At 46.0% G+C, this 60,948-nt stretch overlaps 1 protein-coding gene and 1 non-coding gene across 3 annotated transcripts; one reads left to right on the top strand and one right to left on the bottom strand.

Moving 5' to 3' along the window:
- Nucleotides 1–3,373: 3,373 nt before the first annotated feature.
- Nucleotides 3,374–38,111, bottom strand: Lta4h (leukotriene A4 hydrolase). 2 transcript variants are annotated; one of them, XM_051172805.1, is made up of 19 exons: nt 37,855–38,111; nt 32,275–32,405; nt 31,117–31,237; nt 27,195–27,263; nt 24,875–24,979; nt 23,439–23,491; nt 20,063–20,135; nt 19,699–19,839; nt 18,974–18,997; nt 18,243–18,313; nt 17,675–17,786; nt 16,667–16,811; nt 14,807–14,910; nt 14,323–14,393; nt 10,486–10,540; nt 8,060–8,155; nt 6,007–6,089; nt 5,291–5,395; nt 3,374–3,547 (listed from the first exon to the last, which is right to left on the bottom strand). In XM_051172805.1, exons 1-19 carry the CDS (start codon nt 38,011–38,013, stop codon nt 3,430–3,432), a joined length of 1,836 nt encoding a protein of 611 aa, XP_051028762.1. In that variant the 5' UTR covers nt 38,014–38,111; the 3' UTR covers nt 3,374–3,429. The 2 variants fall into 2 exon arrangements, with proteins under 2 accessions (XP_051028762.1, XP_051028763.1); XM_051172806.1 differs by lacking the exon at nt 6,007–6,089.
- Nucleotides 38,112–38,466: 355 nt separating this feature from the next.
- Nucleotides 38,467–38,538, top strand: Trnad-guc (transfer RNA aspartic acid (anticodon GUC)). Its single transcript has one exon. It is a non-coding gene; the product is annotated as a tRNA-Asp (tRNA).
- Nucleotides 38,539–60,948: the final 22,410 nt, after the last annotated feature.

Raw genomic sequence — 60,948 nt, 5'->3', positions numbered from 1 at the left:
TCACCATCAGAGTCTAATTGAAATGTGTGCCTCAAGATGCCCACACCCCGGTTGTGCCCTGCAACTTGGCAACGTCACAATTTGATAGCGACGTTATCTTCAGTTGTAGGTCTCCCACCTCCAGGACACGGCCTCTCACCTTATTTAACACATCTCTGCCCGTGACCCTAGCTTCTGGTTAATCCCGAACTCCGCTGCATAGGGAGCTATCCCAGCTGCTCATGTGGTTATTTATGCTTAAACAACTTCTAGGTCCTTGGTAAGCCAGAATCTATGTCTGTATTTGGGATGAAGCCGGTGTCCCCAAGTCCTTACGCTGGACTGTCACCTGCTTACCCCAACAGACTGATGCTACGAGTCCTGTGAGCATGTGGACGATGGTTCCACCCTTTGACTCATGCCTCCCCCAATGGAACGCCTACATCTCCCCCACCCCCTCATCTCGCATCTAATTGCCAGACACAGCCCTCATCTTTCACATCTCTGGGAAAACTGGGGCCCTCAGATGTGAACCACATTCATTCATTCAGCACTCACTCACTCAATCCTTTCTGAATACCTGTTAGGTGTCCAGCTCTGTGCCAGGAGCTGCAGACATTCACACACAGGCACATTCCCATGGGCTTGGCATCTGGAGATGAACTGAGAGGCTGAGATGTCCAACTACCCACCCGGTTGAAAGGTCACCCAAACTAGTGGGTGCTCTTGCTGACATCCCAGGTAGGCTCAGCTTTTGAGTTATTCCAAGATGATACCAGTTCCTAGCGATCTGTCCCTCCCAGCCATGTGAAAATTCTACACACAGACCCCAATTGTCATGTAGCAGACTTGTCCTTTTCTCTCCGCGTACTCTCCAGTCTCCTTTGCTTGTCTAACAGCTGCTATGCTGCTGTCCCTTTGGGTACTTTTTGTAAATCAGCATTATGCTGGGCTGGAAGAAATTCTTTTCCAGGATGTGTTAGCAGAGTCATTTTTTTCCCATCATTTAGAAACTTCGATTCTTTTAGTTCTGGTGATCACGTGTATTTGACCTGCCACAGCGACAACCCAGTACACACTTATTAGCTGAACCCGAGCTAGTAGTGCTAACACTTCCTTGGTCCTAGATAAACCAGTAACGATGTGTGTCTTTGGCGCCCTCTGCTGTTTCCAGGGAAGATATACAAGTGAGAGCTGGGTAACAGAATTAGGCTGTAACCTAGCTAAACCCACGGAAGAACACAAGTGTAAGGCAGAATGGGAGCAAAGAAACCTCAGGACTCCAGGATCGGACAAGAACTTCTTCTGATGCCTGGCCCATCTTTGGGGGTGTTCTTAATCTTTACATTATTTTAGAGGGTATACCCGGTGATGACTCCAAGACAATACTCCCCTTGGTTTGAGTTTATTTGACTCAGAGTGGGCTCAAGTGGAGCATTTGGAACTATGGTGGTCCGTCCACGTGTAACCAGGGGTGAGAGGGATCCAGAGCACGCAGTGTGGGTAAGAGGAGCACACACCAGAGACAGGAATGCTGATGGCTCTGCTGCTGTCTGTCTGTGACCCTTAAATGACATTCCTCTGCTCGGGCTCACTGGGGTTTCGCATTTGGCAACCGAAGAATCATAGCTAATGCCCCCAAGGTTCCCAAACTGCATGTGGAAATGCCTCTGGGCACCACCAGGCATCGCAGGGTGCTCTGTTAGGTCTGTCTTCTATTTGGTTCAAATCTAGTCATTTTTTTTTCTTTTCTTTTTAAAGATTTATTTACATAATATTATGTATACAGTGTTCTGCCTACACATACTCCTGCAAGCCAGGAGAGGGCATCAAATCAGATTACACTATAGACGGTTGTGAGCCACATGTGCTTGCTGGGAACTGAACTCAGGACCTCTGGAGGGGCAGCCAGTGCTCTTAACCTCTGAGCCATCTCTCCAGCCCTAGTCATTTTCAATATGTGTCTCCACATGTTGATGCTCTGAGAAGAATCTTCCTGGCTACTGAGGAGAGGTTGAGGCAGGCTAAATGGAGTGAGGGTGACAGGGGGAGGAGGAGAGGGGGGACACAGATCTTCAGGCCATCTGACTGAAGAACAGAGACTGGGGCAAGTCCAGAGGACCAGGAGGGACCCAGGGCTGGGGAGCACAAGCTCTTACTAGGGCTCACACACTTTGGAAGGAGACTCCATCCTACCACAACCAGGCTGGCGATAAGCAAATCCAAGTGTTTGTGTTTAACTTAAGCTATTTAAGAAGCAAAACTCTGGGCTGGAGAAGTAACACAGTAAATAAAATGTTTGCCTGGTAAGGACTTAAGTGTGATCCCAGAACCCACATTTAAAAAGCAGAGGGTAGCTGGGCACAGTGGTGCATGCCTGTAATCCCAGCACTCAGGGAGGCAGAGGCAGGTGGATCTCTGTGAGTTCAAGGACAGCCTGTTCTACACAGAGAAACCCTATCTTGAAAAACCAAAAACCAAACAAACAAAAAAAGAGTAAAGTTTACAAAGAATATACCACATTATATTTTTCCTGTGAAACTTAGCAATTATAATTTCTTTTTATTTATTTTTTAGTTTGGTGGTTGTTGTTTGTTTTGTGTTTGTTTTGTTTTGTTTTTGAGCCTGCCAGCTTTCTCTTATCTGCACTACAAGGGCAAGCTCCCCAGCACTGCTGTGGCTAGGCCACCCAATGCTGCCATGGCAGGAGGCAGGGCAAGCTCTTCTCCTCTCATAACCCTTGGGGCTGGCTCCCAAGCACCCACACCTCCCAAGCCAGCTCCACTGTGCTGCCCAGTCAAGGTTCAAGGCACACTCTCCACTGTATCCTCAGGGCCTACTCTCCTGCCCCCAGGGTTCAGCTCTCTCTGCTACTAAGAATGGCGTGGGGGGGGCGGGGAGGGGAACCACAACCATCACCCCAGCACCCACACCACTGTACATCAGATGAGCTCTCCTGTGCACTCTCAGCTTCCAAAAGTTCCAGCTGTGCTCCCTCCACCAGGGACTTCTCTCCCAGGTGCTACATACAGCCTGTGAGGAGCTACACCTGCTCTCACAGCCCTCAGTACTGGCTCACCCATGCCTTCACAATCAGGGCCAGCTCCACTGTAGTGCCCAGGCGAGGTACAGGGCCTGCTCTCCTGAGTACTGCAGCCAGTGAGGGGCAGGGCTAGCTCACTCGCTCTCATGGCCCCAGGACTAGTTCTGCGGCAGGTGGTGAGGGTCATGGTCAGGAAGGGGGAGGCATCATCCCTGCATCCTCACCACCTCACAGTAGATGAGTATACCACATTATTTTTAGGTGAAGAATTTTAGTGAAATCATCAGAAAATAATTTTTTAAAAATGACACTTTAAAATACGAGAGCTAAAATTTTTATATGTCGTCATAGGTTCAATTAAAAAAAAAAAAAAAGGAATTTTCTGAAATCAGTAACAAATCAGGTCCTTAATCCACTTTCAGATCTTTCCCCACCAGCATTGCAGTCACGGGATGCATACTGGCTTTATGCTCTTGGTAGATGCGGACGGCTTGATCGTGGGATTTGTCAAAGGCAGCAAGATCCCTGCAGAGAAGAGAGATGGAGAGACAGGAAAGTCATGTCATCGGTGAGGCTACACTAAAGGCTGCCCAAGTAAAGCCAGATGGTCCTGTGCAATCTCTGCATCAAATACTGGCCTGTGAGAGAGCAGCTCACAGGTACTTGGAGGGGGGTAGACTGAAGGGACGGTAGCTATTACCAAACATGGAGGTACAACTGGCTAAACCAGTCTTGTATGAGAAAGTGTACCCCAATTTGTGTCTAAAAAGATGCTTTTCAGGCTTATTTTAGTCAATCATTTAAGAGTATAAACATTCTAGCTGGGTGAGGTGGCTCACACCTTTGATCCCAGCACTCAGGCAGGCAGAGGCAGGCGGACCTCTGCGAGTTCAAGACCAGCCTGGTCCAAGATAGCCAAGACATTTTATATGCTCACCCCAATTTATTTGCCATTAGAGTGAAAATACTAACCATAGTTAAGCAACAATGGCAAATAAACTGGGGTGAGCATATAAAATGTAGGATTAGTCATTTTAAGTATGGCTACTAGTTTTATGATATAAAAACAGAACATTTGCCAGACGGTGGTGGCACACACCTTTAATCCCAGCACTCAGGAGGCAGAGGCAGAGGCAGGCAGATTGCTGTGAGTTCGAGTCCAGCCTGGTCTACAAAGTTAGTCCAGGACAGCCAAGGCTACACAGAGAGACCCTGTCTCGAAAAACCAAAAAAAAAAAAAAAAAAAAAAAAAAAAAGAACATTTTTTTTCCCCCATAAAAGGTATGTTTTTACATTTTGGCATTCATTTATTTCTTTAGGTGTGTCTGTGTGGACATGTGTGTGTACACACCTGCCTGCCTGTGGAAGTTGTTTCTCTCCTCACTGTGTGAGTCCCAGGGGTTGAACTCAGGTTATCAGGGTTGGCAGTAGGCACCTTGTCTGGTGAACCATCTTGCCAGCCCCAAAGGGAATATTCTTATTTGAGGTACACATCACTCAATTTGAAGTTGGATGGGCTTTAATTATGGAAAGCTTGTGCCGTCGGCTTTAAAATATGCGGCCATATTTTAAAAACTTGATAGTGGCTTACACTGGCAAAATTCTACTGTACTTATGAAGTCACTGCCAAGGCCACCAGATAACGCATGAAATTTGATGTCACAATTATAATTTTTTAAGAACATGGAGCAAATACCTAATCAGAGGACTTAATGGCGATGTTCTTAAATTACAACTTGTTGCTAAAATACATTCTCCGCTGACTTCCTGAGCATTTCTCTACTATACCTCAAACAACACTTGGCTCAGAGAGCTTGCATAGTGTGCAAATTTCTCTTTGAATTTACTTTTAGACTCTTCTTCACCCCTATACCCACCCACTTGCCAAGTTTTCTACTTTCAAATATCTTTCTGTATACCCAAGACTGTCTTAAGTCTGTTTCCTTTTTGTCTTGCCTTGCCCCATAGTAGCTAATCACACATTGTACTCGTGAAACAGGTAATGATGCTATTTTAAATTTAAAATGTCTCAAGTATTAATTCCTTACTTATGATAATCATCTTGAATACACTTAAAATTGCACTATAGATGGCATTTTACAAAAACTAAGGCCTCAGGCATGCTAAAGTGCTCTGTCATAAAGCTATAGACCCAGCCCTTTTCAAACCATTTAACAAAAAATGTCTTCTGAACACACACACACACACACACACACACACACACACACACACACACAAGCCTGAGGCACACGTCTGATTTGGCCTTACTTGAAGAGAGGTCGAGTAAATTTCATCCTTCCTTGTTCAGTTGCCATTTTTAGAGCCAAAGGAATTGCTTCCTCCCATTTCGATTGAATGCAGAGCCGTAACCATCTGGAAGGATTTACAGAGGTGTGGGAGAGAAGGTGAGCGGGGAATGGAGAGCCTGGCACTCCTAAACACTCCTAAACGCTATGAAGGCGAACAATCCCAACTGTAACCACACTGAGCACCTTTACGTCATCAACTCACACCCGCGCACGCACACACACAGCTAACAACTGGAGAAGAGAGGAAGAGGAGCTGGTTCTCGAGAAAGACCCTAAGTGTTGGGTTTGGACTATGGGAGTGCTCGTGTGCACTATAAAGTTGGTTTCTCAAAGGGATGACTTAAACCTAGCACTACAGATTTGAATTAAGGACCGTGAAGGTGTCACAGAATCAAAGGTTGCTAGCTGTGCCCGTCCAGGGTTGCTTTGGCTACTTGGGAAAGGGAGCCTATTTACCAGTGAACTCTCCGTTCTATTTTTTTTTTTTTTTTTTTTTAAGTTGAGGGACGCTGAGAACCAAGTCTAGCAGAACAGATTAAGGTTGTCATGTGACAGACGTCGTCCGACTGTGACTGTCTATGGGACGCACGGGCTCTCAGCTCTGCTTTCCCTTTCTCCACTGTGTTAGGCTATCATCCTGCTTTCTTCCACAGAGACAAGTTAAAATGATGGTACCTGAATCGTATCTCAGAATTGTTAATGGCATTGAAGTTGTACACCTCTTGCATTCGCTTTATGTGCCCCAATGGAAGAGGTGCCTAAGAGCAAAATGAAGAAGTATGACGGATCATTTCAACAGGATTCCCTGGAAGAAAGGAGCTGCAGAGAAAGTCTTAGCCAGATTAAAGTCCTAAATACCTTAGGAAATAGAAATATGCTGGACAAGGGTAAAAGACGCAGATGCACGCTAAAGCAAATCCCTAAAGACTAGTTCATGGGAGGGACGCTCTGGGGGAACAGGGGCAAGCTCTTTTGTGGAGGAACTTGGAGAAATAAAGGAGGACTATGCTCTCCTCAGGCTTTCTAGACTGTTCCAGAATCCTTTAGGTTCCTCCCCACATCCTACATAACTTAAATTTATCCCATTTTTTAGAGAAATCACACTTCCTTACATTTTCATCATTGGTTGCCTTTGATGATTGGCTTTATCGGTGTCTATTTCTTCTGATGTCATTTTTAGATGATTTTTTTTTTTTTTTTTTTTTTTTTTTTTTTTTTGAGATAGGGTTTCTCTGTGTAGTCTTGGCTGTCCTGGACTCACTTTTTAGACCAGGCTGGCCTCGAATTCACAGTGATCTGCCTGCCTCTGCCTCCCAGGTGCTGGGATTAAAGGGGTGTACTATGCATCATTTTTAGATGATCTATATCCCTTTAAAATGGCAGCCCTTAACCTTTCATGTCACAGACCTCTTTGAGGTGAGTGACACGGCCTCTGTCCTGGGTGGGGTTGGAGAGCATTTATTGTATAAATACAAACGCCTAGATATAATTTCAGAGGATGCCTAAGCCTCCTGCACTCATGTTAGCCCACACTGAAAGGGGAGACAAGTTTGGAAGAAGGAAAAGAGACGAGATTAGACAGAATTTAAGATGCCTACAGAGGACGGGCTGAGGTCCCTAGGGAGATGCTCCCCACTATCCCACTGTGGCCTCTCCTTACCTGACAGGACTGCCTACGAGCCAGCCACCTCCATTCTCACTAACTGCTAGGCCTGTTCCAAGTTAGTACATTAGCTCCCACATGGACATATTTCGGTTCCACGTGCACCCCGCTAGGCCAGCCAACAAGAGCCACCTCTCCGATATCCTGACTCTCCCTGTTTGCCATACCCCCTCACATCACCCCATCAGGCTTTCCTCTCCATCCTAGTCATGCCAGTAGTGCTACAGAAAGCTATTGAGCTCATGAGTGGTGCGCTAAAATCAAACTCTCACTATGACAGGCCCTCTGATGCCTCAGTATCTCCGGCTAGGCTCTGCATCAGTCAGTACACGCTCTCTCTAGGTCCTTCGATGCAAGGTTGCCCTATACTCTCCCTTTGCTTTCATGTACTCTCCCAGTTATCTGGGTTTGAAATTAAAATCTGCTTGAGTTCTTTTCTGTCACCCTCCAAGAGTCACAAGACACTGTGTTTTCATCCTGCAGTCTCTCTGGTCTGATCTCTCCTCCCTCCCAAATAACTTTACCCCCCATACCCACCCCCCCTTCCCGTGGCCTTCACATCTCCCGCAGGCTAGGCTTCATAATTCATTATGTAATCAAAGTGGCTCTTGACTGACAAGAACAAAATCTACATTTCTTGGCTCAGGATTTGAGATTTATCATATGAGATGCCTCAGGGCTCTGTGAACTTCCTCACCCAGCCCTACCGCCAACACCAAACCAAGCCTCACTTCATCAGAGATCCTTCCTCCTGTGAGGACCAAGCCTTTCTTCACTAATCCATTCCAAGTGGGGGCTAAAACACACCTCCCACCACTGCCGGCTTCACATGTGGATCCTAATCTTTCTAGAACGAGGATTATCTTTTCTTACACATGTTTTGATTTGGCACACAGTACTAATCATACCACAATTCAATAAATGCTCTTTTTAAAGTAAAAATTAAAAAGTGGACTATGTAATTTATCTTCCCACAAGTTTTTTCATTGATTTTCCCCCCTGCACTGAGGGACACCACACGCTATGCATCTACCCTGATCTCCAGCGCTGGGAGCTGGTCCTTACCTTCTGCAGCACCTGTGCTAGGAACTCATTGAGCTGATGGGACGAGAGGTCCTTCAGGTCTGCGGCACTAAAGGAATTTAAATCCTCCTCTTTGGCCTGGAATAAGCATTACAGGGTTATTTTCTGTCCAGGTGTAAAATTTCATAATGTTGGTAAGTCTGACATAAAAGGAAAAATGAAGAAAAACAAATAAATTTACAGCTGAGCTTGCGTAAGCCGATGACTTTGGAGGCGGATGATTCCTAAAACCTATGTTATTTAGGAAAAGGCAGGCCACTCACACCATAAGAACGCAGGGACACGCGCCCTCCTTTGCTTTTCGGATGTTGTTTGAAGCATTAGAGATACAGTGATTTCCAAAGCAAAGAAACAGTACATAAAGACCCATAAGTTAATTCAGTATGGAGGAGGCACCTTATATAAGCCAAATAAGAATGGGGCAGGTACTCTATGGACTCTGGGATGGCTCCGCCTCTCATACACGGGGCACACAACCACAGCTTTACAGATGGTTCTTATGACATCACTGTCTTTTATGTGTGTGCGCGTGCATGCGTGGAACCTGTGTGCACATGCACGTGGAGGCCAGAGGTTGGCCCTGGGCATCTAACTTGCTGACTCTCCGCTTTTCTGAGACGTGTTCTCTCTTCGAACTTGGAGTCCCAACTCGGTAGCCTAGGTAACCAGCTTGTCCTGGGGAGCCCCCTGCGTCTGCCTGCTGAGCTCTCAGATTACAGGAGCAGGCCACCATGCCTGCCTGCCTCTTTAGGTGGATGCTGGGCATCCATATTGCAGGCCTCAAAGTTGATCAGGAAGTGCTTTAGCCATTGGGCCACCTCCCCAGACCTTCTATATGAGTATTTACATACATACACATATTAGACACATACATACACACACACACACACACACACACACACACACACACACACACACACACACACACACACACTCCTTTACTATTTGGGAAAAACAACCAAGAAAAGCACATTCACAGTTAACATCCTCAGTGTTAGCAACTCCGCCTGCTCCCTCTGCTAACTGAGCTGTTTATAAGCATCTGCCTTTCCCTGATCCGCGGCAGGAACTCTTCACACTTACTAAGAGGGTTCCAGGATACTCGGGCTACAGAAATCTATGAGCTACGAAAGACGAGCGAAAAACTCGAGGCTCGTGTGCCGAAGGGTGCAACCAGGTTTCTCTCCTTGAATATAGGTAATTAAGTCTCTGGCGGCACTAAAGAAAGCCTACTATTAAACGATCCTTCCAGGCCGACTCCAACGCCACTCCACATAAAATATCCACAGCCAAGGTGCAGGTGTACACAACAAACAGCTCTCTGAAAGGCAGCTATGGGGAAGGCTTCATTCCCACAGCTTTCCTTAGATGGGCAGCAGGCAGAGCCACAAACAAGCCAAAGCCAAGACACAAGGTGGTGGACCTAAACTCAAATGTATGACTCCAAACAACTTACAGCTTACAGTGTTTTAAATGCCACCTCCTCCCTTCCTTCTTTCTGTCCTCTCTTTTTTGACAAGGTTTCAGGATGTGGTTGGCTCTGCATTCACAACCCTCCTGCCTCTGTGCCTGCGTGCTGGGGTCACAGATGTGTCAGGAAGTGGGCTAAGTTAAAGGATTTTTCACTGGATGCTGGCTTCTAGTTCCTGCCTTATAGCTCTTGCTTTGCTCTTTTTCTTGTGTCTGTTTTCTCCCAGTACCTGAAATGCTTACCTACCCTGGGTTCAGTCACCAGTACCCCCAACTCCAGTAAACGACTTGAAACAGGTTCCAAGTTGGATTTTAGGAAAGCTCACTGCTCAACATAAAAGTAAATTATGCATAAATCTAATTTCTTTCATTAAACTACCATTTCTTTCATTTCTCCAAAGGCAAGTCCATCTCTGTTTCTTTTATACCGTGAAGCTCAGCAGTCTGCATATGAAAGATTGACAAGAGACTGGCCAAGCACACCTGAGAGACAGATTTCAGAGAGCAACACTAACATTTGCTGCAACTGTCAAGATAAAGCAACTAAGTTGTCTCTTATTGTCTATCCAGACTCATCCAGGGGAACATGCCCAGTCTGGCTTCCCTGGTTTTAGTCCGTATGCAAGGAAACTCCTCCTTAGGAAGTTCTGTAGCAGTGAACAGAGGCAGCAGCCAGCAAGCCCTCAGTTCCTCCCGTTCCATAGTTGGCCTTACACACTGACTCATGACCATTTAGGTTTACCTATAGGCATACAGGTACATGTGTGTGAAGCACATCTTATGAGTGATGGGGGGGGGGGGGGGGGGTGAAGACAGTATCATCCCAAGGAAACAACTTACAAACACAACTAGTCACCGTTTAAACTACCCGCCCCCCACAAACAGAGGCATCTTTGTACAAATCAGAAAAGAGAGGAAAATCATCCATCACTACTTACAGTGACCCATCTTTGGCTTAAGGCGATGCAAGCATTTGTCAGAGTCATGTCATAACTGCGAAAACGAAAAGATATTCAAGGTTATACTTTATATAAACATATCCTTTCCCGTAAGCACACTTTTATGCTATATAATATGTACTTTAAAATTTCAATTTCTTTAAAGATAAAAAGCTCCTAAGTGGGCCCGGAGAGATGGCTCAGAGGTTAGGAGCACTGTCTATTCTTCCAAAGGTCCTGAGTTCAATACCAGCAACCACATGGTGGCTCACGACCATCTATAATGAGATCTGGTGTCCTCTTCTGGTGTGCAGGTGTACATGCAGGCAGAATGCTGCATACATAAATAAATAAATCTTTTTTAAAAAGAGCTCCTAAGTGTCAGAATTAAGAAGACTGCTTGACTCATTTAAGAACCAAATCCAAATGGGTACCACACCCTGGATGTGACATTAAATAAAGCTTCTGGCTGCCCTTCATAGAGAACACAAGCATCCCAGCACAACTGTCAGGCACCCAAGGAGGACTCCAGCCACTCACGGCAGCATGGAGAACATCAACCCTCACTCTCAAGGATTTTACTTTGGGTTGTTCCAAACGTTTCATCACCCAGACAATCTACAAGCAGGCTAGGTGACAGGCACTGTTCCATATGCCAGGCTTGAGAGTCCAAAGTCACCGTGTGATAACCCCATTCCTTTCTTTATAGAGGTGGGATTAATCGTTAAGCAAAACAAGCTATGCTGGGATGTGTGTGCTCCCAACTTGCTGTGAAATGCGCATCAGTGACGAGATATAATACATATCAATTTTATGTTAACCCTTATGCTATTAGAAGTCATGATCCCTGTTTCCGGAAGTGGGAACTTGGGGTCAGTGACGAGGGATGCTAGCAGGTAGGGTCTGCCTCTTTTTACTGTTATTGTTTTATTCTTTTCCTAGGGAGCAAACAGGGATGCCATTCACAATTCTCTTCAAGGCAGGTTCAGCAGTAAGTGTAACTTGCTGCACTTGGACCCTGGCAGTAAGTACATCCCAAATGCTCTTCAGTTTGAATCTGAGGAGAACTCCAGAGCCCCATGTGTCGAAGGCTCGGTCTTCAGCTGGGGTGCTACTCAGAGGTGAATGGACAATAACTTCATCCATAAATGAATGGGCTGCCAGGAGGGGAGGCCTACTCGGAAGTGGGTCTCTGTCTCGCTCTCTGCCTATCCCCTCCCCGCCACCTTCCCTGGGTTCTGCTTCATCACAGGCTAATGTGACCACAGACAGAAACAGGAGCCGAACCGAGTCTTCTCAAGTCATGCTGGGAATTTTGTCCAGCTGAGGCAGCTGAGTAACACTGGGGCCAAGCAGCCGCTTGATCTCCATGCAGATGTCAGACTGCTCTTTTTTTTTTTTTTGGTTTTTTGAGACAGGGTCTTTCTGTGTAGCTTTGGCTGTCCTGGACTCCCTTTGTAGACCAGGCTGGCCTTGAACTCACAGTAATCTGCCTGCCTCTGCCTCCTGAGTGCTGGGATTAAAGGTGTGCACCACCACGCCCAGCCAAGCTCTGATTTCTTTTTCTTTTTTGTTTAATTTTATTTTATTCAAGCTCTGATTTCTTAAACACCAGGACAGTGGGAAGGATTTGGTTGGTGTCTTTTAGTGTTCTGAAATTTCTTTCTAAGTGAGGTTGAATGGACTAAATATCTCTCTCTCTCTCTCTCTCTCTCTCTCTCTCTCTCTCTCTCTCTCTCTCACGCACACACACACACACACACAAACACACACACACACACACACACACACACACACAGACATACGCACGCGCGCCCTGGGAAAAGCAATGTGCAAACCAGATCCTAGCCGTGCTCTCATGGTGTGTACAGTGATGCAAAAGGACAAATGTCCAGTTGCACAAGTAAACGTGAAACTGCAGACCAGAGTACCAGGAAACTCACATGCAAGGTCTGACCGGCACAGAGAGGTTAGGAGACGCCTCCAAGAGGAAGTGGTTCCTAAGCTGAGGTTGGAATTACCTATGTAGGAGGGGCGTGTGCTTGGGTGCTAAACTTGGATGAGGGTGGAGAGTCTGACCAGAGCAGAGCAGACCAGAGGGAGTGGAAGGGAAAGGAAGGATTTGGCTTCAGTCCAAGAGTAGAGGAGCATCAGGGAAGATGGCTAACGGGATGACAGATTGGCACAGCTGCAGAATTTTGTTTCTGCTTGTCTGTCTGTATCTACCTCTATCTATCTATCTATCTATCTATCTATCTATCTATCTATCTTTCTATCTACCCATCTACCTATCTACCATCCATTTTTGTGACAGGGTCTCTCTATTATGTAGCCTTGGCTGTCCTGGAACCCATCAGACTAAGCTGGCTTCCAACTCAGAGATCCGCCTGCCTCTGCCTCCTGTGTTGTCAAATGCTGACTCCAGCTCTCTATAGGGACTGGTGCAGCATGAGGCCAGAGAACATGGAGGTGCAAAGCTCGGAGGCCAGGGCAGTCTTCCCGGAGGAAGAGCCAATGTGGCAGTGAATGCTAGTGGAAGTGCAGGAAATGGAGAGGAACAGATGAGCCCCAGGGAGTAGGGGGACGGGGGACAGAGGGGGGGGCATTTAAATGCACGAGAACGTGGAGAACAGTGTAGGAATCAGGATTAGGAGTCAGCACATCTCTCCTGACCACACGCCCAGTGGCCTAACCACTCCTCCTCAGCCCGGACCCTCAGGAGGCTGCTCCAACACCTATGGCCACAGTGTCCTTTTCTACATCACCTTCTGATGCCCACCCTGTGCCTCAGTGCCGTTTAGTGGGAGAGCAGCTGGTAAGGACTCTGCGTGATCCGAAGGGAGGACAACCAAGAGTGGCAGCGTGGCGGAGCAGCATCCCTGCACGAAGCCGGAAATCTAGAGTGCAGCGCCCTGACTCCAGGAAGGGGTTCAGTTGAAAAGACAGGCTAGGTAAGGCTCCAGGGCTTCAAGGCTTACTGTTTATGAGTCATGCAGTTTAGGGCACTTTGGTCAGGTGACCCTAAATTGCCACTTCTGGAACTAGCATAAGGCTTAATATAATATTGATACATATTATACAATAGTTAAATGCCATTTTTCTTACTGAAAAAGTGTGTGTGTGTATGTGAGAGAAACTGTGTGTGTATGTCTGTGTGTGTGTGTGTGTGTGCGTGTGCGTGTGTCTGTGTCTGTGTATTTTAGGACAGGCTTGCTATGCCACCCTAATTCACCCTGGGCTCATAACCCTCCTGCCTCCTCCTTCCGAGGGCTGGGGTCAGAGGTCGCTATCATGCCTAGCCTTCATATAAGCTTTAAAAAGAGAAAACAGCTTACTTTTCCCTGAGTCCCTTGTCACCCTCGTGTGGAAACAAGGCTCTCAGTAAGACTTGCGATCAGCTCAACAGATGTGTCTGTAAACCATGGAAATGGAATTTGGCTTCAGGGGAAAAGTCTAGAAACCTAAACCCTTTGCTCTCTTCACTGACTGGCAACAGTTTAAGAAAAGCACACAGTTCTTCTGGGTACTCTGAGAGGGCTAAGGCTAGGTGTGTCCAGCCTGCAGCCCTTGGGCCTCATGTCCTGAGATGCCTATATACACATCCCAACACGTCTGTAGATGGGTACGCTGTGTAGCAATAATAAAAGGTCGAATGCTCGCTGTTTGGTGGTGCACACCTTTGATCCCAGCACAGGCAGGAGGATCTTCGTGAGTTCGAAGCCAGTCTACAGAGGAACTCAGGACAGCCAGGACTATACAGAGAAACCCTGTCTCAAAAAAACAAAAACAAACAAAAAGGCTGACTACCCTTGACTGGGAGGAAAGGTGATTACGCACTTGGGTTTGACAGGAGGCAGCCCAGGGGAATGGAGCCAGGCGTTCCAATCGACTTGATTAAGAAGATCCACCTGCGAAAAGGAAACACACCAAGCTTGTGACAGGATGACTTTCCCTGAGGTCCTAAGGAAGATGCGAGCAACTGAAAGCAAACTTGTGAGTGGTCAAACACACAGTTTCCTCTACTCTGCCACATGAAGATAGTTCCTAAATCTCGCTGCTTTTTAAAATTTACATTCAGCAGCAGATCATTGTTGTGCCTATTTCTGGAGTAAAAACGTGACATCTTGACATGTATAAAATCCAGCTAATTAACATACAAACTCATAGTCATTACTAGTGCTCGGAAAGAGAATTAAAATAGGTAAACCGAGTCTTACAGCAAATTCTGAGCCAATACTTAAGATTAAGTAATTCAGGCAGCCTAACCGGTAGTTCATAGGGTTATACTGCACATGAAAAGATAAGAAGAATTAAAGCCGACCTTATCTTTAAAGTGGGAATATAGGAAGCTCTTCCAGTCGTCCGTGGTCACACTCTTGTAGGAAAAGTTCTCAACATAAGCCTTTAAGAATCCTAGGAACACCTCTAGGAATAAAAACATTTAAAAGAAAAGGAGTCAGTTTTCACAGAAAGGCAACTCTTTGACCTTTTTTTTTTTTTTTTTTTTTTTTGTGGTTTACATTGTTCTGCTAACCACAGACAACAGAGGACACTCAAAAGGGCCAAGGAGAGCGTTTGACGGGGAATGAATGTTCTGGAAAGGAGTTGGTCTCAAGCTGGGCCTTTCAAGTCCATGTGAGTTGATGCAGGACAGGTGTTGGAGCCCTCCTTCCAGCCAGGCTGACATAATGAAGACACAGAGCAATCACCCTCATGAGAACAGGCAGAGTGGAAGGGGAGGTGCCTTCCAAGTCAATCAACAAGGGGAACCTCCAAGCCACCAGGATGAGGTCACGTCAACTCAGCACATCTATGTAAGAAAATGCTGTCATAGCACTGAAAGAAATGAGACGGCATCACGTGTACTGACTACGAGCACGCAGAATATCGAGCTTACAAAAGTAGGACACAGACACAGCACAGACATGGAGGCCACTCAAGCTCTCTTGCCTGGGGGTTGGGGGGGGGTGGGGGCTCATATGTGCCAAGGCTCCAACAGATGCACAACACGGTGCATACTGCCAAACCCTGCCGTACTGCTCTTTTCCCTATGGACAGGCCTGTGTAAAATTTAACTCCTACATGGGGCATGAAGAGGTTAATAACAGCAACTAGTGAGGAAGCAGACTCATTACAATACACTGATAAAAGCCACATGGGTGGGATCTCTCTCCAAACACTGGAAGCCATTAAAGCCACTCCGGGTCTCAAGTGCCAGGCTGAGATATCGAGGAACATTTGTCGTACTTGCTGAAGGCCACAGGGTGCAAGACACGACACTGGCAACTTAGATATTCTGAAGTGGAGCCTTGAAGTTGAAGAGGTGAGAGTCCTGAATTACTACGGGAGGGGGGGAAATAGCGTGCCGAAGTTGTTAACGATCACGCTAAGGAGGCAGCTTACTACGGTGAGATCTTGAGACCTTGAGATCCATGGAGTCTTGAAGAAGGAAAAAGAGAATTGCAGTGGCCGTTGCAACTGCAGTGGTGGGACGTGAACCCACAGGTAAGAGCGAGCAGCTACAGGGTCCCTAATTTTGTTCTTGAAAATCAGTGTACGTGTGTGATTGACTGTTTACCTGCACCTGGAATAAGATCTGGAGGCACACACATCAAAGTGTTAACGGGGTGATCCTGGGGCTGGAAGGGGTGGGGGAGCTCTCACCTGTCAGTCACAAACTTCTGGGGTATAGCAAGTTTGTCTATGGATATATGCTATTACTCTTATTCTTTTCTTTTTTTTTGTCTTTTTTTTGGTGGTGGGGGGGTGCGGTTTCAAGACAGGGTTTCTCTATGTTATCTTGGCCATCCTGGACTCGCTCTGTAGACCAGGCTGGCCTCAAACTCACAGCAATCCACCTGCCCTAGTGCTGGGATTAAAAGGCGTGTGCCACCACACCCGGCCTATTACTCTAATTCTTAAAGTATAATGGGATTTAAAAAAAAAAAGAAGAAGAAAAGCCAAGCCACATTATGTAGGTTAAGGGGTGGGGTAGAGTTCGGTGGATATAAAGACAGCAATACGGATGTCTCCACCAGAATAAATAAAATGGATGTATAAAACACAAACAGTTTACAGTTCACCTCTGCTCTTCTTACCACCCTCCAACAGAAAAGCAAAACAAAAACAAACACCAAACAAACAAACGGAAACCAACAACCAGACAACGCCGGCCACTTACCTGGTCCGCCGAGGAGCTGTTCGAGGTAGAAGAGCAGCGCAAAGCCCTTCTCATAGGGAATGGAGGAATAGGCCACGTCGGGGTCCACATCCTTGAGGTCAACCACGAGCTTGGTGAAGGGGTGGGTCTCCCCAAAAGTTTTTATCTGCAACCCAATGAAAAAAGAAGAGCGTTCCCCCAGAAGGAACACTGTTACTGTGCCAGCAAGCTGGCAACGAGGTTCTACTTCACTCAGGGGTGTAACGGTTTCTAGAATTTTCCACTTACAGAAACAGTATGGCGCCATCACTCATGGCGTCTAACTATAAGAATGGGAAGTAGGTATCTGTCTGATATTTCTTGCTCATAACAGGCTTTACTTTGACAAACAAAACAAAACAAAACAAAACCTACAGAGATGATTTACTATCTGAGCTACAGGAGACAGCATTTAAAATTTTACAAGTATCAGCCGTGCAGGCACAATGGCATACGTCTGTAATCCCAGCACTCAGAAAGGCAGAGGCAGGCAGATCTCTGTGAGTTTGAGGCCAGCCTGGTCTACAAAGTAAGTCCAGGCCAGCCAAGGCTACACAGAGAAACCCTGTCTTGAATAAATAAAAAACAACAACAACAACAAAATCGTAAGTATCAGGGCCAGGTGGTTGGTGTCTTTTAATCCCAACACTCAAGAGGCAGAGGCAGAGATCTCTGTGAGTTCGAAGCCAGCCTGTTCTACAGAATGAGTTCCAGGAGAGCCAGGCCCACACAGAGAAACACAAATAATCTCAAAAACCAACCAAACAAAAAAAATCACAAGTATTTCACATAAAATCCAATGAAATAATCAGCTGTGTGAACAGCAAAGAACTTGAGTGTCCCTCAGCTCCCCGTTTAAAACACGGTCATGAGTGACATATGTCAACACACTATTACATGGCACCTGCTCCACACTTCATGCCTGTACTGTGGCTTTCGTATTGACTGTACATCGCTGGGCGAACGCTTCTAAGGGCCCACCCTACTTACCGTATTCTGCAGCTCTCCCCATCCTCCCAAAGCATGGAAGTGTCTGAACTTCTCCCCAAACAACCGTCCGCAGATGTGGCGCTCTAAATACACAGTATGACCTTCGTTTAACCTGAAAAGGAACAGAAAATGGGTACCGTCCCAGCAGAGAGGACATGGCAGTTTAGCCAAGCAGAGAGTTTCTTTTTGATCTTCCCGAGAGAGTTGAGCAGTTGGCTATGCAGCATGGCCTCTACATCCAGCCGCTGCGTCCTAGAGGAGCCTAGGCAGTCAGCTAAGACAACAGCAAGCCCAGCCCAGCAGGTGGCAGCAGAGAAAACTAAGTGGCAATTTCGCTTTAACTGAGTTCATGTGTTAAAATGAGGCAACGTCAGCATAAACTGCCTGCCTAGCCCGTACCACTGTGACAAGTGTGGCAGGATCTTTTAACACTCTGTGTATCACAGTGGCCATAAGGAAGAGAAAGATATGCATAGGAAACAGAGTGGTGGCTGGGGGGGGGGGGTGGGGGGGAGAAAAGTCAAGGGCAACCAATACAGAAAAGAAAGAAAAAAGAAAAAAAGCATACCAAAAGTGATCCCAAGTTTTGTTAGTCACTAGGTTTCCTGTCCAGCTATGAGATATTTCGTGAGCAATAACCTGAGGGGACAGTGTTAAATAATTAGTGATCAGATCTGTTATTACATCCTATAACACGACTTACTTAATACTTTCTCTTAACTTCACGACTTGACGTTTTTAAAAACATATTCAAAAGTCACTTATTTCAGGGGAAAGATAAAACTCAATCAAAGACCAAAAATACATAAAGTACTTTAAAGGGTTAGAAACAACTACCACTAAGAAAAACACATAGAAAACATTAAATTAAATGAACATGTAAGTCAATTAAAATATTTCATATACAGAAAATAACAATATTTGTTTTTATAATCACTTATCAATTATAGTTGGCCAAATTTTTCTTTTTTTTTTTTTTTTTTTTTTTTTTTTTTTTTTTTTTTTGGTTTTCGAGACAGGGTCTCTCTGTGCAGCCTTGGCTGTCCTGGACTCGCTTTGTAGACCAGGCTGGCCTCGAACTCACAGCGATCCGCCTGCCTCTGCCTCCCGAGTGCTGGGATTAAAGGCATGCGCCACCACGCCCGGCATCCAAATTTTTCTTTAATCTATTATATCTAATCACTAAAGTCGTAAGAGATAACCCCAGTTTTCTTTTACAAATAATATCTTCCTAGCAACACAGTGGGCATTTTAACAACTTCTTGAGGGTTAAGACTGTAACAAGAAATTTTCACTTACATTGGAGAGTGACTTGTCACCTGCCTACAAAAGAGAAAATATCTTAGTATTTCCATCATCAGAGGACAGGCTGGAGGACACCAACTTTCCATCTCAGGCCTGGCCTATGGGCCATCGTATGTCTACTGTGATGCTTCAAAAGCTTCAAGAGAGACCAAGGAGGCAAAAAGAGCACTCCTCTTTCCTTCCCTAATCAGAGAAGGACCAACAGGCTTCTCTGTAAATCCAGGGACCGCTTCCCTAGTTCCATCTTGCTTATCTATCATTTTCTTTCCCTTCTGTTTTTTTTTTTTCCATGTGTGTATGGTGTGTGTGCGTCTATAGCTATGTATTCATGTGGTGTGTGTGTCTGTCTGTCTGTGTGTGTGTCTGTGAGTGTGTGACTACATGGAACCCAGAGGGACAACCTTAGCTGCCATTCCTCATGTACTGCCCTCCTTGGATTTTGAGACAGCATCTCTCATTGGCCTGAAGCTCATCAAGAAGCCTAGGGCGACTGGCCAGTGAGTGACAAGGACCTACCTGTCTTCACCTCCCCAGGCCAGGATTACAAGTGTGTACAGCCACGCCCAGCCTTTTGACATTGGTCTGGGGTGGGGGGTGAGGAGTCAAACTCAAGTCCTCAGAACTGTGCAGTGTGCACTTTTACTCACTGAGCTATGCCCCAGCTCTTCCCCTAGGTTTGTTTTTGGGACCTCCACTGCAAATGAAGAACTATTTCTTACCAACAGAGTAGGAGTTACGAATGTGAGACAAGGGTTCTCCATGCCGCCGTAAGGGAAGGACGGGGGCAGGACCAATAGGTCGTACTGCCCCCACACATAGGGCCCTCCCAGATCTTCCGCAATCTTAAGCATAGATTCAGTCTGGAAAAAAGAATGAATGCATGCATATCTCCTCTTAGTGATTATACTAGTAATTTCTTAAGGGTGCAAATAGCTTTCTGTGAAGGTTGCAAGTTAAACATATTCTTTGAAATGATAAACTGCACAACGTGTGCTTGAACCATTGCTGAAAGCTACTGCTTCACTCTCAAACCTTAAATCCGACATTTGTCATAATTACTAGGAAGGGGGATGCATGACCAACCTCAGAAAATTCATAAGCAGATTTTTCCACCTGCTCTTTCTCAGACCACACCAGAGTTCTTGGGCCAATTTGCCTGCAAAATGGAAAAAGCTTCATAAAAAAGAAATTCAAGTCAAATGACTCACCTGGGTCTAACAAGGAACCTAGGTATGTTGTAATAACCAGCCCTTATAAAGTAAGACTGGGCCGGGCGGTGGTGGCGCATGTCTTTAATCCCAGCACTCGGGAGGCAGAGGCAGGTGGATCGCTGTGAGTTCGAGGCCAGCCTGGTCTACAAAGTGAGTCCAGGATAGCCAAGGCTACACAGAGAAACCCTGTCTTGAAAAACCAAACAAACAAACAAAAAATAAAAAATAAAAATAAAGCAAGACTAGACTGGCCATGTGCTGTCAGGGAGGGATAAGGCCAGATAGCTTGAAAGAGCAAATCTGCTGTTAAACACACAGCCATATATCTCTGTGGAATGCAGTTAAAGGAAACCAGAGGCATGAAGTCCCCCTGAAGGTTCGCTTCCTGGCTCTGTGCTAAGACCTCTGGGAATACAGGCTCCTCTCTCAATCTTACAATGCAGAAACCCAGTCAGAGACTGAACAAGAAAATCCCAGGATAGGGATGGATACACACTTGGTTATGCTGGACACACACGTAATAAATCAGTGGAAAAAACAAGAAGTCCTGTTACACCATGTAACACAGCTCAATGTCCTCATAAGCACTATGCTTAATGAAATAAACTGGTCAGCAAAAGGCACGTGCTGCATGATTCTATTTATGTGAAGTAACTAACAGGGTCAGATTGTAGGCACAGAAGCAGAACAGTGGTTACCAAGGACTGGGGTGGGGTAGAGATGCTTAAGGGGTACAGGGTTTTAAGGGGTATGGGGTTTCAGGTCTGGCAAGGTGAAGTTTGACAGATCTGTTTCACAACAAGGTAGCTATATTTTACACCACTGGGCGCTTCTTTAAAGTGGCCAACACTGTAAAATTCATGTGGTTTTCACAATAATTGTAAAAAAAAAAAAAAGAAGTCATAAATATAAAGATGTGTCATCCCTTTATTTTGCCGTGTTACTCTGCCCCAGAGACACAATCTCTAGGACATTCCTTCTAAACTTTAACTGTGTAGAGTGTGTATCAAGAAAATTCATTAAAATATAAATTTTGATTTAGAAGGCTTGAGAGAGGGCCCAATCATTTTATTTTCTTTCTTTTAACTTTTAAAATTATATATATAGGGTGTGTGTGTGTGTGTGTGTGTTCTGTAGAGGGGCACATGTCATAATGCACACATGGTGATCAGAGGGCAACTTTGAAGAGTAGGATTTCTCTGTCTACCCCTGTGTGGGCTTCGGGGAACCAAACTCAAGACTGCAAGGCTTGACTACAAGAGCCTTTACCCAGATCTGCATTTCTGTGAACTACCAGATTACAGTCCGCAGACTATAAGCTGTGAGGGCCACCCAACAGAAACTTAGGAAGGATCACAAAAGCACACACATTACGATGGAATTTGGAATTTTCTGATAGCCATATTTTTAAAAAGGGGGCGGGGGGCCTGGAGAGATGGCTCAGAGGTTAAGAGCACTTTCTGCTCTTCCAGAGGTCCTGAGTTTAATTCCCAGCAACCACATGGTGGCTCACAGCCATCTCTAATGAGATCTACTGCCCTCTTCTGGTGGGAAGGCACACATGCGTACATACAACACATGTTGTATGTACAAAAAATACAAATCTTTAAAAAAAAAAAGTAAAATAATCGAAACTAATTTCAATAATGTTTATTTGAACCACTAGGTCCAAAGTATTATTTAAACTCAGTCAGGATAAAATTTAAACTCAGCCGGGATAAAAATATTGAAACATCTCACATTTTCATACAATCGTCTGTATTTTTACTTATAGTGCATTGTGGTTTGGGTGAATTGTGTTTCAAATGCTCAACGGCTCCATGCAACCAGTGACGGACAACACAGGGTTATCATCCTACGCGGACTTAAAATTAACAAGACATGGGTCCTGGCCTGGCCAGGTCTAAGTGTATGACCAAGCAAGTTACTAAAAACTCAGAAGAGTCAGTTTCCTCTTGGAAGAACAAATAAAATAAGAAAAAAACAACATTCATAGGTACCCCAGAGCTGAGGACTCAAGGAGATTAGCATTAGCCTGGCACCCACTGACAGCTTCCATCACCTGCTGCTGCATTATCATTGATTGAGGTACATTTCTTCCCTTTTCCAGAGGAAGGAAATGAAATTCAGAGGTAGTGAGCTACCCAAAGATGGATTTAGTAACTACCGGAGCTAAGGCCTGGCTCTGGGCTGCCTGACTTCTCTACCATGTGCACATTTTTTGCAATGAAAAGACTGTGGTGATTGTAAATATCCTAACTTTCAGTTGTTTAGAAAGGAGAGCAGAGCCCAGGAGACAGGCTCAGTCAGAGAAGTGCTCGCCCGGTGGGCACACAGGTCCAAAGTCAAATCTCGGAACCCACGTAAAAATGCTGAGTGTGGTGCTGCGCGCTTGGGATCCTGCTACTGGGGAGGTGGAGACGCAGAAGTACATAAAGTTTGCCAGCCAGCCAGTTTATTCTAATTGCAGAGCTGCAGGCCAATAAGTAGACGCTGTCTCCAAGGAGGCAGGCAGCATCTGAGTGAAGCACTTGAATTTGTCCACGGATTTTAACACACATGCGTAAGTATGCACATGTACTACCCCCACACACATAAGTGTACCTGCCACATATACATACATACACGGCTAAAAATTTGAAACAAGAAACTGGGTGTGGTGTAGTGGCACGCACCTTTAATCACAGCACTTGGGAGGCAAAGGCAAGAGGATCTCTGTGAGTTCAAAGCCAGCCAGCAGGTTCCAGGCCAGCCAGAGCTATATAGTGAGACTCTATCTACAAAACAGAACCATCCAAGCAAAAGAGCAATTTCACTACTGGTAAAACTTGAGTCCAAATACCATGTTTCTGTGTTATTTCTAAAAGTCAAAGGGCCTTTATATATCTTGTTTCACAGAGCTGCCTATGAGGCTGGAGAGGCAGATTATAACTTCTAGAAAGAAATGGAAAATGGAGACATGCCTTGTTCAAGCCCACGTTAGCGCCCTGCTCTCAGCCTAAAGAGGGAGCACGCTCATGGTACATCGGAAAAACTAAGGTGCAGTGGTAAAGACTTTTTAATCAAAATTGATTTGTCATCTACAATTTTTAACTCTATCTGAATTTCTCTAGAGCTGTTGGCCTGACATCACGGGAGAATACACAATGTTCTACCCATCAACCCTGCCAGAAGTTCAACTTCTGGCCTTGGCTTCATGCCTATGGCTTCATCTTTTTATAAATCTCAAAATCTGTGCAAAAACTCACCTGCTTTCTAGAGCTCCAACGACTAAAGCGATCAGGTAGCACGGTATGGGAACCTGGAGGGGACAAACACACACACAGCACGTGCTTCGTCAGTGGGCAGAAGTGGTGCCGGCTAGGCAGCTCAGCTGTAAAGTTATAAAATTCTTTTTTAAATCTCCAAGCTTTACTATGAACCTACTTTCCTTTGGTCCTTCTCAAACAGTCCTACTTTTAAGGGGCAAATAGTTCAACGTTTATGATACAGAAACTACTTCAAAACATCTGTTTCCCTTTTATTCTACCAAAGGGGAAGCTACCAGCATGCAAAAGACAGGATTGCACAAATTTAAGCACACTAAGCATTTTTTCAAAAAAGTCAGGGCTAAGTACACAAAGGCTTTCCCCTTATATTTTTAGATATTTCTCCCCTTCCAATTTCCCCTCCTAAATTCCTCTATATTTTAAACCAGCAATAAGTAGACGCCAAAGCTATAATAGCACAGGTCCCGAGAGGAGGCTGTAGACAATTAAGGCAACACATCTCACAGGCAGGAGTACAGAGACAGGCCTACTCTGTCCACTGAAGGACAAAGACACAAGGTCAGTTAACGCCCGGCTCTGTCAGAATTTTAACCTACAGGGTGGTATTTCTCCTTTTCTGGGAGCGTTCCCATTTACAGATCCTCTAGCCAGCCAGAGTGCATGCTGAGGAGGCCTTAAAAGAACAGGAAGCCGGGCTGGGCACTGGTGGCACACTCCTTTAATCCCAGGATTCAATGCCAGCACTCGGGAGGCAGAGGCAGGTGGGTCTCTGTGAGTTCGAGGCCAGCCAGGTCTACAGAGAGAGTTCTAAGATAGCTATGGCTACACAGAGAAACCCTGTCTCAAAAAAAAAAAGAACAAGAAGCCTACTAGAAGTGGGTTAGGAAGAGCAGTGAGGCAAGCCCAGCAGTGCCGACCCAGCAACCTCTGCCCAGGAGGACACAAGTAAGAGGAATGAGGAGAGAAAGGCTACTTTTAAAAGTCTATCGCGGCTGGAGAGATGGCTCAGAGGTTAAGCGCTGATGGCTCATCCAGAGGTCCTGAGTTCAATTCCCAGCAACCACGTGGTGGCTCATAACCATCTATAATGTGACCTAATGCCCTCTTCTGTCATGCAGGCAAGCACTGTATACATAATAAAGAAATAAATCTTGAAAAAAGTCTATCGCTTTGGCCAGGGCGTGGTGGCGTACGCCTTTAATCCCAGCACTCGGGAGGCAGAGGCAGGTGGATCACTGCAAATTCAAGGCCAGCCTGGTCTACAAAGCGAGTCTAGGACAGCCAAGGCTACACAGGGAAACCCTGTCTCAAAAAAAAAAAAAAAAGTCTACCACTTTTTCCCAGATACCCTGTGTAGATGTAGGTTATTTGAAATTCACTACTGACCCAAAATCTAGACACTGATCTGACCTTACCCTCTGGTTGAATCTGTATATCTTCTTGCTAGGGTCTTCTGGGTCAGGGGATTCTCCATCTCGGATTGCACTCATGAGAGCCACGAGTTCCTTTGGGACAGACACCTAATCAAAAGGGGGAAAAAAATCACTTCTAATTATAAAGCAAGGGTCTATGCATCTTAAACTAAAAATGTAAAATGATTTTTCCCCCACAATGTCTTGATTATCTACACAATAAACACTCTGGGCTTAAAAAGTGCACGCAAGTGCGCGTACACACACACACACACACACACACACACACACACACACACACACACACACACACGAGTTTTGCAAATAGGATCAGCAACATGTAAAACGGTTTAAACAATGGATTTGATGACTCTTTCCATTCATCCAGGAACATTAAGAGCAGCGTTTAGGGAGAAACTGCGTTAGAGCACCAGCTTTGCCACCTACTAACTTAGTAGGTTGGTTGGACCTCAGTTTCCCCATCAAATATTGGTAAACATGGTAAACATGGCATACATGTACTGCAAGGAATAAATAATAATACAAAAGAAGAGGCCAGCAGCAACCTGAGTGAACATGGCAGCCACCAACTGACCCCCCCTGTCCTCCACCACTGCCTCCCTACCCTGCCCAGAACAAACTCAAAAGATGACATACTCATGGCAGGGCAGGGATATAGCTTTAGCCATCTTACATTTGGAAAATGGAGGTATGAACAGGTTTTTTTTTTCCTTTTTTTAAAAATTTATTTAAGTAATTTATTAGGATTATATTTCAATTGTTATCCCTTCACTTGTATCTTCCCATTCCCCCTCCCTCCCTCTTTCATCCTATTCCCCTCCCCTAGGCCTGTGACAGAAGGGGACCTTGTCCCCCACTATAAGATCACAGCCTATCAGGTCTCTTCCTGGTAGCCTGCTTATCCTTCCTCTGAGTGTCACCAGGTCTCCCCACCAAGAGGAAGTGGTCAAATAGGGGGCACCAGAGTTCATGTCCGAGTCAGTCCCTGCTCTCCACACAGTTGTGGAGAATGTGCTGTCCATTGGCTGGATCTGGGTCAGTTTTGTTTTTTTCTGAGGGGAATAATTTTCTCTGGAATTCACAAAACAGAGGGTCCACTGACACGTGTTCCTTTAGCTCTGGAATCCTGGGAACCCTGAGTGTTCGTGATCCAGCAAGCTCACGCCCTAGCACACACTTGACCTGCCTGTTCTTGCCTGGATCAGGCCTCCCAACTACAATCAGGCACAGGATAGAGCTCTGGAACCAGAGTCAATCAACAGAGGTCAGTTTCGTCTCCTCTCATCATTTAGGTAATGATGCACTCATGGGACAACAGCAGCACTCAGACACTAACAGGCACCTGTGGTGCAAGGTCATTCAGACTTGCTAAGGTCACACAATTCGGTTCCGTAAGTAGAAGGTCCCATAACTGCGAGCATATTAGTCGACGGCATTAAAAAGGTTATGTGTGTGCCACAGAGAGACTGGAGAACGAAGCAGCTCCCATGAATAAACCCTGGTCTTTGTTTTATTAGCTCGGTCTAAGGAGACTCGGGCTCTGGAGCAGTGTTCATTAACTGTAATCCAACTCCATGAAAAGGATTAACAGCACCGGTGACAGAGCAAAACTGGACACTCACAAGATGCTGCCCGAGGCATCTGCACACTGGCGTCATGGCTGCAGAGTGTGCTTTGGGGAGGGGGAATGGTCTCAAATTCTTATCTTCAGATCTAGAATTTTAGTTTCTTCTTAAAAATGAGAAGAGTAGGGGCTGGAGAGATGGCTCAATGGTTAAGAACACTAGCTGCTCTTAGAAAAGTCCTGAGTTCAACCCCCAGCAACCACATGATGGCTCACAACCATCTGTGATGGGATCTGATGCCCTTTCTGGTATTCATGAAGACAGAGCACTCATGCACACAAAATACATAAATAGATAAATTTTTTAAAAATGAGAGTAGTATAAGTTCCTTTTTTCACACTTACACTGTTTAAAACTACCTTTTTCGTTTGTTTGTTTTGTTTTTCAAGACAGGGTTTCTCTGTGTAGCCCTGGCTGTCCTGGACTCCCTTTGTAGGCCAGGCTGGCCTCGAACTCACAGCAACCCACCTGCCTCTGCCTCCCAAGTGCTAGGATTAAAGGCGTGTGCCACCATGCCCGGCTAAAACTACCTTTTTATTAGAGATTCAAAATAAGGTCCACAGGCTCAGTAGAAACACAGTAAGTAAAATATTTCTATCTCTGAGACTTGACTTGTCCCCACTTATCGTTTACCCCACAGGTATTTATTTAATTCAGTTTTCATTTCTGATGCTTACCTCTGCAGTGTAGGTTAACTTCACAGAAGGAGTGTCTTGGCATGGCAGGATGGCCCTGCAGTGGATGGCCTGAAAGGGAGAAAGATAAAGAAATAGTTACTCCCTCTGCTCACAAATCAAGTTATACAGAAATAATTAAAATCACAGCATTGGTTTTATGTACCTTCTTTCTACAGATTACTATAGTTTCTAAATGTCTTAGGATCTTTTCGAATAGCAAAAAATGGCTCTGTGGATTTGAAAATATCAGATTTCTGGGCTGGAAAGCCCTGTTAGGCAAGCATGAGGATATGAGTTTGGAACTCTGTTTTTATCCAGGTTTTTCTTTTGGTTTTTTGGTTGTTTTTGTTGCTTGGCTATCGTTCTGTTTTTGTGAAAGTCTGGTCCCACTGCACACTCCTGCAGTCCTGGTGCTGGGGAGGCGGAGGCAGGAGGATCACTGGACCTTATTGGCTTGCCAGTCTAGGCAAGTTGGTGAGTTCCAGGCTCAACGAGACATCTTGTATCAAAAAAATAAAAAGGAAAGAGGCTGAAGGAGCCACCTGATGTCTATCTCTGGCTTCCATACACAATATACGTACATATAACGCCCACCATGTGTACACACACACACACACACACACACACATATACATGCATACAATACCCTCCACGTGTACACAAATACACACATGCATATATACATGCATACAACACCCCAGGTACACACACACACATATATATACATGCATACAATACCCCCCACGTGTACGTGTACACACACACACACACACACACACACACACACACACACGGTGCACCCACACCACTCTTCCTTATCTCCAGTGAACCGTCACAATCCTGCTGAAGGTCAACATAAACTGTCGGGCACCGCTGACAGTCATATCTGGAGAGAAACGCATGGGAGCCCTGAGGGGAAAGGGCTCTACTGTGAAACAAACCCATCAAACTGTCTTCTGTGTCACAAGGAACATCAGCCTCCCTGAGGCGCTGTACGACATGAAAACCCACCATCTAATAGGATGCCAGTTTTCAAGAAAACCACGTGAGAAAGTCATTGTCTTGACATTTTGATCTGCAGGGGACTCAGAAAGTACAAACAAGGAAAAGGAGAGAGATCAGCATGGCTCAGGACGTCTGCATGGGCTCACTCTCACGGGTCCTGGAATCTGGGGACCATCTGCACGGGCTCACTCTCATGAGCTCTGGAACCTCCCTCTGCACCTGCATTTGGTCAGCCGGAAACATGGTTCCAACAAAGAATGGCCACAGACTCTGCATTTCTATAAGCTGCCTGTGTCAGATCTATTTACTACTAAGCAAAGAGGCCAGGCTTCATTAGGACACTGCCCTGTGCTTAAGGGAGTATCTATACTAACACCCCTCTCTGACTCTGTTAAAAACCCTGGACTTCCTTAAAATCCCCAGGCTCTACTATTTCTTTTTTTTTTTTTTTTTTTTTTTTTTTTGCCATAATGATATCTAACATATACATTATATACTGATATTAACAATAAGATAAAAATTTGAAAAACTCCCAAGACTCTACTAAAACACATTGTTTAAAAATGTCATAGCCACTGGGCAGTGGTGGCGCATGCCTTTAATCTTAACACTTGGGAGTCAGAGGGTCTACAGAGTGAGTTCCAGGACAGCCAGAGTTGTTACACAGGTAAATTCTATCCCTGCCTCTCAGAAAGAAAGAAAGAAAGAAAGAAAGAAAGAAAGAAAGAAAGAAAGAAAGAAAGAAAGAAAGAAAGAAAGAAAGAAAGAAGGAAAGAAAGAAGGAAAGAAAGAAAGAGGGCTGGAGAGATGGCTCAGAGGTTAAGAGCACTGACTACTCTTCCAAAGGTCCTGAGTTCAATTCCCAGCAACCACATGGCGGCTCACAACAATCTATAATGAAATCTGGTGTGTTGGTGTACATGCAGGCAGAGCACTGTTTATATAATCAATAAATAAATCTTTCAAAGAAAGGAAGGAAGGAAGAAGAGAAGAGAAGAGAGAAAAGAAAAGAAAAGGTCAGCGCTAGCCAGGCATGATGGTATCTGCCTTTAATCCCAGTACTCCGGAAGCAGAGGCAAGAGTTTGAAGCCAGCCTGGTCTACAGAGTGAGTTTCAGTACTGCCAGGGAGGGGTACACAGAGAACCCTGTCTTGAAACCACCACTACCCCCCTGCCACGCCTTACCCCCACCAAAACAGCTGCACTTGTTGCTCTTGCAGAGGACCTGGGTTAAGTTGTCAGCACCCATGTCTCAACTAACAGCTGTCTGTAACTAGTTCCAGGGGACCCAACACTCTCATCGGGCCTCCTTGGGCACTGCGCACATGTGGTTCACAGACATAGGTGCAGGTAAAATACTCATACACATATGATAAAAATGAATAAATCTTTAAAATATATATAATTTGGGGGATGAAGTACAACCAGACAAATTAACTGTTTCTTTCTCCTGAACCAGGTTCCCAGAGCACACTGCCTGAGCTTTCTCACCAGGCTGTGGACAGGTGGCCTGGCAACACTACAGATTTTTATATGCATTTCACTGAGTAAATCAAATTTGCGTAAAGAAATATCCATGGGCAACAGCTGAAAGCATCACTCAAAGCCACATCTGCCTGGTCCTAGGCAACTGCAATGGAGACTTAAGCTATCTGAAATCTGCTTCCTGTACTTTAAACAACACTGCCAGTGAAAACCTGGAACAAAGAACTTAAAATTCACATTCTTGGGATTTATACGTTTTACACTTCTTGTTAACTTTATGTTACAGACATTCTATTAGAAATACTGACTGAAAATCAGCTATTATGAAACGATACAGGGTACATAATTTGTATAATCTTGTCTAAAATTTTTTTATCTTTTTCAAATCTTTTTTCCTGTGGGGTTTTTTTGGTGGTTGCTGGTGTGTGTGTGTGTGTGTGTGTGTGTGTGTGTGTGTGTGTGTGTGTGTGTGTGTGTTTTGTCTGTTTGAGACAGGGTCTCATGTAGCCCAAGCTGGCCTTCAATTAGCTATGGAACCAAGGATAACCTTGTACTCCGATCCTTCTGCCTCTACACACTTATGAAGCTGGGAAAACACACACACACACACACACACACACACACACACACACACACACACACACAAGGCCACAGCTAGCTTGTTTGGTACTGGGGACCCAACCCAAGGTTTCAAGTAAGCTAGAGCCCCAGTCCTCTTCCAGATTAAAAAGATACATCAAGCAGTGTCATACAAAGTAAATATGTTTAATCATGCTTTGTTACTTTGCACACTTTAAATTGAATCTGAGCTTAACACGACAGGGTTATTAAGACAACTAAACATGCAAAATACTTGACCTGATGTCTGGAAATGGAATGTTTAATGAGGCGTTTCCTTTCATCTTAAGTGATTGATCACTAAGACAATTAGGTCTCTTTAGAAAAGCTTTGTATTTATCCTTGTAACAGACTATCTCTGACTGTACTGTAACTCTAGCTTTAAAACGGAAAGTAAAGGTATTTGAAATCATGTCATTTTAAAAGCATACTTTACATATTTTACAATCAGGAATTCAGTCTTCCAGGGTCCTATTTTTTACTGCTAGCCTTTCTGCAACTAGCACACCTGACTTTTGTTTATTAAATTTTCCTTACATTTTTAGGGCCATCCATCCAGCCATCCCCACCCTACCCCCCAACCCCCAAGCGTAGGATGTCCTCTAGGTGCCCAGGAAGTACAAAGAAGCCCTAAATACTTCAATTTAGATAGGTTGTTTCCAAAGCAAAGAAATCTGACTTAAACAGCAACAAGAACAACAAAACAGTATTATTAGCAAGATATAAGTAAGAATATACATTGTTTTATATACTATGAACAAAAAGCATGTGTTGCGTGTGCCGGGTGGGAACCCGGTCTCTGCGCACCTCTTACCTGGCACTGGCTGAAGAGGTACGGGTGCTGCTTCCCCGAAGTCTGTTCAGGAGTGAGCCACTGAAGAGCAGAGGACTTGGGAGACGTCTCAAAGGAAATCTCTATAACAACCTCTTGGTTTCTGCGTGAAACGAATGCCAATATTAATAGAGCATAATTGCACCTCGCAGAATTTGGATTCAGAGCACACACGGGGAGTAACGTAACTGGCTTAGAGACAAAGTGGCTTATGTAAATCTGACCCTTTGCTACCTGAACGTCAGTCAACCTGTGGTTTCTTCTCACTCTGTTGTACCAATGAACACACGATGGGATAATAACTAGCTGCTGAGTGGTTTGTCTTCTGTGAAGATGGGGATGTGGAAGGTTTTTAAGATTTATTTATTATTTATTAGGTATACAGCGCTCTGCCTGCATTTACACCTGCCGGCCAGAAGAAGGCATCAGACGGTTGTGAGCCACCATGTGGTTGCTGGGAATTGAACTCAGAACCTCTGGAGGAGCAGTCAGTGCCCTTAACCTCTGAGCCATCTCTCTAGGCCCCTGGAAGATTCAATTTCATCACTCTACCTCCGTGGTGGGTGCCAGCACATGACACAGACCAGCGCTGCTCTATGACATGGTAAGTCACATCAAGACAAAGAAACGCATAGTGATTTTTAAAGCTGTGGAATCTGAGTTTTAAAAACCTCTTTCTTGGGCTGGAGAGACGGCTCAGAGGTTAAGAGCACTGACTGCTCCTCCAGAGGTCCTGAGTTCAATTCCCAGCAACCACATGGTGGCTCACAACCATCTATAATGTGATCTAATGCTGTCTTCTGGCCTGCAGGTGTACATGCAACCTGTATACATAATAATAAATAAATAAATCTTACCAAAAAAAAATCTCTTTCTCAAAGTAATTCATACTTAATGATTTTCTAAGTGTCTTTCTGTGATAGACGAGATGAAAACAAGACAAACAAAAAGAAACACAGCCTTGGCTGTGCTGGACTCACTCTGTAGACCAGGCTGGCCTCAAACTGACAATAATCCACCTGCCTCTGCCTCCCGAGTGCTGGGATTAAAAGTGTGCATCACCACCACTAGGCCGTGTCTGAATTATTTTAAAATTTATTTTGCCATTATTCATTCATGAAAAGAGGACAGCATCCTTACTTGCTCAGGGCGATGGGCAGAGAGATCTCCATCGGTGACCCTTTGTAACCTTGTCTTTCTCCAAGGGTGTATTTGACTTCCTGTCCATTGATCACCACTTTTTCTATTGTAAGGTCTTTTGTATCCAAAGTCTAAAATCAAATTAAATAAGAATAATTTTACAGTTAGGAAAAACAAACAAACAAACAAACCAGATACTAGATATAAATTCACAACAGTGAGTATAAAACTAGAGACTTATAGAGAGTAAAACTAAGAATTAAAGGCACATGACAGATTTAACTGTCAGTTTAACACAACTGAGAGTCACCTAGGAAGAAGACTCTCAGTGAGGCACTGTCTGGATTAGTTTGGCCTATGGATGAGTGTCTGTGGCAGGCGTATCTTAATTGTATTAATGGCGGTGGGAAGAGATGTCCACCGTGGGCGGCGTCATTGGGCTGAGCACAAGTGAGCATTTATTCTCTCTGCTCTTCACTGTGGCTGTGACTTCTGCTTCAAATCTCTGTCTACACTTCCCAGTAAGATGGACTTTAACTTGAAATTATAAACCAAACAAACCCACCTTCCCTTATATCTCTTGCTTTTATCAAAGCAATAGAAAGAAACTAAACTAAAACAGGGGGTCAACAGTAGTGAAGGACCCTTATTTCTCAACTCTAAGCAGCCTGAAAATTTTAGAGTCTTAGGACTTGCATATATAATTAATTCCGGGACACTCAAACACATTTGGACTCTGAATAAAACCCAAACTTAAGTTAAAATGCTCCTAATTCTGTTTAATGTTAACTACTCTGTTACAAAAACGTTCACCTATGATTTAAACTCCCCCCCCCCCCACTCTGATTCAATTTAACTCTATATAGTCTTTCTCAGAAAACACACAGCCTGGCTCCTACGATATACAAAACGTTGGCACTCCCTAGGCAGGCCGTGCACAACTATTGTTAAGTAGCTAAACAAAGTCAAGCTTGGAAAGCAACCCTGCGCAGCTGAGCCTGCAGAAGGCTGAGCGACCACATGCACTTACATACCGTGGCCAGCTCAGGGTGGTTGCCTTGAGCAACAGCAGCAGCAGCAGCAGCAGCAACAACAGCCAATCTGAGTTCCCATCCCAGCAATCTCCCCGGAAACCAGTTGCTTTCACCATCTCCAACGAAGCTCTTTTCCAGAACTTTTAAGCTTCCTACACCACCAAGCCGTTTCTCAACAGCCTAAACAAGCCTGTGGCAGTACTTAGAAGACCCTGTCCTTCCAACTGGTAACTGCTCTGTTTTCCTTCCTTCATTTTTTAAAACCAAGGGCGATCTAAGATGGCTGCTTCCACTGTCCCATTGGTGACTTGGCTCCTCCTCTTCACTGACTTGTAGCACCTTGGCTACTGGAAGGGAAGTCTCCTTGGTCCACAGGATCTTTTCTAGGAACTTGACCTCTGTCTACTCTAGCTCTTGCGGGCTTGGCCACTTAGCAGAAATGCCACCCTGGATTCTGACTCTCTGTGAAAATGGTTCTCTTGTTTCCCACTTCTGCCTCTCTTCTGTTCAATTCTTGAATACAGGTGCACCCCAACGTGAGCCTTGGCCCTTTGATTTTTCTTGCAGTATTGGTTTGTTGCTGTTTTTGTTTTACTTTGATTTTGTTGCTGTAGTTTTGTTTTGTTTTTGAGACAGGGCTTCTCTTGTAGCCCTGGTAGTCCTGGACTCGATTTGTAGACCAAGCTGTCCAAGAATTCAGTGATCCCCCTGCCTCTGCCTCCTGAGTGCTGGGATTAAAGGCGTGTCCCACCACGCCCGGCTTCCTGCAATATTCTTTACCCTCTCGCTCTTGCCCACAAAGTCAGTCAGATTGTGCCAGACTCCTTTCGTTTGCTTTTTGAGATAGGGGTCTCATCTGGTAGGCCAGACTAGCCTTGAACTCTCAATCTTCCCGTGTCAGCACTCCCGCTGTGCACACTGGGAGTCCAGGGAAATGCCACCACACCCTGCTCTACTAGTCTCTGCCAGTTGCATCCTTTGCCCATGGTGTTATCTGGACGCCTGTAACTGCCTGGCTAACATCCCACGCAGTACCACCTCACAGTCACTAGGCTTCTAAAGCTGACCCACCGCGGTGCCAGCTCCCTACTCTGACACCCACATCCTTTTACTACAAGTCCTTAAGGTGCCAATGTCTGTCACAGTCCACAAAACTGGCATCACTTCCCAGTCCTGGAGTCAAGAAAGTTTCTTTCTTTACACTGTCTTTACGCATTATTTTCTTTCCGTCCACCACCACCGTCAGTCCTAACTCTGTAATTAGAACTCTGTATGTCCCGTCTCTCTACCTTCCAGAGCTTTCCGCCTCCCTGTCCCTGACAAGCCTAGAAAAGGACTGGAAGTCAGAATGCCTAGAAACAGCCACTCCCTAGTGGCCTCCCTCAGGCTAATGGGCTCAGAGAGTCACAGGAGGTTGGGGGAAGTGGCTCGTTTTGGCTCTTCTACCATGATGTAAGATGCTGGGTTCCATCCCCAGCACCACAAACACCGGGTGTGGTGATTGATCCTTGCCCGTAATCCCAGTACTTAGGAAGTACATAAGTCATGTCACCCTCTGCACAGGCTGCTGGGAAATTCCACGTCAACTTCACAGCACGCTTCTTTGTGTGTGTGATCCAGCTCATGCCCTGCCTTCATGCTCTGACGTGTACACTCTCCCTTTAGATTCCTTTGAAAATTCATTCCCTGTATGTTTTTTATTTTATTTTTTCCCTAGTTCTAAGGATCAAATCCAAGGCGTCATACATACTAGACAAACACTGTACCACAAAGCTACATGGCCAGTCTTTGCGTATGTTGGGGTTTTTTTGTTATTTGTTTTGAGACAGGGTTTCTCTGTGTAGTTTGGCTGTCCTAGAACTCACTCTGTACACCAGGCTGCCTTTGAACTCAAGAGATCCATCTGCCTCTACCTCTTGAATACTGGGACTAAAGATGTGCAACACCACTAAATAAAAGCAGGTTTGAATAGAGAAAGGCTTATGGCTCTGTACTATATTTCTTTTTTTTTAGACTTATTCATAGACTGCTTTGAGAAAACAAACAAACAAGTAAACAGGGTTGTATGGGACAAAACCAAAATCAAACCCCCACACCATCTTGACGTGATTTTTCAACTCAGCCATTGCATGTAGTGGAGCCCAGAGTCTGTGTAGCAGAAAGGCTCAGTGTTTCGCCCCCTTCAGTCCCTAGTGGCTAACCATGACACTAAACCTTTGGAGCCACTAACTGAAGAACATCTAAACAAAACTGAAAATTTTAAGATAAGAAACAAATCCCAGGACGTTACAAAACCTGAGTAGAAGGTTCAATATAAGTAACCTAAGACTAGAAAGGGATATTATAAAGGTGGGAATTAGTTCTCTTAGAGGGACCATTAGCTCCACTATTACAGACTCCAAGAACGGCACAGAAAAGATGTTTTTTTTTTTCATCCCACAGTGCAACAGCTTCTTACCTTAAATCTAAGCCAGGAGTTGTGGCTCATGCCTTTAATCCCAGCACTAAGGAGCTTGAGATAAAAGGATCACAATTTCTTTTGGTTTTTCCAGACAGGGTTTCTCTGTGTAATAGCCCTGGCTGTTCTAGAACTCTCTTTATAGACCAGGCTGGCCTCGAACTCACAGAGATCCGCCTGCCTCTCCCTCCCAAGTGCTGGGATTAAAGGTGTGCGCCACCATGCTCAGCATCCTTTCTTGCACTGCCAAGCTCAGCATCCTGCCCTGCACTGCGCAGGCTGTGCCAGCCTGGGCTACATATTCAGTATAAGGCCAATCTGAGCTATAGAGAAACCCTGTCAAGAAAGGAGTCCCTCATCTACTAAGGGAAAGAAACAAGTTAACTCCAAACAAATATAAATAGTAGCAAGCATTTGATCTCAGGCTGCTGTCATAAACAAGCAAAACAATTGCAAACAGATGTTACTTTGTACTGTAATAACCTCTTTTGCAGAAAACGGGAGCATTGTCATTCCAGCCACCTTACTAAACAGCAATGCCAAGCCAGAAGTGAAAGTTTAAAGTCTTACTCTCCTGTAGCTTAGGAGAACATGAAGATAACAGTTATGTTTCAAGACTGGGACATTCTGTTAAAAACCTGAGCCTGAAAAAGCCTGCTTACTTTCTGAGCAGAAGCAGAGCTTTCTATCTCTACAGATTTAAAGGGCAGTGTACGGGGCTAGGAAGCAGTGATAAGGCAGCAAAATTCACTTTGATAAAAGGAAATGAATCCAAAGACTAAACTTCTGCCCCCCCCCATCCCCCCCCCCACCGCAAAGCTACCTCTACAATAAAAGATAGCGAGCACTTCAAGGCCAAAGTGCAGTCTATAAGGAAATAACTACCTTCTTCATCCATAAGACTTTCATTTTTCTTTCTTACACTATTTTCAGGAATTACAGGTCAATATAGGAGTTAAGTGCTCTGTTTACAAACAAACAAACAAACAACAACAAAAGACTCTTAAGAGGCAAAAAACACTGTTCTTATCTACATTTCTAATTTGCCCAATTACTGGCCCCATTAATTTATTTCCACTCCTAAATTCCAGCCCTGGTTGCTTGGTGATGTGCTTCGGTAGAGATAACCATACAGCGCTGCAAAACAGTCTGGCTAGCAGGTTGAAAATAGCCGACGGATCCTTGCGTGTTCCTCTTATTTCTAAAATGCTCTTCTAGGGCTCCCCCTCCCCCTCCCCCCCGCAAGGAAAAGGTTCGATCCTAATACCATCAGCGACAATATAAGACACTGACTATGTGGAACAGATCAAACCATTGAATATTTCATGATTCTAAACAAATCTTTATTCAAATGGTTAGAGAGTTAATAGAAGTACATGCTTTATAAGAAGTGAAATAATGGCTTGCTCCTTGGAACCACTTATTTAAAACTGTATTGGGTCCTTCTTAGAAAGCTGGACTGTCCCACCTGTCTTTAAACTATTAGAAGATTATAATAAAGATAAGAGCAATGGCAGGAAGGGCCCCTGAAGAGCAAGGGTTGCATCTGCTCTTAGAGAGCAGAGACTAGAAACTTCGAAACAGGGTGGAAAGGGCAGGAACCCTAAGGGGTTTGAACCACACAGGATGTGGGACATAAGAGTTTGGTGGGACTGTTGCGGAATAAGGACGATGCATTAGGGGCTAGAATAATCTGGGAGCTGGGGATGGGGGTTCTGGGACGTGGGCCAAGGAAAAGGGGGGTCACAGGGTGTCGGGGTATAAGCGCTGGGAACTGGGTTGGGGTGAGGACAGAGTATCTTAGGAGTGGGTGAATGGGGAGACGCGGAGGGGGAGCTAGGATGTACCCAGGAAAAGGGGAGGGATCGGCGGGAGGAGACCATCGTAGGTGGCGGGTGAAGCAGAAGGGTACAGATGCGAAAGTGGGGCCGAGGAAGGGATGAGTGTGGGAGCTGACAGAGAGGTGTAGGAGCCCGAAGAGGGGCCATGCAGGGAGAGCTAGAGATCTCGGGGCTCGCGGCGGGCGGGGGCGAGGTGCGGGGAGGAGAGCGACCCCGGAGAAGCGGCGCTGCACAGGCGCCCCCGTACCAGGCTGCGCAGATTATCCTCCTGAGACTGGACGGTGAGCGCGGCGGTCCCGGTCAGCGCCCGGCGATCGAAGTCGACGCTGCAGCGCAGGTGGAGATGCTGGGTTCGGCAGACCGAGGCTGGAGAAGCCAAGGAGCAAGTATCCGCGACCTCGGGCATGGTTCTGAGGGATCCGCCGCACGTCAGCCAGCACCCAGACACTCTACCGCCAGACTTTCACGGTGTGCCCGAGAACGGAGGGAAGCACATAGAGTAGAAGGCGCGCTGCACGCCGGGAAAGAGAGGCTCCGAGCCTCTGAGGAGCTTGGTGGAGGGCAGGACGAAACTACCATTCCCATGGTGCAGCGCGAGCAGGCTAGCGCTAGACAGCCTGGGATTGGGGGCGGTGCGAGGGGGGACCCGAGGGGCTTCTGCGGCAGGTTATGGGTGGGTGAAGGGAAACGATGAGTGGAGTGGGGACAGCTAACGGAATGCTTTCATTTTAATTCTGTTCGGTTGCGATAGAAGCCATGATGGCACCACGAAATGCAAAAACTATTGGTATACGTGGCTTGAAGGCGGAGCGGTCTAAGATAGATAAAAGGTCCATCAGAAAGGCCTGGACTGTGCAGTTCCTCGTTAGTATAGTGGTGAGTATCCCCGCCTGTCACGCGGGAGACCGGGGTTCGATTCCCCGACGGGGAGGCACCTGACATTTTTTTCTTTTTTTTACTGGCTTTCTTTGTCGGTAAAATTAGTGATCAGATTCTTGCCAATTTTTCTGATTCTCGCGTATGTTTCTAAGTCCTAAATAGCTAAACAGGAATAAAACATTAACATCTAGGAAACAAATTATGAGAAGTTCACTGGCCATAGTGGCGATAAAGCCATGGCCCATCTAGCTCAGCTTTGCCTGCTATAAAACGGCAGAAAGTTGAAAGATGCCTGGCAATTTACTTTTAAACAATTTTTAAGAAGACCCAAGCCTGGGCGTGATGGAGCACGCCTTTAATCCCAGCACTCAGGAGGCACAGGCAGGCGGATCACTGTGACTTCAAGGCCAGCCTGGTCTACAAAGTGGGTCCAGGATAGGCAAGGTTACACAGAAAAACCCTGTCTTGAAAAAAAAAAACAAAACCAAAAAAAAAAAAAGACCAGCAAAAGGAGAAACAACCTGTGTTATTCGACAAAGCAGGGCACAGCAGCCTACTCCCGGAAAGGGAGCTTGATATTGCCAACATTGTATATTTTGAAAGACAGGAAATGTCAACTCTTCTACCCCTTCCCTAAAAGATTTGAAAGACTTCTCTCATTTTCCCCTCTTGCTTCAGGTAGACTTTTTGCAATTACTCAGTGTAATTTGCAGATATCAAGTGCACTGTGCCACTCTGGGTGGCCTGGAAAAAAGCTAAGGGGATGGTACATCTCTATCCAAACTAGTGACCAATGTGCACTCTACTCCCAGATGCTCCTGCCGTCTAATCCAGCCTAGTGCTTAGCTTCCAGACAGGGCTCAGGCCTAGTGCTTAGCTTCCAGACAGGGCCCAGGGAGCACAATGCATGCAGTTCTGGAGGGACAAGTGTTTCCTCTTTGGGGAGGGACAGAAGTAACATTAATGGAGGGTAGAGCAACCGAGATGGCCCTGAAAGACATCAGCTGTACTGTGGTGGCACACACCCTTAATCCCAGCACTGGGGAGGCAGAGGCAGGCAGGTCTCCATGAGTTCAAGGACAGCCTGGTCTACAAAGTGAGTCCAGGACAGCCAAGGCTACTTAGAGTCTGGGGAGAAGAGGGGTGGGGCTGAGACATGGAGAAAAGGGAGGAGGCAAGGAAACTGAGGCATGGGCTGAAACAGCATATTAGGGGAAAGAACAATCCCAGGTATACAAAATCTGACTATGTAGCCCTGGCTGGACCAGACTGGTCTCACCTCAGAGCTCTGTCTTTAATCCCAGCACTCGGGAGGCAGAGGCAGGTGGATCTCCGTGAGTTTGAGGCCAGCCGGGACTACAGAGCACAGCCAGAGTGGTAACACAGAAACCCTGTCTCAACAAACAAACAAGCAAAATATATGTGTGTGTATGTATGTACACACACACACACATTAGCTGTCTCTGAAATCTATCTCTTTCCATCCCTAGTGGTTGGCTTTGAGCTGGGCACATGACTGCTTGCACTTTCTTTGTTGCACTTAGGCACATTACAGCAAGAGCTTGGAACTGTGTGCCGAGACAGAGATAAAGAAGCCATGAGCTCAAATCGGGCCACATTGCTAGGACATGGAACCTCTCTGTACACTGCTTCAGATTGCGTTAGGGAGAGAAATACATTTCTTTGTTTAAGACCGTGTTGTTTTGGGATATTCTGTCATTCAGGGGGACATCACTCTTTGCTAAGAGCTGGTCCTAGTTGTAAGTTCATCAATTTCACCCCAGCAATTGCCCATGCCTGTCAGTTTGCCATTATTTGGGCTTGGGGTATCCTGGCTTTCTTTTCCATTTGAATTTTTTTTCATACAATATATTTTGTTTTGTTGTTTTTAGAGGCAGGGTTTCTCTGTGTAGCGTTGGCTGTCTTAGACTCGCTTTGTAGACCAGGCTGGCCTTGAACTCACAGCGATCAACCTGTCTCTGCCTCCCGAGTGCTGGGATTACAGGCGTGCGCCACCACGCCCCGTACAATATATTTTGATCATGTCTCTCCTCCCCCCATTTCCTCCCAGATCCTGCCCACTTCCTTACTCTCACTTAACTTCATGTTCTCCACCCCCCCTTAAAACAATGACAAAGAAATAAAAAATAAACCACAGGAAACCCCACAAAAATGAAAAACAAAACAAGCAAAAGACCAGTAAGACAAAAAAAAAAAAAAGCCCAGTCAAAGCAAAATGATACAAAAAGTCCACAAAAATACCATTGAGTTTGTTTTGTGGTGTTCAATGTCTCCTGCAGTGGTAGCACAGGCCTTTAATCCCAGCACTAGGGAGGCAGAGACAGGCAGATCGCTGTGAGTTCGAGGCCAGCCTGGTCTACAAAGCGAGACCAGGACAGTCAAGTCTACACAGAGAAACCCTGTCTCGAAAAAACAAAACAAAAAACAAACAATAAATATATATACTGTTCTGTAGTGGTACAGGTCACTATTTTTGCATTTGATTTTTTTTTTTTTTTCAGAGTTGAGAACCATGGTGTGCTTAGATTTGATGTGGAAAACTCTGCCGGGATATCTGGACTTCCCTGTCGGACATTCTTCAAGATTGGGTCAGTATGTGAACCCAGTAGCTTTCTACCTTATATAGGCTGATAGTCCTCTGAGGAAATCCTCTCACTGAGATGCCTCCTGTCTCTTGCTTGCCGACATGTATAACCTGGCTTTTCCCCATGGTATTTAAGCCACTCAGTTCTGTACTCAATATGACAGAGATTGGCCAAACAATATAAACCTGCAGGGTGAGACCCAACCTAATTCTACTTGTCATTTAGTAGAAATGTTTCTCATCTCCAAATGATGGAAACACCGGCCAGAGGCCTTTGGATCCACTTCCTGGTTCATACTTCTCCCTGGCCTCCAAAGCACTCTGTCTTCTGCCTGTGCCCGCTGCCTCCCTCCTTCATGGCAGCCTACAGCACAAATGTATTCCCTCACATGCTTTATCTTTGCCTCAACATTTCCCCTTCTTTTCTGTCTCCAAATCCTTCCTGGAAATCCCCTGGCTAGCAACTCTGGGAAGTTGATGAGATGGGACTATGTAGGGCAGACCTGCCTGGGAGGTGAACGGAAGAGAAGCAACAGCAGCCTGGCTTGAGAGAGCGAGCCCTGTAACACCATGAGAGGGCTCTTAAGACGATGCTAAGGGATTCAGCTAAAATGCATGGCTAGGAGCTCCTGTTATTAAATCCGAACCCACGGAGGTATCTCTGAAACGCAAGGGGCTATTGGTCAATACCTGCTAGCAAGAGATGAGTCAGGTCCCGAGACAACGCCACGACTTCTAGACACAAGGGTAGAAAGCAGCTGGCAATGTATTCTCAAACAGATCCAAGTGACTAGAGCATTTTAATATGGAAGTTGTAACTTATATCGGGTGTAGACAAAACGGGTAGGACAGCATATTATGAGAAGGCCTGGGGGTAAGATCTGACGGCTAATTTTGTCACTGTTATCCAAAAGTTGGAGGGCTTGGTCTTCTGGACTGGCCTCAGTTAATTTTTCTGACAGGTTTCCCTGGAGTCAAGAGGCAGATATTTAAGCCAGTGCTCTGCCATACACTCGGGAACGTGGGCTAGTCTTTTCTTTTTTCAGGATGAATAGTGTTAACTGTTTGCCCTATTGGTCTTTCTCCACCACCACCAACTGTGCCCCCCCACCTCCCCCACTCCACCCCACACCCCCTGCATCAGTCTTTGCTATTAAATTTAGGACAAGTCAGAATTTTTCTTCTATCATCTTTTACAAAATACTTTTCTCTGGCAGCATATAAGATTGAAGGGGGAGCCAGGAGGTGGTGGCGCATGCCTTTAATCCCAGCACTCGGGAGGCAGAAGCAGGCAGATCTCTATGAGTTTGAGGCCAGCCTGGTCTACTACAAACAGAGTCCAGGACAGCCAAGGCTACATAGAGAAACCTTGTCTTGAAAAAACAAAACAAAGCAAAGAGTGAAGGAGGTATGCATTGAAAGGTATAGGCAATGGCCAGGTGGTGGTGGTGCACACCTTTAATCCCAGTACTTGGGAGGCAGAGGCAGGTGGATTGCTGTGAGTTCGAGGCCAGCCTGGTCTACAAAGTGAGTCCAGGACAGTCAAGGCTACACAGAAAAACCCTATCTCAGGGGGCGGTGGGGTGGGGAGAGAGGGGAGGGGGGCGGTAGAAAAAGAAAGGTATAGACAAGAAAAAAGGACATGAAATTTCAAGACCACCTTTCCTATTGCACTCTAGTTGTCTGTCTGTCTTTCTTTCTTACTTACTTACTTTTTGACAAATATGTCTCCTTTTCCCATTTTGTAGCATTTTACTGATAATTATAGAAAAACAGAGTATCTGTAACAGTTTTGAGGTGAGAAACCATGGTGGCTTGGACTACAATTACAAGTAGCATCGAGAGAGTGCAGTCAAATCCAATGTGAGTTTTCAAAGCAGAGCTGGTCAGATTTCTGGTCAGATCAGAAATGGACTATAAGAGAAAGGCAGGAATCAGGCTGACATCAAGACTTTTGGCTTAAGAAACCGGGAGACTGTAATCTAATTAACCAACATGTGGCTGGGGCCAGGGGTGGGGTTCCATCTTTTACACGGTAAACTTGACGTATCAGTCCATCATCTGAGAGAGATGCTGAGTAAGTTGGATGTGTGGGAACTGAAGTTCTCTGCAGAAGCTACGATGTTTTCGAGGAACTTACAGATGACTCTTCGCTGGTTGGGGTGTGGTGACTCCAGTGATCAGTTATCTTGGACTTTCTTTAGCCCATTTCAACGGCTGCTTACTGTCAAACTCTGTGTCTGAGGTAGCATTTTCTGTGATGACTAGATAAAATTCTTGCAGTGTATACGGAGATTGTTGGGCCTCCGGCTTGGATAGCATCTGACTCTTATGAAGATTTTTGTGTTTGCTAATCATGGGTGACACACGATTATCAACGCCACTTCCGGGGAGCTGAGACAGGAGGATTGCAAGTCGATACAGTGAGAATAAACATCTGTCTCAAAAATTAGTAAATGGGACTGGGAAGATGGTCCAGCAGTTAAGAGCACTACCTGGTCTTCCAGATGATTCCCCAGGACCCACATGGTAGCTCAGCTCACAAACACCTGTAACTCCACTTTGAAAGCCTACACCCTCTTCTGGCCTCTGAGGGTACTCGGCATGCAAGTGGTGTGCAGATGTCACTGAGTGTCTGCACATTGTATATGCCCTCATACTCATAAAAAAATAAATGCAAACAGAAACAAACAAGAAAGATTGCTGTGCTTTGTTAAGGACCTCTGAATCCTACAGAGGACGGTACCCGCCTCATTGAGGTCGGCTTATGTAATGACTTCACCCACTTTCTTTTGTGACTGTACAGCTTCCATGACTTCTTTCATGGAGGAAACATCATTCGTTGCCCGAGTTTGTGTTCTAGAAGACGGCCGCTCATATTAGCTGAGAATAAACTCTTTTCTTATTTCAGTGTAGTTATTTTATACAGACTGTGCGGAGTCCCCAGGAGAACTGGGGTGGGATATAGATGTGAGTTGGGGAGCTCAGCATAGAGGTGGCACAAGAGGGAAAGGCCAGCCACGGAGACCTGGGGAAGAGAGCCCCTCATACGGAAGGACAGGCAGATCGAGAGAGCGGTTCAAGAACGGAGATATCAGGCCGGGCACTGGTGGCGCACGCCTTTAATCCCAGCACTCAGGAGGCAGAGGCAGGTGGATCGCTGTGAGTTCGAGGCCAGCCTAGTCCACAAAGCTAATCCAGGACAGGCAAGGCTACACAGAGAGACCCTGTCTCAAAAAACCGCTGCAGCCCACCCCACAAAGGAGCTGTCAGCTGTGTCAAATGTGGCTGCTCACTAAATAAGATGAGGCTGAGCCCTGACTGTTGGCTTTAGCAAAGTGAAAGTCACTGAAGTTGCCCAACCAGGGTAGTTTGATGCGTAGCCAGTAATGCTCATATGATAAACTTCTCTGTATCCTATCCATTCTGTGGTGAATATTGTATATTTCATATTTCAGTTTTCCCCTGGGACGTGTGAGAAAAGAGGAGAAACTATTTCAACTACCATTTTTGTGTTTAATTTACAAAATAGTTAAGGTAATCTCAACCCGTTTCCTCCAGTTTGTGCTTTCCCTCCCTCCCCCCCCCCCCCAACCCCTGCTTGTGTGGCCTTGTGCAGGGTCTGTACTTACAAGCACATCTCCAGTCTCTTCCTGTGAAGAGAAGGCTTGGGGAGTTGGGGAAGCCAGAAATGCAAGGCACAGGAGACAACATTCTGCCAACTTTGTAAAACAGTCTAAATGGCCTCCTCCCAAGCTCCCATCTGCTTCCCACACCCATAGCGAGAGCAGGGTCTGCAGAGTGTCTCCCACACAAGCCTGCCCCTTGTTTCTTTGCCTATGTGCTCCTGAGGAGCTGATGTGAACAAAGTAGGCCATCAAGTTGTCCTCTGTGGAGCCAGAGTATCTTTTCTCATCAGGTGACTTTCTCTCTTTCCCAACACAGTATGTAGACTGACAGTATCGCTGTCAAGAAACCTCATTAGAGCCGAGCGGTGGTAGCACACGCCTTTAATCCCAACCGTCGGGAGGCAGAGGCAGGTGGATCAATGTGAGTTCGAGGCCAGCCTGGTCTACAAAGTGAGTCCAGGACAGCCAAGGCTACACAGAGAGACCCTGTCTCAAAAAACCAAAAAAGAAAAGAAAAAAAAGAAAAGAAAAAAGAAAAAGAAACCTCATTAGAAAGGAAGACCTCAGTGGGGCGTGGTGGCGCACACCTGTAATCTTAGCGCTCGGGAGGCAGAGGCAGGTGGATCTCCGTGAGTTCGAGGCCCAGCCTGGTCTACACAGTAAGTTCCAGGACAGCCAAGGCTACACAGAGAAACCCTGCCTCCAAAGCAAAAACAAAAAATAACCAAAACAACAACAAAACAGGAAAGCAGAAATGAATGTCACAGAAAGCTAGAATCTGCATTTTTACCAGATCTCCCAGGTGATTTGTATGCATATGAAGTTTAGATGCCCAAAGGCAACTTTTGGAATTGGAGGTAATTTAATTCAACAGTTCATAATCAAGACTCATTCTTTGGAGACCCACTGCGCTGGACACCTATATCAGTATATCAGTATTCCCCCGTTACACTAATGTGCGTTCCACAAGCAGATGGTCTCCCCTGCTAGAGAGACCCCAGTCACATAGTTTTCCCTCTCCGAGCACGGCTGTTCAATGAATAGACAAATTGGTAAATGGGTGGATGAATGAAGTTCTATATGACTATCTAGATGTTCTATTTATTTTATTGTTTTTTTTTTTAAGATTTATTTATTATTTATACAATGTTCTGCCTGCATGTGAGCTTGCACGCCAGGCCAGAAGAGGTCACCAGATCTCAGTATAGGTGGTTGTGAGCCACATGTGGTTGCTGGGAATTGAACTCAGGACCTTTGGAAGAGCAGACAGGGCTCTTAAACCACTGAGCCATCTCTCCAGCCCCCTAGTTGTTCTATTTATTTATTTATCATTTTGATGTACATTGGTGTTTTGCCTGCATGTATGCCTATGTGAGGGTGTCAGATCCCATCAAACTGGGCTTATAGGCGGTTGGGAGCTGCCACGTGGCTGCTGAGAACTGAACTCTGGAAGAGCAGCCAGTGTTCTTAACCACTGAGCCATCTCTCCAGCCCCAAGGATATAATTATTCTTATACTCACTGCTTTACTCAGGGTTGTCCCCGAACTTTAAGTCGGGCATAACAGTACTATTAGCACTCAGTAGGGGGGAAAAGCCCTACCAGCTCTAATACTGTCTGTGAATTGCATGTCACTTTGACCTATTTTGCTGTTGATATTTCTTTCATATAAGTGGAAGTGCACAGTCTATACTTTCCCATACTTAGATCCTTTGCCTGAATGTTATATTTGTAGGATTCTCCCATAGTGCTGTGTGCAGTTCTAGGCTGTGCGCTCTTCCATCGTGCTATGTGCAGTTCTAGGCTGTGCGGTCTACCATACTGCTGTGCGTGGTTCTAGGCTGTGCTCTCTTCCATCGTGCTGTGCGTGGTTCTAGGCTGTGTGCTCTTCATCATCCTGTGTGTGTTTCTAAGCTGTACGCGCTTCCATACAGCTGTGTGCGGTTCTAGGCTGTGCACGCTTCCATGCTGCTGTGTGCAGTTCTAGGCTATGCGCACTTTCATGCTGCTGTGTGCGGTTGTAGGCTGTGTGCTCTTCTGTGGGGCTGTGTGTGGTTCTAGGCTGTGTGCGCTTCCATCATCCTGTGTGTGGTTCTAGGCTGTGCGCTCTTCCAAAGTGCTGTGTGCAGTTCTAGGCTATGCGCACTTTCATGCTGCTGTGTGCGGTTGTAGGCTGTGTGCTCTTCTGTGGGGCTGTGTGTGGTTCTAGGCTGTGTGCGCTTCCATACTGCTATGTGTGGTTCTAGGCTGTCTGCTCTTCCATCATCCTGTGTGTGGTTCTAGGCTGTGCGCTCTTCCAAAGTGCTGTGTGCAGTTCTAGGCTATGTGCTCTTCCATGGGGCTATGTGTGGTTCTAGACTGTGCTCTTCCATCATGCTGTGTGTGGTTCTAGACTGTATGTTCTTACTGCTGTATAGTGTTAGTCTCTGTGTGGACAAACCACCTTCCAGACCCTGGGTTATTATGGCGTGTGTTTCCATGGGCATTCTATTGTACAGCTGTTGGCTGTACAGACCTGGAAGGGACTCTAAGCCAGCCCAGGCCTGGCAAGCATGGCTCTGGCAGGCCTTGCCCTTCCTCCACTCCCCTACCTTGCTTAAAAAAAAAAAAAAAAAAAGTTAGGTTACATTCCTAGAGCTAGTCAACGAGGTCTATTCCCTTATTTGGCCACTTCTTCCTCCTCCTGAGGCTGATTACCAAGGCCCAGCTATCAAAGTTTTGAAGCCCAGCAATCAGAGCCCCCCCCCCTTAGCTCACCTAATTAACATGCTCAATTAAAACTAAACAGCTCATCCTAACACAGGGTTTTCCCTTTACCTCTTTACCTCTGTGAACTGTCATTTGCCTATGGGCCATGTCTGTCTCCTCTCTATCCAGAGGCTGTCCTTTGTCCTACTCAAGGACAAATGCCCCCTCCTCTCCCTGCTTCCCTTCCCTTCTCTCTCATCCTCTGTCTCCTGTCTGTGCCTCTTCCTCCCTGCCCTCTGTCCCTCTCTGGCAAACCAATTCCCTTTGTGCTAAGAACTTGGTCTTGTGGGTCCTGAGCTGATAGCAAACCTTACAGAACCCGAGTCTGGGAATTTTCCCCTGGGCCATTCAAGAGCATTCATTGCAGCAAAGAACCTCTAGTTTTCGTAGCTTTTTCTATAAATGCAGCAGCTACCTGGCTTGGGTAGAGGCGACCGTGAAGGAAGCACAGCTATTGTCAAGTTACAGGGAAAAGGCTGTTGCCGTCGCGGGTCTGCCTTCTTCCCTGTCGCTTCTGTTTCTTAGCTAGGTGTGCCCACATGCAAGCTCACCTTTACCGGGATTGCTCTGACTCAGAGATTTCCGCTTGGCTTATGTTTTCCCCATAACTCTCCAGGGTTCTGTCCTCATGCCAGGAACTTCCACCTTTGCCCCAAGCACCTGAAACATGAGGAGGGGCTGACAAGCAACTGTAGGATTGCTGTGGGGTGTTGGTTGGCTTTGAGCCCAGCTCCTCTTATCCACCGGGCAGTTTCTTCCTACTTGCTCGTGACATGTTTGTACAGATGACGTCTCGCCATGAGAACTTTCCTCCTATTTCTTATCTTCTTCTGATCTACAAGTCCACATTTGAGGAAGTATGATTTTGTCATGTCTCACTTACGTCCTCTCATAATTGATACAAAGTAGAACAAACTCCATGGAAGGAATCCAGGAGGCCTGAGGGCCATAGGGCAGGGGCAGAGAGCTTGCCTGGTAATTGTGAAGCCCCCAGTTCAATCCAGAAAGCAAGTAAAAAAAAAAAAAAAAACCTAATCCAGTCATGTGTGTGTGTGTGTGTGTGTGTGTGTGTGTGTGTGTGTGTTTATGTGTGTATGCTCACTACACGCAGGCACACATGTATGCATGCATTGTAAAGGCCAGGGGTCAACCTCTGGTGTCATTCCTCCAATGCCATCCATCTTGCTCACTAGCCTGTAGCTTGCCTAATAGGGAAGGCCTGCCAGCCAGTGAATCCCAGGGATTTGCTTATCTCTGCCTCCGCAGTGCTGGAGCGACAAGTATGTGTTACCGTCCCTAGGCTTTTGATGTGAGTTCTGGGACTGAGCTCAGTTCCTCATACATATTCTCTCTCTCTCTCTCTCTCTCTCTCTCTCTCTCTCTCTCTCTCTCTCTCTCTCTCTCTCTCCTCTCTCTCTCCTCTCTCCCTCTCCCTCTCATCTCTCTCCTCTCTCTCTCACTCTCTCTCTCCCCTCTCCTCTCCCTCTCCCTTCTTTCTCTCTCTCTCTCTCTGCTTTTTCAAGACAGGGTCTCTCTGTGTACCCTTGGCTGTCCTGGACTCACTTTTTGGATCAGGCTGGCCTTGAACTCACAGAGATCCACCTGCCTCTGCCTCCCAAGGGAGTAAAGGTGTGCGTCACCACACCCAGCCCCGTCTCTCTTTTGCATATTGACAAATTATAGCTGCACAGATTTATGGGGTGCAAATAGAGGCTATATGTATTTATACATTATATGTATGTATATATGTATATTATTTATATACTGAGTAGAACTTGGAATTACTAAACAGAGATGAGCACCCAATCTATCACATTATCTCCGACATCTGCCATCCTCTGGGATGAGAGCACTCCAGGGCCCACCTCCAGTGACATTCCAATGCACAGCAATTAGCTCGGAGTTTTACTCACTGTGCTGTGCAAGAGTCCTCCAAAAGAAAAAAAGAAAAAGAAAACTTACCCTCCATGGTCTGAAGCTTTGGACCCTGTGGATGAAACCACAAGCTTCCACGGACTCCTCCAGACCCAGTCTCCCCTTCCTTTCAAGTTCCTTTCTCTTGCCTTCCAGAAAAACTGATCCTGAGGCAAACCCCTCCCTTTGTCTCACTGGGGCCCATTTTCTGAGGAGGCCCCCAGGCAGCCTGTTGTCTCACCCACGTCTCTGAACTCTTTCTTTATAATTGCCTTCCCAGTGTTGTTCCTTAATGTGCAGATCTCGATCTTGACAGACACCTACATGTGCAAATACTTAGTTTCTGCCCTTCGCTCACTCAAGTCTTTGCAGGTCCACCTACTCACTAGAACTTACTCTGTCAGATGCCCCAAATCAACACTTACAGAGCTTTTACCGTCAGACACTCCTGACTGCCCTGACCTGCGGGGTTCAACTAAAACTCGGGAGGGAGGTCACCTGTTGAGAAATGCAAGACACAAGGAAGGAGAGCAAGTCTGATTGATCAAACTCTCAATGTTTATTAGTCAGGCAGCAGCTTTTATATAGTTCAGAAGGCAAGGAAGCATATTGCTATGGCAACCCAGCTGCAGGCTTTTCTCAAAACACAGGGAATTCCAGGCAGGGTCATAATGTCCTGCCACACAGGGTATCTTGCTTTGTCTTCATCTGTCTTTAGTCTAACTGTTGACTCACAACAGGGTCGCTCCATCCCTATCTGTCTTTAGGCTAACTGCTGACTCACAACAGGGTCACTAGTTTCTGGTGAAAGGCAAGCTCTGGGAAAGACAGAGACTTAAAGGTGCAGGCTCTGACAAGATGGCTGAACATTGGCCATATGGTCTATCGTCCCCAACACTTGACTTACAACCGAAAAGAGTGGAGTTTCAGCCATGGTCATACAGATACACTTGCCTCCCACTCCCCTCCCCAACCCTCCCACCTCACTCTTTTGCTACAAGTGTGTTTTTACAGTCCAATATTACATATTTCCCTGCCAATTTAATGTCACTCCCTTTATGCTTTTGGCTAGTGATGTCACTGTTTAAAATAGCCCACAGTACTTTGGTGTGTCCGCACATGCCTTTGGATCCCAGCATTTGGGAGGCTGAGGCAGGTGGATTTCTGTAAGTTTGAGGCCAAGCCTGGTCTACAAAGGGAATTCTAGGCCAGCCAGGGCTGCATGGTGAGTCTGTCCTACAAGGGGGGGACTGGCCCACTGCTGTCTGGGGTTCATCTGGGCAAAGCTTGGATGTGCCTTAGTGAGGACATGCCTGTGTTAGGTGATCTGGGTTTCACATGCCTGTGTTAGGTAAGCCAGGGTTAGACATGACTTAGTCTGGTGGTTGTGAGTCCACTGTTAATAAACCAGATCTCTATTTCATAAACAGAAACATGAATGAAAGGAGGGTATGTGTTGATTAGCTGAAGAAAATGTTGTGGCAGGAGCCTGCATGCCCCCTGAGAACAGTGGCTCAGTGCTCACTAATTCAGCATTTACTGCAGCTTTACAGACTATAGCTCCCCTCAATGTGGCCATCTTGGTACAAACAGCACAATAGACCCTCAAGAGAAGAGGAATAAAAGAAAGTGGGGTGGGAGGGAGGGACACAGGAAGGAAGGACAGCAGGAAAATAAAAACACCTTGAAAACAGAGGTGATCGTTTTTTGTGGAATGGGCTCAGTTTCCTGAAAACACCTCTCTCTCTCTCTCCCTGCCCCCTCTCTTTTTCTCTCTCATCTCCTCTTTTTAAAAGAATATTATTATATATCAGTAGGTTTTCAAGACAGGGTTTCTCTGTGTAGTCCTGGTTGTCCTAGAACTATCTTTGTAGACCAGGCTGGCCTCGAACTCAGAGATCTGCCTGCCTCCTCCTCCCAAGTGCTGGGATTAAAGACGTGTGCCACTACCACCCATCTGTTTTTATTATTATTTTTTCTTATGGGGGATATGCACATTAGTGCAAGTGCCCATGGAGGTCAAAAGAGGCCTCTTGGAGATGGAGTTACAATGGTTGTAAGCTACCGTACATGTGTGCTGGGAACCACGCTCAGGCCGTCTGGAAGAACACTGTCTGTGTGTGTGTCTGTGTGTGTGTGCGCGCGCACACACACTCTTACCAACTAAGACAGCTCTCCAGTCCCAAACTTGAAAAGTGGGCATTCGTGACAGGCATAGTATATGTCTCCTATATTGCCAGATGTCCTTAGTGATTACTAACTAGTCTGGATGTCCACTTGTTCTTAGAAAATTCATAAGCTTCCTGCAAAATGAGCACCATAATGTGAAACCGGTCATGACCAGTATGGGAGACCTAGTGCATTTGAGATAGGGCTGTCCAGAGATAACCCCATGACAAGTTAAAAATCTTACAAGAAGGAAAAAAAAAAAAAAATGTAGAAGCCGGACGTGGTGTCGCATGTGTTTAATCCCAGCACTCTGGAGGAGATCACTGAGAGCTCGGTGCCAGCCTGGTCTACAAAGTCAGTTCCAGGACAGCCAAGGCCGTTACACAGAGAAACTCTGTCATGAAAAACAAAACAAACAAATGAACAGGCACCAGTACATATAAGATAACAAACACTCAGCCTTGTAACACAGCTGGCTGCAGTGCTTAAAAAAATAGTTATTTTTAAGGACCCTGGTTGGCCTCAAACTCACAACTTTTTGGTCAGATGAGCTGGCTTGTCAGCATTGCTTTGGTTGGTTAATGGGCCGACCTTGCCTTGGAGTAGAATTTACTGGCCTTTCCATGTCCTTGTTTCCTGTCACTTGTTGCAGAATCTGATGTTGACTGAGACAGGAATGGGACCCCAGGAGTAGGGCTGCTCAAACACATGCGTATGTGTGGGGATGCGTGTTTGGTCTTGGGTAGAAGCGATGTGAGGCGGGGGCGAGCAACAGCTGGGATTACTATCAGTGGACTGATCAAGATGATATTGGGACTGAAAGAAGAGCGGAAAGCTGGAGAGAGACGGAGGAGAGAGGGGAAAGAAAGGGGAGAGAGAGAGGGAGGGAGAGAGAGAGAGTCCCTATCCCCACAAGCAGCTATGAGCAGAATGCAAGGGACATACGGACAGAGAAGGCCATCCTGATCTCGGGTGCAGATGAGGGCCATATCATTGGGGACATGGATAAAAACCGTGTTCCGAGTGGGAAAGAACTCACTGCTTACTGGGCTGTGTGTAGGCTCTACCATTCAGTGGAAGATAAGGCTTGTCAGCTGTGAAACTGTGTGATGAACCGAGGAAGTTTCTAAACGGTGGTGAAGAGCAGCATGGTTCATCCCGACTGCTGACAGTAAAACAGAAGAAGGAGGAGGAGGAGGAGGAGGAGGAGGAGGAGAAGTGAGCTAAGGAAGAAATTACTAAGCAAAAGGGAACCGGACCTTTAGGTGAAAATAAAATCGAGAGTTTATATAACGCCAAATAAGAAAGCATGTTTTGAAGGAACTGCCATAGATGTGGCTTGAGGAGGAATTAGCGTGACAGTGTAATATGGTCTCGCTCAGCCATCTCAGCAGAAGGCAGCAATGGGGGTGGGGACAATACTAGTGGAAACAGTATCAGTTGGGACAAAAGGGAACAGAGAAAACAAGACAGGATGAGGTAAGTTTGTGAAAGGGGGGCAGGTGGGAGGAGCTCTTCAAAACAAGGGTGGAAGGACTCTAAAAGCAACTGGGCCATCTCCAGGCTGCCACTCCCATGGCAGACCCAGAATGCATGCACCCCTGGGAACAAGGCTGCCACCCCAGCTTCAAAGGACTCTACTACCTGGCAGTTTGTGGGAGGAGCCCTCACTGAGAGCAGTGTGAGTGGTGCTTCCCAAAACATAAGGGGACAGGGCCACCCCAAAGGATGTCATTGTGATGGTACATCCTGAAAGTGGGACCAATGTTTTCAAGCATCTATGATGTCAGAGAAAGTTGTCCTCCAATATTTTTTTTTCCCCAAGACAGGGTTTCTCTGTGTAGCCTTGGCTGTCCTGGACTCACTTTGTAGACCAGGCTGGCCTTGAAAGCACGGAGATCCACCTGCCTCTGCCTCCCAAGTGCTGGATTAAAGGCGCGCACCACCACTGTTCTCCAGTTTTATGGTCTACTGGAGTTTGTCTTCCTACTCTGGGCTTCTTTGGGACTCATTTCCCTTCCTCTCTCTTTCCCATGTCTCCTATTTAGACTAGCGGAAGGCCCGAGCCTTCCCTGCCATTTTATCCAGGGAACACAGAAGTAACCTAGTCTGGGTGCACAGCTGGCAGAGTGCAGAGAACTTTCTGCACAGCTGGAAAGGAGGCTGTTTCCGGGGGAGCCTCAAGTCTCGCGCATATTCGATTTAGATCACATTTTGAATGAGACCCGAGCGCTGCATTTTGAGACCATTCGGGTAGAAATATATATATCCGCCCCCCTCCCCCCCGCGGACAGAAAACCATGGATATGAGAGAGCTGAGGGCAGAACGAGACGCACCACACATGGGTTCCCAATCCGAAGCTTGTCTGTTGGAGCTCTGAGGTGATGATTTAGGGATGTGAGAAGGCTAATTCTGTTTCTATGAGGTCAGAAAGGCGGTGCCCCCACATCAGTTCTCTTATGAGAAGAGGAAGAGAGACCCGAGCTTCCTGTCTGCTTATTGAAAATACAGCAAGAAGATGAGAGCCAGGAAGAGCCCCTCGCCAGATACCACATCTGCTTTTGGATCTTTGCCCTCTCAGTGCTCAGAATGCTGAGAATAAATGTTTGTTGTCCTATCACAGCAGCTGCATGAACTGAGATACTTACACCTAAGATAATTCCCTTACGCTTGTCTTCTGAGTGTTAAATTAGGGCTGCAATTTGGGAAACATGATCATAGAGCTTTGAGCTTCCCCCGGGCATGGTAGCACATGCCCTTAAATCCCAGCACTCAGGAGGCAGAGGTGGGTGGGTCTCTGTGAGTTGGAGCCCAGCCTGGTCTACACAGAGAGTCCTGGACAGCTAAGGCTACACAGAGAAACTCTGTCTCAAAAAAATCAAACACCAAAAAACAAACAAACAAACAAAAAAGAACTTTGAGTTTTCCAAGTGCCCATAAACGATTATAAGCCTATACATGGTTTTATCCAGGCTCTGGGGAAAAACTGGCCCCTTGAGGAAAGGTAAAGAGTTAGGTCAGCAGGGTGGGGCCCTCATCATTGAGGTTAGCATGCTTATGAAGAGGCCTGAGAGCTGTCTTACCTCTTCATCGTATGAAGATAACATGTGAAGGCACCAGCTATGAGCAAGGAAACAGGCCTTGGCTCAGGGCTAAATCTACTGGTACCTGGAGCTTGCATCTGGGATTGCAAGAAGCAGGCGTCTGTTGTTTACAAGGCATGCAGCAGATGCAATATGGCTTTGGAAGCCCAGATTGATAATGGCACATTTTCATCTCACAGGCATATTTCCAAAGGAGGGTGGGTCCATCACATTTACACAAGACAACTGTCCACACTGAGGCCCTCAAGTCCACCTTGGCTAGTGATCAGTACCCAAGAGGCACTGGGGGGGGGGGCTCCTAACGCTAGAAGAGAAGAAAATGGAAACCATTGGAAAGCAGTCTTTCTAGCCTTTCAATGACATTATTGACCTTGGAAAATGACACACTGCTCCCATCACATCTCATTAGCCACACAGGCCAATCTCGATCGATCGGTGGGAACTGCCTGATGACACAAAAGGACTGAGAGCTGGCAGTCACTAAAAGCCACTTGGAGGCCTATACCATGAAATATTGTTATCAGCCCTATCTTAGAGAGGAAGAAACTGAGGCTCCGAGGAAGGCATAATTATCTCAGATTGCTCAACTTGAGCTAGCAGAGCTAGGAAGAGTTGAAAGCTACACAGAGGGACCTCAGACCACATTCTTTTATTGCACAGCCCTGTACCCTGGCCTCAAGATAGATTTTTTTCTCTCTCCTAGCTTCCTTTCCTCCCCCCCCCCCACTGCATAAAAAAATTGCAAATGAGATGTATTTCCTTTCACTTAGACCATTTCAAAAGCCATTGTTTCTTAAGAGAGGAGGTTGGAGGGCGTCCAACGACTAAAATATACAGAAAACATCTGGCAGTGCTCTCTCACACATACACACTCACGAGCGCACCACAGGCAGGAAGAGCAAGACCATGGACCCCCGTCTCAGAGCTTGACATTCATAACATGAACACAAGGCAGAGAAGGCCGTGTGCGCAGCAGCCGTCTGTTAAACTTGCTCAGTGCAGGAGTGTTTGGGTCGTTGTGGTGACAGGGAAACCAGTGGGCCAAATTGGGCAACATTTTGCTTAACTGGGCTGGGCTTGTAAGATTAGACCTTAGGAAACCAGGGCCAGAAAGAGAAATGATATTTTCATAAGATGTGTGAGTGTGAGATAATAGCTTGGTTATACACACACACACACACACACACACACACACACTCACACACTTACACACAAATTGCTGTGTGACCCACAGCTGTCATACAGATACACATACTCTCTCTCTCTCACACACACACACACATACACACACACACATATACACACACACACACACCAATGTAGAAACTGGAATATGTGAACCACATATGATATTATCTGTGTTACAATGATTATTGGAAAATAAGACTGTGCTATTTGTTCTGATCCTTATAGCTAAATTGGTTGTAAGTTACACCAAATTATTATAGGCTGTGTCACAGCAGTGTACTAATTAAAAAGCATACTCATTTTGTTTAATTATACACAGTTAACAATTTTTAGCACTTTCTCTGTGCCTGGCCTGTTCCGAGTGCTCTGGGCACATTAGCATATTTCAGTTCTGCCTGATAAGGACCAGGGGCACTGGCAATGCTCCTGTAAATTCAACACTGACCCTGAGGCAGGAGGATTCACCAGGAACCCAGGATGTAGCCCAAGCTGGCCTAGGTTGTAGCCATGTTCCCGCCTCAGCTTCCCAAATGCTGAGATGACCAGGTGGGAACCCAGCTTTGTGTGAAGAGGGCGAGGTGGGGTGTATGAATGTATGCGTGTGTCTGTGTGTGTGTGTGTGTGTGTGTGTGTGTGTGTGTGTGTGTGTGGTTACGTGTGCATGTGGAGGCCAGTGGTTGATGCCTGATGGCTTCCTCAATCACCCTCCACCTTATTTTATCTTAGAGACAGGGCCTCTCATTGAACCAGGCCGCTCACTCATTGGCTATACTGGCTGGACAGCCAGCGCCAGAGAACCCTCCTGTCTCCACTTCCTAAGTTTTGGGCATTGGCTAAGTTCAGGGATCCGAACTCAAATCCTCACGTTTGAGCATTTGACTAAATGAGCCACCTCCCCAGGCTGGCTCAGAGCCTCGCTTTAAAGATTTATTTATTTATTTAATGTATACGGATTATATCTACACACCAGAAAACGGTATCAGACAGTTGTGAGCTGCCATGTGGGTGCTGGGAATTGAACCCATGTCCTTCAGAAGAGCAGTGAGTGCTCTTAACCACTGAGCCATCTCTCCAGGCCCCCAAGAACCTTGCTTTAAATCAGGCCTGTTGCCAGGCACAAAAAGGTAGGCGTCCCTCTCTTTTGCCCTGACTGTTCTCCCCAGAGACCTCCTTCCTTTTTTCACCCTGCCCTCTCACCCTGCAAGCTTCTGCTTTTTGCTTTTTTTTTTTTTTTTTTTTTGAGTCAACTCAATTGTATCTTCTGTAGGGAAAACTACTATGACCCAGGTACAGACCTGGTCCCTGGTCCCTGTGTGCTGTGTTTTCCATGTCTTGTTCACACTGTAGAGATGTTTACACACACACACTCTCTCTTTTCCTTTCTAGTATTAAATAAAATAATCAGGATGTCATTGACCTGAGGCTGCCTCTGTGCTCTGAGTTCCTATACAACAAACAACAACAGTCTAAGGTATATAAATAAACGGAAACCTAATTCAGGAATATATCTATATATTTATAACAAATAGCTAGTCAGAAGCCACTTCCCAGCAACGAACTCTTCAGGCCTGCCCAGGTAGGACAGATATTTCTTCTTTGCTAGTCCCCAAAAGCTGGCCGTTTGCAGCCCTAGGCCAGGCTATCCAAATCTCATCTAGCCTCTCAGCCCTGCCTGAGTCATGAACCATTCTCTGCTCAAATAAACAAGATTGAATTTAATTTGCCTAAAGTTTTCAACAGTAGCTCCCAATCTGGCTTCCAGTCTCTGCTCTCTGGGAATAGTTCTGTGAGCCAGTCTCTCTGTGGGAGGCAGCTCATGTGAGTCAAGTCAAGCCAAGGAGAAGAGCAAACAGCCACGGTTCAGAAGTGACCATGTGACCCACAGCTGTCTGACCCTGCTGACTCCTGAAAGGGAGACTAAACAGAGGAGAGAGAGCCTGAAGCTGCCAGCAGACCTGTCTCCCTGGGCTGCTGAGAACTCAGCCATACCCACAGAGCCCCAAAGGAAAGAGCCTGCCCCTAACGGTACCTAATACTCTGGGTTGTGCGCTTCCTACATCTAAGATATTGCCTGGTTTTTTATTCATTAAAAAACAAAAAACAAAACAAAACAAAAACAACAAAAAAAAAAAAAAAAAAAAAAAACGCAGCCTAGGCTGGAGAGATAGCTTATCAGTAAAACGCTTGCCTTGTGGTGCAAGTGTGATGAGGATATGAGCTCAACGGCCAGCAATCAAGTAAAAAAAATGGGTGTGGTCAGGCATGCATGGAATCCCAGCACCGGAGAGGTACAGACGGAAGAATCGAATCGCTGGACAGCCAACCTAACCAGCAGTGAGAATACAGGACAGACGGTGCCTAAGGAGGAATGATACCCAAGGCTATCCTTCAACCTTCACATGCAAGACACTCACACACACACACACACACACACACACACACACACACACACACACACAAGCCCACCCCACACCCTCCTCATTTGCATCCAAAGGAATATTAGGTAGTGATAGATTTTATTATTTATCTACCACCTATGACCTACTACCAATGTGTCTACCTCCTAAACTACAATTCTTTATGGGCAACAGATGGTTGGGATGTGTGTGTGTGTGTGTGTGTGTGTGTGTGTGTGTGTGTGTGTGTGTGTGTATTTAATTAGAGAGGGATTACAGGGCATTGAATTGGCAGTAGACATCCTTAAGGAGTCACATACGCTTAATTCCAAGCATGACCTAGTCAAGTTGAAGGGTGGAATTGAAGGAGAGGGACAGATGCTGGACAACAAAACAGATGGGTGGGATGTGGGGCAATGGTTAGATTAAAGCGTGGGTACCACCCTGTTCTGAGTGAGTATGTGTGTCTCTTAGCGTTAGTAAGTTTCTCTTTAGCAGCCAGCATAAATTAAAATTTTGTTTTTTACCGGCTGATTATGACCTGTCTAAATCACCCAATTTTTCGTCAATTTATCACCTCTTGCTGTTATGACATTATAAGCTCAGGTCTTCATCACAAGGATAAGGCTGCAGGCTTAGAGGGGCACTGTAAGTCAGCTCATATTGAAAGTTGGGCTGCTGTGGGGTGGGGGTGGGGCATAATGGAGTACCAGCCTTAGCAAAGGCCACGGGTAAAACAGACAAAGCTCTTTTGCCCTTCTCTAAGCACCGGCCAAGATGGCACCCCCTCAGGAGACCCTTGAGCTCAGCATGCGGTGACCAGCTTCAGAACTTGGTGGCAGGACCGTCTTGGTCTCCTGCCACATCCCACAAAAGGCAGCCCAAACATTATTTAAGCTCCAGGAAAGCTACTCTGAGCCTGTCTCCGAGACAGAACAGGGCACCAGATGCTCCGATTTCTGCATATTCTCTCTCTCTCTCTCTCTCTCTCTCTCTCAGCCTTATCGCTAGTCTGTGGGCTCCAGTGACAAAGTCTCTGAAGTAGCTCATTCTCCAGGATAAGGGATACACAGCCGTGCTGCTGCTGGAGAACTTTGATGAAGGAGACTTCTTATATCCACGCAGGCCACTAAGATAAGCATTAAAGCCGGGCCGGCGATTGAGTGCTCGGAGCTGTGGCTGGCTCGACCGGGAAAGCAGATTTTAGTTTAATTCAGCCAGCGGCAGTTAAAATTTAAGGGCCAAGGAGATGATGGCTCAGTGGGCAAAGTATTTGCTGCGATGGGGACCTGGATTTCATCCCATACTGTGTAAGAGCTAGACACGACAGCACATGCTTTTAATCATAGTGCTGGGGAGACAGAAAAACACGGCGGCTTGCTGGCTGGGCCGGTTGGCCAAACCAGCGAGCCCCAGGTTCAGTGAGAGACCCTGGCTCAAAAACTAAGGTGGTGAGTGATTGAGGAAGCCACTGGACATTGGCATCTAGCCTTCACACACGCGCGCACACGCTCACGCACACACACACACACACCTTAAGCAATGGTTAGTGGCTACTATATTGGACAGCATAGCTCTGTAGTTGCTCTCGTTTTTTTCTTATTTTTTCTCGTGTCCCTCTTGATTGCAGAATGTGGACTTTGTATTCAGTCTTGGCCATGTATGTGTCCCAAACCCATGGATATACAGTGTCAGGCAAACGTGGCCTCCGTTAGCTCTTGAAGGTGAATCAAAACCAGAATCTAAAAGGAGTAAATGTTACGCGGCTGTCTTCCATCACTGCTGTTTTACACGACTCCTTTAAAGCAATTACTTTCTAATAGGAAGAAACACTAAGCACTTCAGTGACAAAGAGCCCTGGAGCCAGGCTCCCTAGTGAAGGCTGGATTCTCGCGCTGACTGGCTTGCATGTCACTTGGCTCATCAACTGGTTGGCTTATTAATGTCTCAGGACCTTGGCTTTCTCCTCTGTGACATAGAAATAGCGGCACTTAACTCCAGAAAGTTGTAACAAGACATAAATAATTTCCTTATGCAAAGCAGGTAGGAGCCCACGCCTGGATTCCCAGCTCTTGACTGAGAAGCTGACTCGGAATTCTAACTTCCAGGCCATCCTGGAGTACATACGTGAGATCCTATCAGAAAGAAAAAGATGGGGAAGCGGGAGAGAATAAAGGAAAAGCAGCAACGGCTCAACAATAAAGTGAATGGGTGTTCGTCTGTGCTCACCAATATCATTTGCTTACAAGAATGCCTTGCTCAGTCACAGCTATCTGTGAGTGAATGAATGAATGGACGGACAGATGGATGGATGGATGAATGAATGAGTGAGTGAATGAATGAATGAATGGATGAATGAGCTAAGTATGTTGCTACCAGATGGCAGGAGAGCCTCACTTGTAAGGACTGAGCTCCTGAAGCACAGATGCACACACAGTGTGAAGGGAACTGACCTTCCAGGCCACTCACCACTCACCCCTGTCTCTGCCCTCTCTTTCGGGTCATGAACAGTTCCCATTTTTTTTCTCCACTTAATACATGTTACTCTGCTTGGGCCGCCATGACAAAACACTAGCTAAGCAGCTTAAACACACTCATTTCTTCTCACTGCTTGCAGCTGGAAGTCCATTGCGCACTAATTAGCTTTCTACTGCTGGGAGAAAACACCTTGACCAAAAGCAACCTGCCTGGGGAAGGGTTTATTTCTGC

The sequence above is a fragment of the Acomys russatus genome, chromosome 31 (genome assembly GCF_903995435.1).
Source record: "Acomys russatus chromosome 31, mAcoRus1.1, whole genome shotgun sequence".
NCBI lineage: Eukaryota > Metazoa > Chordata > Mammalia > Rodentia > Muridae > Acomys > Acomys russatus.
Note: the sequence above shows the minus strand (reverse complement) of the source record. Positions and strands in the feature narration are given on the sequence as shown.

What these genes read in the sequence shown, in the direction of transcription:
- Lta4h (XM_051172805.1), bottom strand. Translation starts at nt 38,013, where the DNA reads ATGCCCGAGGTCGCGGATACTTGCTCCTTGGCTTCTCCAGCCTCGGTC. An exon ending in AAAACTTGGGATCACTTTTG is followed by an intron (nt 17,787 to 18,242) that starts GTATGCTTTTTT and finishes GTTCCTTTTCAG; the next exon opens with GTTAAACGAAGGTCATACTG. An exon ending in ACAGCTCCTCGGCGGACCAG is followed by an intron (nt 14,911 to 16,666) that starts GTAAGTGGCCGG and finishes TTTTATTCCTAG; the next exon opens with AGGTGTTCCTAGGATTCTTA.